This window comes from Nothobranchius furzeri, chromosome 9 (genome assembly GCF_043380555.1).
Source record: "Nothobranchius furzeri strain GRZ-AD chromosome 9, NfurGRZ-RIMD1, whole genome shotgun sequence".
NCBI classification, from domain to species: Eukaryota; Metazoa; Chordata; class Actinopteri; order Cyprinodontiformes; family Nothobranchiidae; genus Nothobranchius; species Nothobranchius furzeri.
In genome coordinates, this window is record NC_091749.1 from 48,912,690 (window position 1) to 48,975,521 (window position 62,832).

A 62,832-nucleotide genomic window follows, 5' to 3' on the forward strand; every position below is an offset into this window, starting at 1 on the left:
GAAATATACGTCTGTCGCCGCGTCAATTTCAAAAGTTGTCTAAAAGCAGAACGGTGCTCAGGCAGTTGACTCATAACAAAACTAGCCTTTTTAAAAAAAAGAAGCTTTTAGTCGGCCAGAAAGGCGGATTTCTACCCATACTCTTAGCAGCCGCTGCGCCTCTGATCGGCGAACTGATAGGTGGCTTAATAAGGAAATAAACGATGGCTTCTCAAAAAATGTTTATGGTGACCCCCCAACAATTACGTCAGCTTGTTAAACCTACGATACGGGACGTGGCTGAAGAGAATCTTGACTCTGAAATGAAATTAATTATGCAGGAGACGGGATTAACGCCGTATGAGAAAATTAAAAAATACAATGCGCTGCTACAGCGTTATTTAAAGTTGATGAGAAGCGGATTACACGAAAGCGCACCTCCCACTGAACCGCCCACTGTGACGGCTGAGCCTACGTCAGCTGTAGAAACAGCGGCTGACACACTCATTAATGAAACGCTACAGAATCTTCCTGTACGCGGAAGAAAAAACGCCGAGTACCTGCTGAAAATGACACGATTAAACTGGACTCCGACGGGGGAATTTAAATATAAAGGCGATGTGCAGAAAGGATCGCACATCCTTGACTTGATTAAAAGCATCAGCAACCCGTTAAAAAAACATCCACAATCAGAACCGACGGGTTGGACTCCTTTCCTAAAAACTCTAGTAGAAAAAAATGTGCCCTTATCTATCGTGTCCAATCCGCTAGCGAAACGTCAGATTACGCAACTCAGGAACGGAGGGGTTGTGCTTCCGGATTCTGAAGACGGTGTTTTGAAGAAAAAAAAGAAAAAACCGAGGAGAAATATCATTTTATCACCAAGCTGGAGCGATGTCCCCACTTTGAAGAAATGGATCAGCTTTACACCTTAACTCTCTTGTTTGTTCAATAAAACTTTATTCAAAACAAATTTCACAGTCCGTGACATTCTTTAAACATTTCAAGAGTACAATTCACCTGTGTGAAGTATACATCATGACGTTTGATGCAATTTGAAAATTTTTTTACAAAATGATAAACCATAGCATCATTTTTATCTACATTTTTATGATATTTAGACAGAATTTGTTTCAGAGAAAGTCCACAAGCCTTATGACACAGGAAAAAAAACACAATGCTGGCCACAACGGTCGGATGCAAAACTCTGTAGCTGACGATCCTGATATTGTATTCTTGAACAACGTTCTGTTAGAAAATTCAGGATGTTTTCAGGGTAATATTTAAATTCAGGCGATAGACCGTAAGAGTCAAAAAATGTTCCGAGGCCATTTTGTTCCACAGCTAGCACCAACCAGTGTTCACCGGGTAAATGGACAGGATGAGTGTTTACCACAAAGTAGGCCGGTAGTCGAATGTTTTTTGGGACGGTAGACAGCTGATCAGACGCGTACACGCCACCAAAATAATCTCCCAGCAGGTTCGATAATATGCCGTCCAATTCGTGATTATCCATTAATAATAATCCACCAATACCTCTCTCTTTGAGTTTATCTCCAGAATGGAGTCGTAACACGCATACACAATGAGTGTAGCCGTGGCTCTCAGAGGTTCTCCAAAGCGCATCTCCATCCTCAGGTTGCCGGTGGAAACGGTTGAAAGCGCCTCCGAGTCATCCGCTGTGTTCAGATTAAAGGCAAAGAGTGTATACCCCTGTTGATATTCCAACCTATTAATCGATAGAGGCAAATCTTTCAATTGTCTTGAAGTGGCTGTAAACAGATTATAAAATTCTCTGACCGATGTTCCCTGGTAAAAAGTAGGTTGGAAGGCTTTCGATGGAATCTGTTTTCCGTCTCTGGACAACGCCAGATATTCCACATTCATGTGGCGAAAATTAAAAGGCGAAAGATCTCGACGTCCTGTGTAAGCTTCGTGATCCACTAATCCTAAAACGATATATTTAGGAATGGCGCCGAGAAAGAGGTTCTCCAGATTACATATCCCCGAATTTTGTGGAATGGAATAAGTTTTGACGGTCACGCGTGAGAGCGGGTACATGGCGTTTGCTTTTAGTAAAGCAGACTCGTGACCCAAACGTACGGCGGGTGAAATATTAACTTTCTTCACAAAAAGCGATGCACCCAGCAGTTTCAGCTTGTAGGTGGAATCACGCGCCCCCATCAGGCAAAAAGCATCACACGCGCGTGTCAGTTTAATTCTGAGATCGACGGAATTTAAAAGAAGTCTTTCACAGAAAAATATATCAGAATGCAGGGGTCCTATCAGATCCACTTCTCTGGAGTTTTCTGTAAAAGTCGCTCGTTGATTAAGGCCTAAATTGCGTCCGTTAATTACAACGGCGGAATCGTGCGCGCCTGCGGTGTCTTTGAAGAACAATCCCGCGCTGAATTGAGAATTCAAACTCGCTCCAGAAAAGTTCAGCAGGGTTTCGATGATCGCTCTGTAGGGGTGCGTGGCGCTGGACTGTGAAATCAGACGATCGCCGAGAACCACGTCACATTGTGAGAAAATCTTGTTTATCGGGTAATTAATCAGACCGGTGGCAGCACCATCATCTAGCGGGCTGCCGTCATCGTTTGTAATTTTCACCTGCAAAAATAGAAGAGTGTCGTTTAAATCCAAATATTTTTCTCCATCTCCGGGGACAAACAATTCTACAGGCCCGCCGTCCGTCAGGGCCGCTATGGGTAAAAACAAACTCTAAAGGGCCCAGGGCAGCAAGGGCACGAGCAAAATACTGTATCTGTAATCTCCCGCTTTATATTAAACTAGGGTGACCGTACGTCCGGTTTTCCCCGGCCATGTCCACTTTTCACTCTAGCATGAAAATGACGCCTATGGTTTTATATATATATTTACTTTTATTTAGAGTTTTCTGGAATGTCACTACATATCATGGTTTCACTTGTTCTTGTTCTGGTTTTGTTGCTGCTGTTTGCACCCCACAGCCAAAGTGAACATGTCAGATGTGACATATGACGATCGCCGTAACGGTGTGGGGAAAAAATGCATAATTAAATCTTCATGGTTACAGCGACGCTTTACTTCAGAAAGCCCCGGCAGCAGTTGGTAGGAGTTGGATAAACTGACTGCTGTAGTTATTGAGCTGCAGCGAGACAAACGTGCCTGAGCCAGAAAAAGGTGTGTGAATATCAAAAGCCACTAGCAGTTTCTGTATGCTACATTAATATACATATATTACATAAAAAAACCTGTGTTCTTTTTTGTGTATGTATCAGTTGCAAACACAAAAAATGAAGCTGTAATAAAAAGCTTTCCTATATCAAATCATTACAAAATAACAAGTTAAAATTTTTTTAAAGTGGCTTTTCTTTAAGTACTCAGAAATAAAAGGATGGGGATCAGAGATTGGACAAACCACAGCCTCATACATACATCAACAACAGCAGAGTGGAAACAATGTTTACCACAAATGTGAAGTTCAACATATTTAAATCCAAATTCTTACATAACCAGATATTAGAAACCCACATACACGTGAATGTGGGGAAACATTTTGGTGAACATTTTGCTTTTGGTCACTGCGACCTGAAATTTTTCTGTCCTGTCCTAGTCCTGAAAGAAAACATCTGGCTCATTAACAACCAGATAAAATATTTTAGGGTAAACACAACAGTGGAATTCACACATGCACATAAACACACACACACACACACACACACACACACACGGGTGATGGACGTGCCCAGAAAGCAAGATGAGTCCACCATCGAGACGGGAGTATCAGACAGGGCTATAGAGGGGGGCGGGACTGTGTGCTTCCTAAAGTCCACAACGACTTGCTGCACAGTAATTGAAAGGGCTCTTTCCATATTACTGGCATTAAGTCAGGCACATTCCCTGTAGGTTGGACTCCACCAGGGCTACCACTAGTCTCCGATCCTGTTTAGGGTGTTCATGGACAGGATCTTAGAGGAAGGTGGCTTGGAAATCCAAGTGTGTCCCCCCAGGGTTCTCTAGATGAGGTGGTTCTGTTGGTGTCCTTAAGCCATGGCCTTCAGAGTGCACTAGGGAGGGGATGACAGCCAAGTGAGGAATGGTCAATACAACAATTAGCTTCTCCAAACCTGGGCCATAGTTGTTGATCAGAAAAAAGGTCTAACATTTCTTCCTTGTTTGGGGTGAATCTTTGTTTCGAGCAGAAGCGTTTCTTGATATTTTGTTTGCAAGTTATGGTGGATAGGGAACAACAGGGAAGCTACTTGTCTGTAGTTATCAGCTGTTGTCTGCAACAACTGACAGCTAAAGCTTATAAACTTGATGCACCCATATTCCAGTCAGAATTGGCAAAGCTCCTCAGATGAGAAGTGAAACATCTTCAAGAAACCAAAGAAGTCCAGTTGCCTTCATTCGAAGCCTTTTGGATTACAGACACAAAGCCAATGAAAATGATTGTGAAAAAGTAGTTAAGCCAAAGAGAATATTTAGGCTAAGAATAAAAATATCAATAATAAAATGCTAACACTGAAAATGTTAAATTAAATATATGTTTTTGTCTTCTACAAAAGATTTACAGACATGCACAACGAAGTTTTAAGAATAAAAAAAAATGCTTAAAATATTGTGTACTGAGCTACTATTCATGCAGTTACCTGACCTCTGTCTGACTAGAAATTACTTGTTCCCACAGTTTATATAAAAATAACAGCATTTTGTGGCGCAAATAAAGGTTTTAGAGTAGAGGGCTGCTGAGGTTGTTTACATCTCTATCAACAAAGTCAGGGCAGGCAAGAAAGCAAAGTGAAGCCTGAGTGAAAGGATTAGGGCAAGCAGTGGGCTCAGAGCCAAGTGCTGCTATTGGTTTGATAAGTTTGCTGAGGAGGTTGATTCACATTGGATTATAGCAGACATCAAACCATAACTGAGGGCAGAAGTAAAAGTAGACCATCTGTTTTTCTCAATCTGTAGCTAAAACCCTGCAGTAATACAACAGTGGCATGAAACCCTTTTTGTTCTGCGAAGGTCAACTCACCATCAGCTAAAGTCACTCAATTTGATTTATATGGCTTACTTCACTTAAGAAGTCAGTTTTCTGGTCTCTTTATTTTGCATTCAGGTTAATAAATCAATGCTAGCAGCGAGGCTTAAGTTTTGATGTTAACTTGAATCAGGTGCACTACCTTAGTTGAGTTTTGTTATTATATTTCTGCTGTGAGATCAATTATTGCAGCAGTGAGTCTTTGTTTAGTGTGTGCTTTTGACATTTACTGTTAAATTTATCAGCTGAGACCCGCTTTGACTATACAGCTGCCTTCAAATGTTATCTATCGTTTTATTTGCAAACAGGAGCATCATATAATGTTTCATTATTCCACATTAAATTACCTCTAATTGTTAAACACACAAGCTTTTTTCAACACCATCAGACATAAAAGTTAATTTGCTGTTTCCTTGTTCCATTATCTGCATTTCTTGTTCAAATTACAAGCAGAACATTTGATGGCTCTGCCTGGATAATAGCCGTACGCAACCATTTAAAAGCTTCAGTCAGTTCATGTTGCAAGCATTCATTCAACAGACTCCTTTTGTCTTTAAAAGGTTATGCTTGTCTCTATACTGTTTTTACTGCTGTTTAATGTTGACACCATTCAGAAGAGTTACAGACATAATAGTAAATAAAATGCATTGTGAGGTATTTAACTGATGGAGGGTTAAGGGCATTTAGAGATATGGTTCACTTGTTTTTCAATACAGATGCACTGCCCTGTTTCAGGAAGTGTAGGTCACATGCAGGAGAAAGTAGATTCAGATGACTGGATTTAGAGTCTTATTTCTTGATACTTAGACATCTCACCTCTGATTGGATAACAGCAATGTGACTCTACCATTGACTCTGTTTTCTCTGCGACATTGACGTTTTATCTCCACAACTAACACAAGCCTGGAGGAGTTCTGCCCTGTGGTGGAGTTGGTAATGCTAACAGCTAGCTTCTACTATTTGAGATGTCTTTTGCTGTTTCCTGGACACTAAACCAACAACAGTCTTTCCTAGTTCAAGTAAAGATAGGTGAGTCCATGAATGTTAAAGCTTCTTTCCGGAGTATTTCTTTTTTCTGATGACACCATCTAGTGGCTGACAAGCATATCCCACAAAAAGTCTATTCCTCTGTTTAAGATCGCTACTTTACGTTTCTGTTTAAATGTGCTTCTTAGCCGACAGACGGAGGTAAAACACGCCGTTTTACGAGTATTATTCTCATGTCATGTTGTGTTTTCATATATTCATATTTTAGAGACTTACTTGTCTGTGAAAAGTTCATCAATTCTGCATCAACCGAGGTATTCCTTAAATTTGAAGCAAATAAGCGGTAGTCTAATGCTATTGTTTAGTTCTGGTCGGCGCTCAGTTTCCTATTGAATGGAGCTCTGCAGGGCAGGGGGCGTGCTTAGCAAAAAAGAAATAAATAAAAGACGTATTGCTTACATTTAATCACAGTGCATGATGAGATAATCACTTTACGGATTGCTGAAAAATCACACATCATTTCTGAAAGGGGAAAACTCCGGAAATCAGCTTTAAGTGACAGTGTTATGTAGATCTGCCAGGACTTTCAAATCCTAGACTTTCACCGTGTATTTTCTATCGGAAGCTAATGCAGGAGATAGGTGTAGAAGACTATTTAAGTTCAGTCTGCATGAAAAACTCAGTGAAATAATCATTAATGGTTTTTCAGTGAACCACAACTGAACATTAAGCAACACGTGACACACTTTGAATATTGCAAAAAAAAAAAAAACAACATAATAATAAAAGAAACGTTTATCTACTGCAATTTCTTGTCCGTCAGCTTTATTTAGCTTCATCGTCATTTAGCTTTGTGGCCAAGTTTCATTTTGAGCTGTTCCTGTATCTTGGAGTGGTTTGACTCAATGATGTCAAAGTTTAAATTTAAAAAACGTAACAGGTTTATTACAATCCTGTACATGTCTAAAATACAAGTATTGTTGCAGGCAGATAACCATTACAGCCCAAAAGTGGTTCTGTCTTTCTGTCCACTGCTAATAACTCTACAACAGCCTTCCTAAAACTCCTAATTTGAAGGCACATTCCTAACATTGCTTATAATATCAAAATGCTATTGTAGGAGAATTGAGTTTCCATCAGAGTTCCATTATAATTTACGACTTCTTGGTAACAGTTTCAACTGTTTCTTCCCATGGGTCTCTAAGGTAAAATTCCTTCTTTGGGGCTCCAAATGGATTCGGATGCCACACATTCATTTTAAGCTGCAATTATAACATTGTATGAAATTCCTTTGTATACAAATACCATTGGAATAAATTTAGTATTGTATACAGACACTAAGGCTTCTTTCAGATTCTTCTTGTTGCAAATGGGTGCAGGTGCTGTTTTTGAAAAGTAACTTACAAGGCAAGGTCAGATTGGATAGGAACCTATGTGTGAATGTGATGTCAGTCAGAGCTTCCTTACCAAAATAAGTTGAGTTCTGGTGAAAACAATTTGGTTTGCTCTAAGCTATAAAGTTGTTATCATCAGAAGAACATCCAGACGCAATATGTCATGTGTAATGAGTTAAATTACATGTTATTTAATTAGCCATAAGACATAGGATTCCATAGGAAATATGAAATCAACCTTATGGATCTGTAGGTACTGTTTAACCAGAAAACTGGAACTTTTTATTGCAGGGATTAGATAACAGCTTCGTATTAACTCAGAGACAACAGAAGAGAGAGAGAGAGTCAAGTTTAAAAGTTTAAAGATTTATTACTAAACAAATTAAACTAGACTAACTTTAACACTAAATGTATGGTGTAACTAAGGTGAATCAGATGGAGAATGGTGTAGTGTGGAATGTTGCTCAGAATCAGCAAATCCGAAGAAACGATTAGTTCTGATGGGAAATGAAGGTGATGTCTTCGTGCTAAGCTTTGGTTAGGAGATTCATAAACACATTCAACGCCATCTTAGGTGTGTTCTTGCTGTGTCGTGGTTCTAATTCCATGCTTTCGTTCTTTTTAAACACAGAAACAGTTTTGGACAGTTTTGTTTACCTGTTTAGTAGCTACAGTTTCGCAGACGGCTTCTTCAGGCTGACGCTGATGTTTCTGTGTTTAAAAAGAACGAAAGCATGTGACATTCAACGTCATTTCGTCGGCCTACATACCCTTTTGGAAGTCCCCGTTAGATCAGGAATGTCAAGGTCCAGCTGGACCATCTCTGGAACCGAAGCCGGTAGGAAAAGCAGCGGTTGCCGACCAGACCAGTCTTTGAGATACTTCCGGGTCACGACGGTTTTGTTGGCATCTAGTGAGACCCAAAACTGGGTCGTGATGGTTCAGCTTTTATTCTGAAAGGAACCGTTGCAGCAGTTGGAACAGCAACAGATTTTATCCAGCTTGTCGTTGGTTCTTTTGACTGAAGAGGAAAGTTACGGATTGGCCACTCCGACACTTCTCTAGAACGCTATGAACTGGCGTTAAAGATGACATGTGCATAGTTTTATACTTCTATATTTTGGTTTATGGTCGAATGAAAAGATGACAAGTTTACCAAGCACCACCAAAACCACTCCTCCATCAGATCTGGCAGATTCTGAATGGATCAGTAAATGCAATGTGTCGTCTCTTAACGCTACGTGAGATCAGTCCTAGTGGAAACATTTAAAGTCATATTACTTATTATATTCTATAGGATTATAATAACTAATTAATATTTTGATTTCACAGACTGGTCACATCTTATTATTGACTAACACTTTGTTTGATTAGCTTTATTAAAATAGAGTTCTTTGACTTATTAAAAGGAGAGAGTCCTTTCTTCATTCTTCTCGAGCTGGAAAGAAGCCGTTCATAAGCAAATGCATGAGACCTTGAGGCCATATCTCATGCTGACTAGTTCTGTGTCAGAGGAGAGGAGGAAAATGACTTTTGGTGGAAAACAGTCATTTCAATCCGTTACATATCCCCCCTTTTCAATGGTACGGTGGTCCGAACAGAGACCACCTGGTATTGAACAAACCAGAGTCCTAAAGGGACTCAGATGACAGGGGAAGGTGCAGTTCCCCAGGGAGAGGCCAAAAGTGGTGAAGTACAAACCCCACACCAAAGAACAGTCTATGGTTTCAACAGTCTCGCATAATCCCTTTGAAAGCACACAAGTCAGCAGATTATTAACTCATTCACTGCCATTGACGACTAAAGTCGTCATTTTAGATCCAACCGTTCACTGTCAATGATGACTAAAGTCGTCATTTGCATTTTATTACTGTTTGAGCATCGGAACGAGCCCCCGGGTTGAGAGAACAAACATCTAAGCCCTGAAGCCGATCTTCATCCGCATACGTCACAGATCACATGATCAGTAGGCAACACATCCATGTGTTTGGAGATAGTTTTGGGCCGTTCCTGTAAAAAAAGTAAGGCGCGAACCGGAAAAGCGTCTGCCGATCACAATTCGACAACGGATTATGAAAGAACGGATAACACTCGAAACACGCGGCTTCTTCTTGATGTAAGAGGTGAGTCTCCTCTTTGTTTTGGTTGTTTTGGCATCGACATCATGCTAGCGCGCAACATTCTGAGACTCTTAAAAAAACAGTAAAAACGGTGAGAAACACTGGCAATGAAGGCCGTTAGTGATCAGGAAACGGCTGGCAGTGAATGAGTTAAGGTATCCACATGGAGGTAATATGATAATTTGAAGCAGGAGCAAAACTTTATATATCCACGGGTAGGGAATACTTCCAAAATAGTATATTGATCTTTGTAATAGCACTTATCGTGATTCAGTGTGGGAAAGAGCAGCAGGCAGGTCAGGTCCCAGCGAGCGAAGTATCCCAGCAGCCATGCCGGAACAATGGACGTCCAGGTCCTATGAGCCGGAACACCCATCAGGAGGATCAGAATCTGATGATGAGTCATAGGTCCACCCCCAGGAAGCGAGGATCATCAACGAAACTCAGGAGAGGAGACAAAGCACAGCACAGGGCACCTCAATGTAGACACAACAAAATGGAGTCTAATGCAAATTAACAAACAAAAAAAAAACCTAGCACTGTGAGTACCTACATGTACTATGTGTAGGCAATTATGTGAATTAGCATTTAAGCAAAGAAATGAGTGCAATACACTACGTGTAATGGAAAAAGTAGTGCAAAAAGAATAAAATTAATAAAACCCTATACTGCATATGGGAGAAATCACCGCACTAAGAAAAATCTAATCAAAATGAAGGGCAAAATTGGTTGTAGTGTGGAGGTTGTAAACTGAATAAGTTAAAAAATATTTGATTTATTTCATGGTTAAGCTGGTTAAAAACCTACTTTATTGAAATGAGTGATTTGTTGAAATATTTCGTAATGTAGAAGACACGTTTATCTAAAATGCTATTTTGCTCATGAGTGAGTTAGAATGCACTGCAGTTTAAGATCGAGTGATCTGTGATCGATTATTCCTGCCTTGTCAAGACGACACAAAATTTGCTTCTAAAAAGTGCTTCTGATGTATTTGCCTAAGTATTATCTTTTATGTTTACAGTTTTATCTATTTTTTGGAGACCAATTGCAATTCTAGAGTTTGTTATTAAACGTTTTTAGCTGGTTTGGCATTGACAAGTCGGGTCTGAGTTGGCGCGAGGGGAAACGTTGAGCTTCCACTCATTCATTAATACAGTGGAAACGGCTGAACTCACACAGTGTTTGCGTGGTTCTTTCTCTATTCCCCTTTTACAGGTAAAAACTCAGACTGTAATCTGTTTAAATTTATATGTATGTTTTCTAAACATGGGAAAGGCCAGGGAATGTTTGCAGGAAAAACTGAGCAAATAAAGCCAGGTTAGAAAGTCCAAGGTGCTGGAGTAGTTCCCCTGCTGGCCGAGTTTCATGATGGCGGTTGTAGGGAAGGTTCTAGATTATATCTCCACATTTTCTAGTGAGGTAAAAAACAAAAGGTGTTAAAAAGCTAAACTGTGCTTTTATCTTTTATATAAAGAAATATCTTGTTGTCCATACTGCTTTACATAAGTCCGGAGGATAATAAGCAATGTGGTTTAGTTTTATTTTGTATGATTTTCTTGCACATAGAGCAATTGTAATGCAGAAGTTTTGCCTTATGTTCTGAAAATTCATTAATACAGTGGAAATGGCTGAACTCACACCGTGTTTGCGTGGTTCTTTCTCTATTCCCCTTTTACAGGGGTGTAACAGTAGCCCATAATGGTAAATTACCAAAGTTAATCATAAAGTTTTGAAAACTTGATCACTGTAGTAAAGGTCTAAAAAAACAGATATACGAGTGTCAAAGAGCACTAAAATGTAAATCAGTGATGTTAGTAATCAACCTACATGTGAATGTACCCATAAGGAATTATGATTAGTGAAAATAATTTTTAAAAATTTGGATAACAGTAATGTGTGGACTGTTAACTAACGGATTACCTGACTTCAGGAACCCACAGCATGTTCATCTCAAATCACCCAAGTCTGCATGTCATGTATAAAACAGGAAAGACAACCATGCACGCACACAAACATAGACAAACTTGTGTAACTCGAGATAGAGTGTTATGGGGCCGACGAGGCGTGAAATCGCCCCCCTTTCGAAGTCGGTAAGTTGTTGGTGGTAGCATTGACCAAATTAGTGGAACCCTTGTGCAGTTTGATTTGGTCCCTGTGGACCCATTTGTAGATGGGCTCCTTGTTTGTTTGGGTAATCTTGATCTGATACACGACTAGAGAGAGCTTATCAGTTATCAGGTATGGGCCTGACCACTTCGGCAAAAGTTTCTTAGCCAGCTTCCCAGAGGTGTTCTTGGTGTTACCAGTTTTAGGAGCGAAAATGTAGAACTAGGCCTCATCACCTATGTTGAGTTCAGAATGTGAGGCCTTCTGATCATAATAAGCCTTCCTGCCCTCAGCTGATTTCTCCAGATTTGTCTGTGCAAACGAGAACGCTGCAGGCAGATGGTTCTTCAGGTCCTGCAAGTATTGTTTGCTCATGTAAGCCGGGTCGGCCTCGGACTGAACAGGCTGGTACAGCAGGTGAAGTGGCAGGGTCATTTGTCTACCCGTCATCATTTCAAACGGGGAGACACCAGTAGACTCATGAGGGGTGGTCCGTATGGCCATGAGGACCAACGGAAGCTTCACATCCCAGTCTCGGTGATTAGAGGACACGCACTTCCTCAACATGCCGACAAATGTCCGGTTCATCCTTTCGACCTGGCCAGAAGACTGGGGGTGATGGCTAATGTGGAAATTGGCCTTCACACCCAACAGTTTTCAAAGATGTGCCATCACTTCAGAGGTGAAGTGAGTACCCCTGTCCGAGTCAACCCAAGTGGGAAGACCGAACCGGGCGAAGATGTGATTCATCAAGAGACTAGCTGTTGTTTTCGCGGTGTCATTAGGTGCTGGTAGACATTCAACCCACTTGGTGAATGCACAGGTCTTGGTCAAGGTGTATTTATTACCCCTGCTGGACCTGGTCAGAGGCCCCACCCAATCGAATTGCAAGCCCGACCACGGTGTGGACGGGCCCGCTCTCTTTAGGGGAGCTCTGTGTGTGGGGTTAGATGGCTGAAACTGACAAAAAAAACAAACAACACCGGACGTGGTCTGAGACATCGCAACGCATCCCCGGCCAATAAGCAACCTGGCTCAAGGCACCGAACGTGGCCTTGACACCTTTGTGTCCGGCAGAGGGAGAGTCATGAGCTTGCGTGATCATGCCCCCCCCCCCCCACCCCTTAGTGACTGTGGAGGAGTCGATCAGCAACCCTTCAACCATTCTCAGCGTGACCCGAACAAGAAAGAGAGCATGGAGCTCAGGAACAGAGTCAAGCTCGGCGGAAGAAAGCAGATGAGTTGTAGGATCAGAAAAGGTACAGGATCATCCTGCTTAAAGCAGGGTCCTGGGACTGAAGACTGACAAGTATGTTACCAGAAAAGACAGGTTGAACAGACACCACACCCTCAGATGGTATGAAGGTGGATGTATTAGCGGCCTGAGCTCGAGTCATGACACACACACGGGGTGGGTCAGACCAAGAAGACACATTCTCAGGAAGCCACAAGGGGTTGAAGGCCCATGGAGTACCATCAGCCGCGTCTTGTTTGGCAAGAGAGTGCAAGGTCATTCAGGTCCCTATCAGTTCCGGGTAAACAAGAATGTCCTTTGACTTTACGCCAATAAATGTGCATGTCATGTGACATCACTAGGGCGTCACAAGCCATGAAGAGGACCTGATGTTTAACGGGCTTCCGGTTAGAGGTTTGGAACCCGTTACTCTTCCAAGACAGTAGATGACAAATGAAACTGAGACATGCGTAGTCCGAGTCAGAGCAAATCACCAGCTCACGGACACCACAAAAATAAACAATAATGAACAAGAATCTGCCTCTAGACCTGCAGAAAGAGAGAAGAAAAAAAAGCATAAAAAAACAACAAAAAAATGGGACACAACAACAATGCAACAAGATCAAGCTATCACTGTGTCAACTTGAAGAAATATATAATCAACATTGTTTAACTGAAAAATCACACGATAATAAATCACAGTGTATTAAGTGCCCACCATAGCCTTAAGACCTGTGTTGAACGTGCCCAAGTCCATATTTATGAGAGCACCATGTGAGCACCTGCGTGTGTACACGTGCTTGTGTATGTAAGGTTTCTCTATAGGAGCGTCCAATAGAGAGTGTGAGGGGCCACAGATCTGCCTCCTAAAGATGTACAGGAGACGGAGGGAGCTCCAAGTACCAGAGATCCAGGAGTTGCCCCAGAGCACAGGAGCTCCAGGGAGACTGCGACCAGAAAAGCCCCCGCCCCCCTCGAGAGGCGCAGAGGATTGCCCCGGGGGGCCACAACCAGCAGCCGGCAGAGTCCCGGGAGATATCGGCGGCAAGCCTACAGGCCCGCCCGCAGCCTCCCACCCCCTAGCCGGCCAAGCCCGGGACCCGATGACCGAGGACCCAGGGACGACCACCCCCGCCGGGGACCCAGCAGAGCCCAGGGACCCAGACCCCACCAGGCAGCCACCGGGATTGATCAGGCAGATGCCAAAAATCTTAAACTCCCTGACCCGGGAGCCCCGACCCAGGCAGACCAAGGCACTACACTCCACACCAGGTGTGGCAGGGAGAGGGGAGACAAAGATCTAAATCACCAAATGAAGTCCCAGGAGAAGGGAGGAATCAAAGGCCCCACCTGACATACACAGTCATACATAAACACAGTCACACACTCCTTCCCTCATGCTCACACATACACATACAACCAAAGACTTACAAAAATGCACGCCGGACACCCACTAATGCTCCCCATACACACCCTATTCACTCTGGTCCCGGTACTGCTGCACATGGGGTACAACCATTACCGGTTCCAAGAGTTCGACCATTTCTGCTGGGGTACTGAAGAGCAGGATCCCCCGCCCAATGCTGAGCACAGCAATCCACCGCCCCAGACCCCAACCGGACGGATCTCCCTCCCAGCCTCCAGACCCAGGAAGCCAAGCGACAACAGAGGTATGCTAAGACCCCTAGTCTCCCTCCGTCTGCTCCAATTTGGTGTTAGTGAGTGTTGATGAGGTGCATTCCATGGCTGTGGTGAGCGGGCAGTGCGAGCATCGTCCGGCCTATGCCAGCTGATGCCACCACCCCACTTGCACCCACAGCCCTCAGTGTCTAAGTGCAGTTTAAAATTGGAAGTGGGCACCGGCACTTGGGATGAGGCTGACAAATCCCCTTGCCAAATGCCGTTGGATGTGCTCACTCCCAAGGCCCTAAGTGTGTGTTTGCGTGGAATGTCGTTGGTGGAAGTGTTTAAGGTGCAGATAAAATTGGGGGGCAGGTTGCCACAGGAATGCGTAAATGGGGTCCATACCCGCATTCCCTGACTTGTCCACCCCCCAAGGTCCTATGTGCATGTTTGCGTGATGATGTGAGGGAGCAGGAGGAGAGAAATATGTGCGGATAGGGAGGAATAGCTGGTTGGGCTTAGCCCTCCAGGGAGCCAGCTCCCCCACTGGCCCCAATAGGCACTTCTGTTGTCAAATTGCCACCCAGAGCATGAAGACCACAGCCCATTCTGCCAGGGCCCAAAGCAGCAGCATCACAGAGCCTCATGGAGTCCAAGGGCACCAACCCAGCCCCACCCCAGCAGAATATCTACGCCCATCCCTGCATTTGCACAACTTCCGGACTATAAAAGACATAGGACATCCAGGTAAGGTTGGGTCCTCCCCCTCCTGGACTTCCCCCTCCCCTGTGATGGGAGAGCAGAGGAGCCAAGGTCTACCCGAGGCCCCTGAACCCGAGTCAGGCACTGCTACATGTTCATATATACCAGAGATTTCTGATGCAATCCAATATAATCCGATACACTGTTTTTGGGCCAATATCGAATTACTTCCGATATCGGTATTGGAACAGGACATCCCCACTAAAAACACCCAAGAATGGTTAAGAGGAAAACATTGGACCATTCTAAAGGGGCCTTCTATGAGCCCTGACCACAGTCCTATTGAGCATCTTTGGAAGGAGCTGAAACATGCCATCTAGAAAAGGTGCGCTTCAAATCTGATACAAGTGGAGCAGTTTGTTAATGAGGTGTGGGCCAAAATACCTGCTGAGAGGTGCAGAAGTCTCACTGACAGTTACATAAATCATGTTAATGCAGTGAATGCCTCAAAAGGTTGTGTAACAACATATTAAGTTAGGGGTTCCATCATTTTTGTCCAGGCCTGTTCCATGAGTTTATTTTTCATAAATAATTCTGTTGAAGCATAGTTGAAAAAAAAGAAACCCTATTGTTAATGATGATTTTCACTGGTGAAATTACATAGAATATTTATTTAATCTTACTTTTGCCAGATTCAAGTTATTTCTGTGACCATTGTGGGATTTTTTTTTTTTTTTCATTGACCGAAGGCTAGAAACAATTTTGTCCACGTCTGCATATGAATGTTTTCATCATTCTTGTTTTATCAGAAAAACTAAGTCAGTGTCTATCAGCACAAACACATCATTGCATGTCAGTCCTGTCGGTCTTAATCCTCCACTTAAAAATAAAAGGTTCACAAAAGAAAATCCACACAGGTTTGTTGCCAATCACTAAATAAAGGTCACGTTTTTCATCTGTTTATCTTACAAAATACATACTCAACGTCTCTGTAAAGGGTGGATGGGGAAAGTATGACATTTATAGGATCTGTGGTGAAATATGGGTATCAATATATTTCAAAGGCAACCTCAAAGCTGGGCGTGTCCTGGTCAATAAATAAGCGAAGGGACAGAGTACCATCAAATATGTTTGTTCCGTTTTGACAGTACATGTTCTATATTTCCTGCCACCCTTTTGTCTAGATAAGATCAGAGTACCAGTAGGCTATTACAAAATTCAAAAAAGCAAGAAGGGTCATTAATATATCAACCATAAGAAACATGATTGAAATTCAAGTGTTTTTTCTTCAGACATCTGACTGAGAGCTGAGTGGTTGGTACACATAGACCTACAGTACTTGAGTCTAAATGTCAATAATATTAATTCATATCACCATTTGGCCTGTCACAACGCTTTTACTGGAGCTAAAAATCATAAACACATTTACACTTTAATCAATATCATAAAAAATATGGTGCAGCAATGAGTGTTCCTCTTCTCCTGAGACATGGGTGCCAAAACCATTAATACAACTTGAACATAATTTATGGGTTGAGAGGCGCCACTACAGCACTTGAGCTGTTACACATCCCTCAATTGATTGAAAACACTGGTGAAAATAACATTTTCTGCAATGCTTTTAATGAGATGCTCTGGTAATGTGTTCCAAGAAGAATGTCTAATGGTTACAGTAATAAAGGAAAAGAGCAGCCGGAACAGTGATGTGATTCCTCGGCCATCAAGGGCAGCACAAGATTTTGAGTTTTCTCGGGAAATGTAGTGGGAATTTGGGACTACAAACCAACATGCGCACTGCCCAAAAAAAAAAAAAAAAAAAAAAACTAAACATGTTATGCGCGCCGGCGCTCCAGCCCGCGCCATGCAGCGATCATTTCGGCGTTGGCTCTATTTTTTTCGCGAGCCGCGGGTGAATCGCGTCAATTCTGGCAGGAAGTCAAACGTAGACATAAGAGGCAGGCCGGTAAAGTTAACAAAATAAAGCATTTCAAAATAAAATTCCGCAATAGTCAAATGTGTTCGTAAACAGACACTGCAGAAAAACCACACGAACACGCACACACATACACACACATCGAACTTGTGTGCGTGTGTGACCACGTGAAGGGGGGAGTGGTTTTGGGTGTCTTTTCACCGGAGCAAACAGGACAGAGAGGCAGAAAGTCTGAGGCAAGCAGTTAGGATGGATGACTTTAAATGAATTATGGAAGTTGAGAAACACAAGGAGCTGTACGACCCCCGAAAAACATGATTGTTTACGTACCCATGTCGGAAGAAACTGCTAGGATACAGTTGCAGAATTGGAGCGGGTTCCAAGAGATTCAACTGGCAGAAACAACTCATACCATAGGTTCACACACACACACACACACACGCGCGCGCGCACGCGCACAAACACTCAAACATAGGAAAAGAGCTGAGAAAAGGCAGAGAGGAAATGGAGGACACCAAGTGTTTAAAAGAAAAACTACAGCTGAGCCGAGGCACGCCTCGACTGGGGCGCGTCTGATCTGAACTGAGGAGCGGCGAGCAGCGGCCGAATTTCGTGAGCGATTCGCTTCTCGGCGCTTCCGCGGCCGGTGTGTCTCAGGCTGACCAGGGCCAACACTCCCCCTGCTGACAGCATATTCACACCTTCCACTAGAGTAAGCCTCTGATTGGTGGGTAGGATCAACCCACATGGGCTTATGGCATGCTCAATTCATTCTCATTCATTATCATGCTGATTACCTAGAACCTAAAAATGTCTCTGACTGCATTCCTTGCATACCTAAGCAAGGATGTGTGGAATCAACCGGGCCAAGCTGGGGCCATCTGGAGCTATCCGGGCAGGGTCGACCAGGTACAGATGGGAATGGCTCTAAAAGGTTGAAGGATCGATCCCAACTCTGACCAGAACGTGACATAAGCTCCAGCCTACCCAGTTAACACAACCTGAGAATCTTAGCCTCTTACATGCAAATAATGATTTTTAGGAAATTTTTCAAATTTGGAATTTTAAATTATCATAAACCACGCCCACTTTGATCAATCATTACCATATTGATATTGTAGTCTTACGACTCTATAATAATGACAACCACTAAGTTTCGTGCAGATCCATTTAGCCAGTTCAGCAGTATAATGTCTTCTTATTTATAGCGCCCCCTATTGTAGAATCAAGCTGAAAATCAAGATATCCAATTGAATTGACCTTAGGTATGGTGGTTATGAATAGCTTTGAAAAATGTCAAAATCTTTTGAAGTTATGCTAAAAAAACAGTTTCATTCCCCAAAAATTATTTTAAAAAATCATATAAAAACAAATAAGTAAATTATCCAGAATCCCTTCACATCGTTTGGTCAGCCGCTCTTCCTCTCTTGTCAGGGAAAGTAGTGATGTGATTGTGTTGGACGGCCGGGAGGAGTTAACGAAAGTACGTTTGACTTACTATGCAAATTTCTACTAATTAGCATAAGTTTAAATTATTTTTTTAAATACTCATCTAAATTTGACTGAATCAATGAACATACTGGATGAGACCATTTGTTTTTTTGCGAATGTAATGGGGAGAAACATGCCATAAACATTTTTGGGGTACAACAGCGCCATCTATTGGACAAAATTCTAATTTTTTTCTGTGATTGTAGATGTCACTATGACTGATTTGATTTGTAACTTTCTGTACAGAATATATATTTTTCATGAGTAAAAGGGCGAAAACTTTTAAAGCCTATTTATAGCCTATAAGCCACGCCCACTTTTAAATCATTTTCGAAATATAGCGTAAGGGTCCAATGATAAACATATCTGCCAAGTTTTGTGGAAATCCATTAAGCCGTTTTGCTGAAACAGACTTTTTGAATCTTTAGCGTCCCCTATTGGTGAATCCAAACAAAATTGCGTAAATAGGGTTTACCGCTCATACTTTGTAAGGGTCTAGATTCTCATCATTTTATCTTGAAAATTGTTGAAGATATAATCAATTAGGACATGTGCTAGTTAGCGCACTGAAATTGACATGGTGTCATTAACCCAATTTTCAATAATTCCGCGTTTTTCTTCATCACAACAACTTCTCTTCCTCCATAGATCATATGTTCAAAGGTTGAAGTTGATTCGACGAAAAATGACGAATAGGTGATTAAAACTAAGTTTTGCGTTTTTTGAGATCTAGCGAAAAATCTAGTTAGGCGGAAATGGGCGTGGCCAATACAAAAAAGATGCAGAATCATCCAAGGATTATGTCCATATAAAGTTTTTTGACTGTAGGGCCTATGGTTTGGGAGCTAGTAGCTCAAACGTATTCACCTCCGCAATAGCGCCACCTAGGTGACTCGGGGTCCAAATTTTCGAACCTGAGTAGCGGTCAGGATTTTCTATCAGACTGCCATATCAGATTTTTCCTGGCAATTTCAGGCTCTTGCCCCCATACAGTATTAGCGGAGAAGAAGAATAATGAAAAATCCGTAGAAAAACAAATAGGGTTCCAATGCCCTTTGGGCTTGGAACCCTAACAATGCAGACATGCCTCAGAGCTTAGTGGAATTAAAGATGTATTATGTAACAATGATATTAGGATGACATCCTGTGGTCAAATCTGGGTACTGCCATCTATTTTCAAAACAAACAAGTGACTCTCTCCTGTTCTGAGTTTCATGGCTGTTGCCATTTACAGATCAAAGCCAGAAGATTCTAGAAAACAAGTAAATACGAGTCATACACAGTAAGTTAATAAGTTTGTTTGTTTATTTAAGGATCCCCATTAGTCTTCACCATCGTGAAGACCATTCTTCCTGGGGTCCACTCCATCAAAAAAGTTTGATTAATACATTTCACGAAAATTGAGTAGTTGGTAATTGAAAAATTTGCTTGAGATATTTTTTTACCATTTGTTTCTAATTCACCATTAGCATTGTTAGCTCAACGTTAGCCTGTAGCATTCATCTTGTGTTCATCTGCTGTGAGAAGTAGTTATCAGGAATTAAAACATTTGACCTGTTTTAAAGAAAAGTAAAATAGTATGAAGAGCATAATTATCTTCTCATGTGGATAAGTGTTTTTGTTGTTTTTAATAGAGATTCATACATAAATGACTTGCCTTTTAACAGCAGTGGTGGTCTGGTTGTACCTCCTCCAGGACAGAGCACTGCTGATTGCCCCCATTCCAGCCTATCTTTGTTTACAGCATCTTCCTCTGGCTCATTCTCCAGGGCCACAGTGTCAGCAGCACTGAGTCAGATGTGCAGAATGATGCATGCTGTCCTGTAATAGATAAGAGTTTTTTTTTAATTAATACATTTAAAACAAACATAACCTGCAGTAGCTCTGTTCTGTTTAACCCATTTGTGCCCAAAATTTTTTCAGAGTTGAAATGCATATCATTTTATCAGTTAAGTCTCTCTGAATCATGTTATATATATTTTTTTCAATTATATACTTTTTTTGGGAAGAAAATGGCATATTTATGACTGGCAACTATTGTTGCCAATGGTCACATAGATTATCAGTAGGTTAAATGTCACTAATGTAGCAAGTCCATTACACAGGCTTTTGCTATGATTGTAGGATAAATGAAACCAGGCTCAATGATTGTTTTAATGTTTATTTGGAAGCGTTGAAGCATTCGGACCTGTAAGAAGAAGAGTTGGTATGAATATTGAGGATTTAAAGTGGTGAATAAATGATTGTATGTTTGTACTTACCTGTTTCCCTTGTGCTTCTGGAAGTGTTCCAGCTAAAATAGTCCCACCTAAAGAAGGTTCCGGAGCATTCCATTCAGTAGGAATGGGAGGGGTGACCTGTGAAATTGGTCTAGGAATGCAGATTAGTTTCATTAAATGTTTTTAGGATTGATTAAGGATGTTTCTATTTTTGTATTGTAATTATTTAAGGAGATCTTAGAGATGATGATTTAAGGATCATTTAAGAGTACTGAGAGATTGTATTTTTTGTACTTACCTGTGTCTGGGTTTTAGGATTAATCCAATTAGTCACACCTGTTATAAATACAGCTCTGTGTTTGTTGGAGGGAGTTGAGAGTTGAATGTTGGATGAAGCGGCAGGCATGGATTTGTGCTGCCTAGATTTTAATTTTGTAAAATGTAAATAAAATATACTTGGGTCTGCACTGGACAACGGCCTCCTCATTATTACTTTTCCTCCGGAGCGCATGAGGGTCATCCTGACAAGTGCCCTCGGCGCCACAGTCACCTAATAATAGGAATAGAGAAGTAATAATAATATCATTATAACCAGGGCTGACCCTGGGGCATTATTTTCACTGGGCAAAATTTTTCCTAGCACCCCCACACACACACCCGCAAACACCCCACCCCCACCCCACCTACACACACCCGTAACCTCACCCATGCATCCCACAAACAGGACACTGCTGTTATTTTGGCGCACCTCACTGCAGCAATACCTCCCCCAATGGCTGTTCAATGTGATTGCATAGGTGGCCTGGGCCAAGGGCCAGGTCTGGTCATAACAAAGTAATAGCCTAATAGTATTGTGATAAAAATAAGGACGGACTCAGGTTCCCTCGTATGAAATCCAAAACAAGGCACAATTTGAACTGTTTCCTTTATTCACTTTTTTCAAACTCAAAATCACAACATACATGTTTTCTTAGAACATCTAACACATTTATGTATATGACATAGTTCCCACACAATCCATCATTTGGTATGGATGTACTACTCAGTGTGGTACTTTTTGAAGCACTCCACATGTAGTGGCACATCACATTTTTCGCACGCAAATGGTGTGCGTCCGCCACAGTTCATGCACCACTTGTACCTGCTACCGATGTTGCTGAGCCAGTGATTCAATCTGTCAAACCTGGTGACATCAGGTATCGCCACCGCCATTGCAGATTTTCTGCCTTGCCTATTTGGCTTTGTTCCATGGTGTTGGAGGAGGATCTGGGCTACCAGCCTCTGGAATGAGAGGAGATCCATCTGCCCATTTTTCCAGGACCTAAATCATAGTCAACATGCACATTATGCTATTACTCAATCTTCAATATCATCCCTTGTACATTGTTATGCCCCATATGTAGAACGTTCTGTAAAAGCAATATCACACTTGAGTTTGTGATGATGGATATCACCACGGGAGGGGGGGGGGGGGGGGGGGGGCTTAGGTGTGTGTACTGGTTATGTAAGCTCTTGTGTGCAAAGGAAAGTGCACCCCCAGCTGTACATCAACATCTTTATTAGCTTTTCAACTAGCTAGCTATCATTAGACTGTGAGACACAAGCTAATGTTTGCTAGCAAGAAAATGATGAAAACGTATAAAAATCCTAGACACACAGGCCTTGAATACCTGTGAAGTTATTCAACTTGGAAAAGTATTCTAAGAGGACTAAAATGAGCCATTGAACATCATTGAACAGTATTCTAATCCAATCACTGGTGACGGAGGTAAAGCTGCTGTAGTTCCTAAAAGTAAAATTATTACCGTTCGATTTTCGCTAGCTTTAGCTTGTTTCCATTGCGGCGGTGATATGACCTACAAGCTGCCGTAGAGGTGAAGGCTAGACTGTCCGTATTCAGAGTTGCTGGCTTCCGGTCTCAGCGGTCAAGAAAGGACCGGACATAGCTGGACCAGTAAGGACCCATCCTCACAAGCCTCCTGCCCCTGAACTCAGACACACCCTTTGTCCCTCTTCAGCCTTTTGAAAGGAGCAAAAAAGACAACCCCTCAGCTGGCTCAGAAGAAAACCTGTTTCAATGTAACCTTACCAACATGATAGAGAAATTTGACTGTTTTGTGATTAGCTCACTGAAAAATCCCTACTTATTGTACCTTTAACGAAAACAGAGATTTGCAAAACCCTGGATTGAATGCGCCTAATTCTGTGAACAAATGTCACAATTTTGTATGACTAGACAAACATTAATATTTACAGTTATACATCTAGTATAGTTGACCTATTTCAATACAACAATACTTTAAACTTATGTTGGTGGGTGATGTCCCAAAACAGCATGACTTGAAATGTGACTAAAAATACATGATTGGTTAATTATAAAGCTTATTAAACTAATCCGTGACACCACTGTATCAATCCTACTCATGCAAAATGTTTACACTCCTACAATAGAAGCTCTATTTTGCTACTAGAATAATCACATTCACAAGAAAACGTTTGCTGAATACTTGATGACTATCATACTTACTTCCAAAGAGCATTTAGAGTTAGTTCCTTTGTTCCCTAGCTCCCCTCTTTTTCTCTTTTGCCTTAACTCCTTCTGAGGTGGAGCAGTCGGTTGGTGTATGCAGTGATTGTGTACTCACTGCCTGAAGTTAATGCACCTTCAATCATGGCTAGCCACACATGTAGCTCATTTACACATGATTCACCTGCTACTTAAACTGGATTTTTTTTTTTAGCTACAGTCATATGCCAAAATTTGGTAGTTTGAACGGTGATACTTGGTTTCTCACATGTGCATTTAGTAGTACTGATGACTTTTTACCTGAGTTACCTTGAAAAATATTTAGCAGTAATTCTTTCCCGGTAGTACTTCCTGTGAATAGGTCTGTACTTTTTGAAGTTTGGACCCCCAGAGGAAAAACCTGCCTCATTCTGTAAAATAGTGACAGAAAGCATGGCTCTTTTTGGCTTATACAACCAACTCTTCTGGCTCCTAAATGGCTCCCTATTACACCTACTGGATCCAGCTGAGAGCTATTTGTTCCTCTCCAACAAATAAAGTTCTTGACATTGGTCAAACCTGTTGATGTCATGTTCCAGACTACATCCTCCCTTTTGCAACCTAATGGTATAGTCATTCAATTAAATCACACTAAATATACCCAAAAAGAAAAACAGAACAAACTGACTAGATGGGAGCTATCACTCATTGCTTGGTTGTATGAGTCACAACATATTAAAGGTGTGGTTGACTGAAAAAACATTTCTTTATTTTTTTTTCTTTCTGATCATAACATTGGCATGTATTTGCTCTTGACACTGGTGGGGACATATACATCTAGCATGGATAATAGCTTCTTGTGTCCTCAACTTTCTTCTTTTTGGCCTCTATCCTCATGCGAACTACCTTTGTGAGACTCTTATTTTGATTAATACAGTCAGACAGGATGTGGTGTACAGTGCTTTTATTGTGACGACCAGAAGTGTGTGGGTTGGTTGTTCGGGAACTTGACTACTGCAATGTTAAGTGACGGTGGTGTAGGTAAAAGAGCCTCTTGAGTTTGTGGAGTATTGCATACAACTGGAATGTTTTCCTTCCAGCTTTGGCACTGCTAACAACCGCCTTACTTTGTCTAGGGTAACAAGACATTTAATGGCTTGATGTTTTTTAGGGGAAGCGGTCAAATTATTGGTGGGGACTATTTTGTCATCGGTGGATATTGGTGGGGACACATCACCTCTGTTCATATCAATTCTATGCCCTTGGATTATAATCAGTCACTGAGTTTTTAATGCAGGCTGAACATGAAAATAGTCTTCAAAACATATCTCCTCCATTAGCTTCTGATAGAAAATAGTGAAAACACTGTGAATTAGCATTCATGGACTCACCAATTTTGACTCACAATGGGAAAGGCTATTGTTGTTTTAACATCCGCAAATCAGCAGCGGAGGTTGCAGCTAGAAGAAGCTACATGTTAGCACTCGCAGCTTCACCACCCAGCAGAATCTCCTCCAGTGTTATCAGTGGAGATATCCACATTGCAAGTTAGTGGTAGTCACATTGCTATTATCCATGCTGGGGTGAGATGTCCAAGCATCAGGAAATAAGACTCCAAAACCTGCCGTTTGAAGCTCAGCTGTGATGTGGGCAACTTTTAGGTCAGAGAAATGCTCCGGTATATTTTTTCTCCCCCAAGAACACTGCAACTGTATTGATTAAACAAGTCAAGCACTCCTTTAAAGTAATTTGCAAATTGCACTTTGTTGCTATTAACGCTCTGCTAAATAATGCATTTTACTCTATTGAATACTCACGTGCTATGCCTGTCCACTCACCCATCTCCCCTCTGACTCGTAGTGCCAGGATCCTTGTCCTCCTCTCAGTAACAATCAGTAAGACCAATAAATAATCAAGATATTTGACCTTAGACAAATTTCTAAATTAAAGCCCAACCTGAGTGTCCATCTTCTAATGTCAGTGATTCACGCCTTCATCACATCCCGGCTAGATTTCTCCATCCAACTCCTATGTGGTGTCAGTAAAGCTGCTCTATCCAGACTTCAGCTCATTAAAATTGTTTTATAAATAGAAGTAGTATGGTATGTTTTGGAATTTTATAGTACTTTTAAACAACTCATCAAAGCATAAAACAAAATACCCATAAAACTGTTTTCCGACCTAGTGTCCCCCCCCCCCCCCCCCCCACCTTTTAAGCCTATTCTTGTTTAGATTTTTTAAACTTCATTACTTTTTGTCACAAGCTGTTTGCTTTGAGAGAAGTTATTAAAAAAGCAAGTAACTCTGAAGAGCATCAACACTCTTTAACCAAAGTTTCAGATTTCCCTTTCAAACTGTTTGACCAGGAAAGATTCAAATGTAAATGATTCATGTATGATCCAGATTTTAGGCTTCGTTTCATGGTGAATCATGTATTGGACTCACTTTGGGTGTCAAACACTGCGTCACAGATAGAAATGCTGATAAAAATAACAACCAGCTGGGTCTGTAATGAACCAGTCACACTCGCGTCACAATTGTTCTGTTACATTTTGGCTTCATCAATTTCAGTCATCAAGGTTGATCCTCTGTGTTTTGTTGCTTTTAATGAGGATCACGGTTTGGTTATCTTACTTCAGCTGTCCTTAATGATGCATTTAGTGACAAATAAAAAAAAACTGGGGATTTCAGTCCTCTAGTTTGGAATACAGATAAGGCAATAGTTGTATTTTTTTACCTATTTGCCCCCTAAAAAAGTATAAAATGTTGATGGAATACTTTTTTTAAAATCTGGTGGCCCAAACAAAATGATAGGATTATTTTTCTCAACAGTGCCTATATGGTTTTTAGGCTTCATAGGTAGTGGTTTGCGAGTAGGGGTCTGTGACTCTCCAATGGGGTCCCCACACAATTCCAGGCGGTCCCCAAAATTTAGTCTGTGCTGAGGTTGTGAGGTTACCAAGATCAATTGTGAAAAAGAGTTATAAGTATGTATGTCTATATAAAGTTTGTTATTAAACATTTTTAATGTGTGTATGCATGTAGGAGTTGGGGTTCCTGGCTAGTCTTGGACACAGGCAAGGTCTTCTTGAAATAAGGTTGGGAGCTACTGCTCTAAGGTACGAGAAAGTGCAGGGGAAAAATCTAAATTGATCACCTTTAATAATGTTTTTGTTAAACAAGCAAAAGAAGACAAAATATTTTCTAAGCCGCTTTTAGCATAATTCCCCCCAAACCCAACCACCCACAAGTAAGCTCATCCTTGTGTGCAGTCGGATTCTCTGCAGCACGGTTGTGTAGCCCCATCTTTCCTTGACCTCATAATAGGTTCAAACAAGGCCAAGTTTAGAAAAAGCCCTAGTAGATCATTGTTTCTGTCTGTATGACAGCACCTGTCCAGAAGTTCAAATAACTCCTGAGGTGTTTGTGAGAAAGGTTTCTGTGCCATGCTGGCCCCACTCCACATTAACAGATGTGTCACAGTGCCCCCCAGAGCTCTTCCATTGTGTGACTCCTTCATATTTTATTCCTAATGTGTATGTTGGTGAACTTATCTGACAGGTAATACATACTATCAATGCATAATGAAACGGCTGCAGGGGAGTATGATATACATAACAATTGGCATGAGCAGCTCAAGGGTCTCAAAGTGTCAGTGTATTGCTACGAGCAAATGTAATGTTAATCTTGTTTGTTTTCGTAAGAATTAATGTTTAAATCTCATTGTTAGAAAAAATGGTACTGTCGCTTTAAGAGGGACTGGATCTCAGACACAGGAAGTTGCATAGGCTATAGAGTGAGGAAATCAGGAAGCAAGCACATGGCACAGAGTGGAGGTTGTTAGTCGAGTCAATCCAGCTGCATCTGCAAACGTCTTCTGCTTTTTGTTAGCATCGTAGGTATGTATTGAAAGTTAAATATATTCTTTGTCATATTAGTTCATTATTTTTGGGAAAATTATATTTTGTAAACATATATTTACACACTGGGAAATAACATTGCCAATTTGGGTTTATAAGGCGGATATATGTGTTAACCCCTTCACTGAAATAAGTCAACAGATAAATACATAATTCATGGCATGTTAAAAATATAAAATATGTAAACTAAAAGTACAAGTTAATGAGTACAGCTGATTTCATTGTTAAACAGTGATTTATTTGATTTCTGTTGAATGTGTTTGTTTAAGAGGAAACAGAACTGATTATAATTTGTATGTTTCAGTTTCACCTTCCTTGCTACGTCAATAAACCTGTGTACAAGGAGTCATCTGTCTGCAGAGTCTTGATGTTCAAGGAGGCGTTTATCTGACTGTCAAGTCATATAGAGCACGTATGATGAGGACAGCACAGTGAAACTACGGCTCTCAGTCCAGCGGGATAACGCAATGTAAGCTGAAAACAAGACTAAATCCCCACACATCATCAGTGGACAACAATTACTCTTCAAGATCGGTAAGACTGCACCATGGCAGAGGAGGCGTCTTTAAAGACACGTTCACGAGCTTCATGTTCATCAGTACAATCAAGTGTTTCAGCAACTGGGTCTGCTGCAACAAAGGCAAGAGCAAAGGCTGAAGCTGCTAAGGCACGGCTTGCCTTTGTTGAAAAAGAAGTTAGTCTGCAGCTAGAAAAAGTAAAATTGGAGGCATCTTTAAAGAAACTTAAATATGAGGAAGAGTCAGCAGCAGCTATTGCTGAAGCAGAAGCCCTCGAAGCTGCAGCTGATATTAACAGTGAAAAAAGTGAAAAGCAGAGCTCTAAGTTATGCTTAGATTCTATTCCATTGGACTCTTCAGCACGCACAGAGCAATATGTTGTCAACCAAAATCGGATACGGGAAAATAACTCACAGCCATTTGTTGATCCAACAAAAACCGAACAGATGTCTAATTGTGTTCTGTCTGACCAACTTAAAGTAAATGCTGCACCCTTTCTTCCAAACTGCATTACTACTGCATCCCAATCACAACCCATTGCTCTAGATCCTCCTCCAGTTGGTCGCAAAGAAAGATTTGAGCATGCTAGGATGCAATACGGTAACTGTCATGATTCCCAATATTGCAGACCTTCAAATACGACACCTTCCTGTCCACAACCTGCACTCACAAATAACGACAGCTCAAACATGAGTGACTTTGTACGATATTTAGCTCGTCGGGAGCTTGTGGCAACAGGTTTATTACAATTTAATGATAAACCACAGAACTACAGAGCCTGGAAACGTTCCTTTCTGTCCGCAACACAGGATTTAAACCTGTCACCGAGTGAAGAAATGGATCTTCTGCTGAAGTGGCTCGGCAAAGAATCAGCACAGCATGTGGAACAGATAAGAGCGATACACATCAACTATCCACAAGCAGGACTGGATATGATATGGAACAGACTTGATGAAACCTATGGATCAGCTGAAGCTATAGAAAATGCGTTGTTCAAACGTATTGAAGACTTCCCAAAAATACCTAACAGGGATTCCTATAAGCTAACCAAACTGGGCGATCTTCTAATGGAACTTTCATCTGCCAAAACTGAGGGCAACTTACCTGGTCTGTCTTTCCTCGACACAGCTAGAGGAGTCAACCCAATCGTGCAAAAGCTACCGTTTCGCCTACAGGAGAGGTGGGCAACAGTCGGTGCAACCTACAAACATCTAAATGGGGTCACCTACCCTCCCTTTGCTTATTTTGTTGACTTTGTATGCCAGGAGGCTAGGATCGCCAGTGACCCATGTTTTAACTTCATCTCTCATACAGACGCAACACAGATGAGCAGACCGGCTCCAAGGTCGAACAAGTTTAAGGAAGTATATGTGCACAAGACAGAAATCTCTCCTCAAGCCTACACGTATACTGAAAAAAGATTAAGACCGGATGAATACGACAAAATGTGTCCTATACACAAGAAACCTCACCCTCTGCATAAATGTCGCACATTTAAAGAGAAACCCATCAAGGACCGTATGACATTTCTAAAAGAAAATAACATTTGTTACCGGTGTTGTTCGTCCTCCACACACATTGCCAGGAACTGCAAAATGAAGCTACAATGTGAAGAGTGTAAGAGCGAAAATCACCACACAGCACTGCACCAAGAACCCAGAAAGGGGGTGAACGCCTTACATGAGCATGGCGGGGAGGATGACGAACCAACAGAACAACCAAAGGTAAACTCAAAATGCACCGAAGTCTGTGGTAGCGAATGGACTGATCGTTCTTGCTCCAAAATATGCCTTGTAAAGGTGTACCCAGCTGGCCACAGAGACAAGGCTGTAAAGCTGTATGCCATACTGGATGAACAAAGCAATCGATCACTTGTGAGGTCATATTTTTTTGATGTCTTCAACGACCAGAGCCCAAGCGCTCCATATACACTGAGAACATGTGCTGGGGTTAAGGAGGCAGCTGGGAGAAGAGCTAGTGGCTATGAAGTGGAATCATTAGATGGAAGTGTGCGCATCCCACTACCAAGTCTCATAGAATGTAATGATATTCCTAACAACAGAGAGGAGATTCCCACACCAGAGGTGGCCTTTCACCATCCACACTTGGAGTCGTTGGCTTGTCTTATCCCTGACATCGACCCCCATGCCCAGATCATGTTGCTGCTTGGTCGAGACCTTATTAGAGTTCATAAGGTGCGCAAGCAGGTGAATGGCTCACACAACCTACCTTATGCTCAAAAACTCGACCTAGGGTGGGTTATTGTTGGAAATGTATGTCTAGGAAGTAACCACAAGCCACAATCAATCAACACCTTTTACACCAAAACCATGGAGACAGCACGCCCAACGCTCTTTGAACCTTGCCCCAATGTGTTCAGTGTTAAAGAGAAATATGACAACACACACATTCCGATACATCCTTCGCCCTTATCTGAGATTAAACCAGACTGTGAGGCGGACCATCTTGGTTATGTTGTCTTTAAAGAGACAAAGGAGGACAACCAGCTGGCTCCTTCAATCCAGGATTCCCTTTTTATGGAAATAATGAATGAAGGTCTGCATAAAGATGCAAATAATAGTTGGGTGGCGCCTTTACCCTTTAAACATCCACGACAGCGGCTGCCCAACAATAAGCCTCAGGCATTGAAACGACTCATCTCCCTGAAATACAACTTCAGAAGGAAGCCAGAAATGAAGGAACATTTCATCAACTTCATGGAGAAGATGTTCGAAAAAGGCCATGCAGAAGTAACCCCTCCGATAGTAGATGACAAAGAACAGTGGTACTTACCCATTTTTGGCGTGTACCATCCGAAGAAGCCCGGCCAAATTAGAGTTGTGTTTGACTCGAGTGCTCAGTACGAGGGTGTGTCACTCAATGATGTCCTGCTGTCTGGACCAGACCTGAACAACTCTCTGCTGGGTGTACTTCTGCGGTTTAGAAAGGAAGCAGTTGCCTTCACTGTCGATATAGAACAAATGTTCTACTGCTTCTATGTGAGAGAAGAAGACAGAAACTTCCTGCGTTTCCTGTGGTTCCAAGACAATGACCCTTCTAAAGATGTTGTGGATTGTCGTATGAATGTACATGTCTTTGGAAACAGACCTTCACCAGCAGTGGCTATTCATGGTCTCCATCAGTCTGTCCAAGATCGAGAGTCCAAGGTTGAGCCTGATGTCAAGAACTTTGTCACACGTGATTTTTACGTGGATGACGGTCTTAAATCCATGCCCTCCACCGAAACAGCAGTGAGTCTCCTGAAAAGGACTCAAGAGGTTCTTGCTAAGTCAAACCTCCGACTGCACAAGATAGCCTCAAACAAAAAAGAAGTTATGGAAGCCTTTCCGTCCACTGATCACGCTAATAGCCTCAAAGACCTTGATCTAGATGATGACTCACTGCCGCTGCAACGCAGTCTTGGACTCAACTGGGACCTCCAAGCAGACTGTTTTGTGTTCAATGTCTCAGACAATGTGAAACCATACACTCGGCGGGGTGTATTATCCACTGTTAACAGTCTTTACGATCCTCTTGGATTTGTGGCGCCAGTAACTATCCAAGGAAAGGCTATTCTGCGAGAACTAACCACTGAAAAGGGAGATTGGGACTCACCATTACCAAAAGATATGGAGCAGATCTGGGAGTCATGGAGAGCATCTTTATCACAACTGTCTGGGTTTTCTGTTCCCCGACTATACACACAAACATCGCCTTCAGAAGCTTACAGAAGAGAACTGCATGTCTTCTGTGACGCATCAATCAAGGCTATTGCTGCAGTAGCGTATCTAAGAGTCGTTGATGCACGTGGAAACTGTTGTGTTGGATTTGTGATGGGCAAAGCCAAACTCGCCCCTCGTCCTGAAATGACCACGCCAAGATTAGAACTTTGTGCAGCAGTTCTTGCAGTAGAACTGGCAGATTTAGTCTCTACAGAAATGGATCTCCAGCTCCATACTATGTCCTACCATTCAGACAGCAAAGTGGTCCTGGGCTACATTTATAACGAAAACAGGCGGTTCTACGTCTTTGTCAGCAACAGAGTACACCGCATTCGGAAATCATCCCTTCCAAACCAGTGGCACTATGTCCCAACAGACCAAAATCCTGCAGATCATGCTACACGTTCTGTTGTGGCAGGTCACCTAAAGAACACAAACTGGTTGAGTGGCCCAAAATTTCTGGTAAGTCCAGAACCAAGTATCAACAATGACACCTTTGATCTTGTGGACCCGGTTGCAGACCCAGATGTGAGGCCTTGGGTGTCTACCCTGTCTACCACAGTGTCTTCAAAAAACATTGGTAGTGAACGCTTCACCAAGTTCTCTGCATGGAACTCTCTCACTCAGACCATGGCTCGGCTGTTGCACATAGCAAAGATGTTCAGCACAGCGAAAAGGGAGGTCCAATCCTGCAAAGGCTGGCATTGCTGTAAGACAAAGGTAACTGTGAAGGAAATCGACCAAGCTGCAAACGTTATTGTGCGTACGGTGCAGGAGGAAATCTATGCTGAAGAGATCAAGTGCATTCAGAAGTCAGAAAGAATTCCTAAAGGCAGCCCTCTCTACAGACTGGACCCATTCATCGACAAAGATGGACTTCTCAGAGTTGGGGGCCGTCTCGTCCATTCCACTCTTGGGCAAGTCGAAAAGAATCCATTGATCGTCCCTGGGAAACACCATGTTGCAACCTTGATAATAAGACACCATCATGAACAAGTACACCATCAAGGCCGCCATTACACGGAAGGAGCTATTCGGACATCAGGATTTTGGATAATTGGCTGTAAAAGAAGGGTTAGCAGCATCATCAACCAGTGTGTCACCTGTAGACGACTAAGAGCTCCTTTGAGTGTCCAGAAGATGGCAAATCTTCCAACAGATCGTTTGACTACAGATCCTCCGTTCACAAATGTGGGCCTGGATGTGTTCGGGCCATGGCACATCTGTTCACGTCGTGCAAGAGGTGGCCTGTTACACAGTAAAAGGTGGGCTGTAATATTTACGTGTATGAGTGTAAGAGCTGTTCACATCGAGGTCATCGAGTCACTTGACGCATCAAGCTTCATCAATGCATTGAGGCGTTTTCTTGCAGTGCGAGGGCCAGTCAAGCTCATACGTTCAGACCGTGGCACTAATTTCGTCGGAGCCTGCAAGGAGTTAAATATACCCTCAAACATTGACAACTCAGCGATCAACACTTACCTCTTGAAAGAGGGAATAACCTGGATCTTTAATCCTCCCCATGCTTCCCATCATGGTGGTACATGGGAGAGAATGATTGGCCTGGCAAGAAGAATACTTGACACCATGTTCCTTCAGCTAAAAGATAAACTTACCCATGAAGTGTTGGTGACCTTTATGGCAGAAGTAGCGGCTATCATCAACGCTAGGCCTCTGGTGCCAGTTACACATGACCCTGAAGATTTGTACATGCTCACTCCAGCCACTCTTCTTACTCAAAAGGTAAACGTCCTTCCAGCTCCTGTTGGTGACTTCGGAGTGTCTGACCTCTACAAGTCTCAGTGGCGCCAGGTACAACACTTGTCCAACACTTTCTGGGACAGATGGAAAAAGCAGTATCTGCCCACACTTCAGCCACGCAGGAAATGGCAGTCTACACAACCTAACGTGACAGAAGGAAGTATTGTTCTTTTGAGAAATAACGACCTGGCAAGGAACGAATGGCCCACTGGACTGATAACGAAGACTTTTCCAGGTGAAGATGGAAAAGTGCGGGAAGTTGAAGTGAAGATTGTAAAACCAGGAGGGACTGCACTCTATCGTAGACCTATTACAGAGATAGTAGTTCTCCTTCCGAAAGAGGATTAGTCATACAAACTGTTGAAGTTGTTAGTGACGTGTATACACGCCAGGCGGGGAGTGTATTGCTACGAGCAAATGTAATGTTAATCTTGTTTGTTTTCGTAAGAATTAATGTTTAAATCTCATTGTTAGAAAAAATGGTACTGTCGCTTTAAGAGGGACTGGATCTCAGACACAGGAAGTTGCATAGGCTATAGAGTGAGGAAATCAGGAAGCAAGCACATGGCACAGAGTGGAGGTTGTTAGTCGAGTCAATCCAGCTGCATCTGCAAACGTCTTCTGCTTTTTGTTAGCATCGTAGGTATGTATTGAAAGTTAAATATATTCTTTGTCATATTAGTTCATTATTTTTGGGAAAATTATATTTTGTAAACATATATTTACACACTGGGAAATAACATTGCCAATTTGGGTTTATAAGGCGGATATATGTGTTAACCCCTTCACTGAAATAAGTCAACAGATAAATACATAATTCATGGCATGTTAAAAATATAAAATATGTAAACTAAAAGTACAAGTTAATGAGTACAGCTGATTTCATTGTTAAACAGTGATTTATTTGATTTCTGTTGAATGTGTTTGTTTAAGAGGAAACAGAACTGATTATAATTTGTATGTTTCAGTTTCACCTTCCTTGCTACGTCAATAAACCTGTGTACAAGGAGTCATCTGTCTGCAGAGTCTTGATGTTCAAGGAGGCGTTTATCTGACTGTCAAGTCATATAGAGCACGTATGATGAGGACAGCACAGTCAGATTACAGTCTGACTTTGACATTGCTGAATATGTGCATGTGTTTGGTCTTGAATAAGAATATTGCTCCAGAAAAAAGTAAAAAGAATTCAAACTTGTGATGTTCACAGTGTCTTTTATGAGCTACAAGTTAATGTCTGGTTTCTTTTAAGGGGGAAATTTACCAGAATTTCTCATTAGGTCTTGGCAGCACTAAATATTTATGTTCTTGATGGTTTTGTTTTGCATTTTAGTTCATTGCTCCCCTTTCAAATGAACTTCTAAAATGCCTGAAGCACATTTGATAAGCTCTGTTTTGAGCGAGTAGTTGTGGAAGCACTAGGATAGTGGCAGCAAAGGGAACTTGTTTAAAGAATGACAGCTCTGGCTTTCATGAGAAATGGGTATGCACGCAACAGCGTGCGTGCTGTGCAAGCATCTACAGGCACTGTGCAAGTTTTGCACCAAACGTGCTCGCCTGCTGATGGGACGGGTGGTGTAGGAGAGAAGATGTCCATGACCGCAGCAGGAGTTCTTTTATGCAACATTGAGTTATTTTCAGTAAGAGATGTTTGACAAAATGACCACAGGCACTTGGGTGTAAGCTGTTTATTCCACCACTCAAAGTTGTATCTCATTTCTAAATGATTTAACTTGAAATATGGCTTAAAAATAAAACTGGCAGAAATAGCTACACACAAAATCTGTAAGTCGCAAAATCTTTCATTCAGTGAGGCGGAAGAAGTTAAAAATATTTCAGATTAGGTGAGAAATCTATGTTCCTTTTATTCATGACATACAGCAAAACCTTGATTCCAGAGCAGTCAGGCTTGAACAATAAAGCATTTGAACCTGAGGACATCGGTTTGACAGCGAGTCTCTAGTGAGTTGTCCCACAGTGCTTTACAGTGTACCTCCAGGTACTTCCAGATTGCAGCCATTCGATCTTCAGTCCTGCATTTGCCCTTACCATCAAATTTCATCAATTTTGAACCAGCCTGCCGTGAAAGGCAAATGATTACAATCTGCCCTCCTGATTGAACTCAACTAACCCTTTTGTAACAAATGTCTGTACAATGAGCGCCAGCAAATGTCAGACTATTCCCTTTTCTTCCACTGGAAGGTCCGAGGGGTCCAATCCACACCGCTTCATCTGGACGGCAATGTCGAACAGGTAATCATAGCATTCACACCTACAAAAAGCAACATAAAACACTGAAATTAGTTTCTCTGTCACATTTACCCTTCATGCAATTACACAAATGTATTCAGCATCATAAATAAAAAAAAGAAAAGGTTAATAGCACTGGGATGAAAATGCTCACATAGTTTTTGCTTTTTCCCAAGACTCGCCCCAAACATAGACACCGTGTCGGCGGACAAGCACGGCACATGAATCCGGGTATTGTTCCATGGCCCGAGCCATCCTGTCTTTCAGGTCCTTCTCCTCTGGCGTGTTCTCAATAATAGGCACCACCAACATGTCATCATATCTACACAGGCAGGGCATGAAAAGAAATGGACACCAATACTGGGAACTTAAGCATTACCATTTAGGAATCACAGCACGGTTTGTTGCATGTATTAACTTTCCTGTTGGGTGTATGATGCCTCTGATAGGCTGGGATAAGAATTAAATACAACAGAGTCAAATGAGCTTGTGACTCTTGCCTAGTATCTAAATCAAAAAGGAAAAGGAAAAACAACTGTTGAATCCAACACAAACAGAGCCTTCCCATAATTGGATCAGATAAAATCTAATCTGGAAAACTCCTAACGAGACTTTTTTTTACACACACAGACATAACAAAATGAATTTGACACTGTTTTTATTTTCCGTTATTGGGAAATCATGAGCTGGATCATTCAAAAGAAGTGCAGGGAAATGTGTTTAACCATAAACCTTATTGAGGAAAACAGGGTGAAACTGAGCCCAATGAAAGCTTTGTGGCCGAGAGACATGATGAAATATTAGTCTAAGATAACATTGAGCAAGAACACCACCTTGATTAAATGTGTTTGAGGACAACTTTTCATTCATTTTACCAATCAGTAGAACTGGAATTCCATTTGTTACTCTTAAGTGAAACACATCATAATGTTAAACATTTTCATTTTTGAATCGTAATCATAAACTTCCTTAACAGCAACTTTAAAAGCCATGTTTTACTCAAAAGGTAAATCCTTTTAACTGTGTGATCACCTACCGATAGTTTATGCCTGAGGTGCCCTTACGAATCCCCTTTATCATCTCCTGGTGCGTTATCCTGAACTCTTTTCCAGGATACAGCAGCGTTGCCATGACAGCAGCCTTCGAGTGGGTGTGTATAACTGCCTGTGCCCCTGTAGTTTAGAAAAAGAGAAAGACAAATTTATCTTTTTGGAGTGTTTTCACTTGGTCTCTTCTCTCTCAAATATTAAGTGTAATTACGAATAAGGCAAATTGCTAAGCCACACCAAGCCTTATTACTGTAAACTACATGGAAATGACTGAACTGCATTAGGACTGAGTTTTAGTTTTGGAAGCTGCCTGTTCTGACCTGGCATGGGAGGACAGATGGGATGAGTAATTGATAAAAATATCATCAGTCTGATGTGAGGCATTTCATTACATATTGATAATCTAACAACAGCATGCTCAATGTTATCTTGTCTGCTCCATGTTTTTATTTGTTTTTACCTACAGAAAAGTTCAGCCAATCGCAACCTTCAAAACAGACCAAATACATTTTTTGTCATTCTCTTAACTTTTCTTGGACTACAATAAGTACACAGTAGGGATGTAAGTAAATATTGATATGGCAAAATATCGTGATTTTTTTTACAGCAATATTATATCAGTATTCAAAAGCCGTGTATCGAAAATATCGATATGGTAATATATCGTGATTTATTTTCATGCAATATTATATCAATATTCAGAAGCCGTGCATCTAATTTTTGGAAGAATTTACATGCAAACATTTGTGTATTTTCTTCTCTTCTGGTGTAATTCAAACGCAGACTTCTAGTTGGCAACAGTGTGCAATCGGTTTTGCGTCCACCATTGAAATGTAAATCCCTCTATAATGGTTCAGATTCATCATTTTAAATATGCTAGGTATCAGTTTGGATTGTTTATTAAAATTTTCAATAAAACTTTTTCAATAAACTAAACATTTTTCAATAAAAATTGTTTTTTAAAGAAAAAAATTGCTAATATCGTCTGAATGTATCGTAATATAGTGTGATATATTGTATCGTGATACGTATTATATCACCAGAATTTCACCAATATACATCCCTAGTACAGTTTAGCAGAGACCAAATCATCCAATAATATCTTAGCTCTACTTTACAACGTTCTAGAAGCAAAGAGAAAATGCTTAAGAAGGGGACATTGGAAGATTCAATGTAGGGGTGGGAGACACTTGAGCAACATGTTATTGGGCATAAACATCTTTTGTGTTGTGCAACTTTTTATTGTCTACAAAAAAACTAGATCAAAGTGCAGTTCACATGTTCATTCAATTTATTTTCAAAGTCAAAAAATTTGTGTTCTCAAATCCTTAACTCATTCGCTGCCAGCCGTTTCCTAATCAGTAAAGCCATTCGCTGCCAGCGCTTCTCACCGTTTTTACTGTTTTTTAAGAGTCACAGAATGTTGCGCGGTAGGCCGATGTCGATGCCAAAACAACCAAAACAAAGCAGAGACTCGCCTCTTACATCAGGAAGAATCAGCGCATTTTGAGCGTTATCCGTTCTTTCATAATCCGTTGTCGAATTGTGATCAGCAGAAGCTTTTCTGGTTCGCGCCTCACCTTTTTTTATGTTTATGTATTTAGCAGACACTTTGGTCCAAAGTGACTTACAAGTGATAATCGGCATGTTGCCCTTGAGGCTAACAATAACAACAACAACTTGACATCAATCATGGAGAGGAGGGAACAAGGAGTGGACAGTAGAGAGGGGGGATGGGTGCAGGGAGGGTGCTAGTTTAGAAGAAGCTCTCTGAAGAGCAGGGTCTTCAGGAGTTCCTTGAAAATTGAAAAGGAAGCCCCTGTTCTGGTAGTGCTTGGTAGGTCATTCCACATTTGTGGAATGATGCATGAGAAAAGTCTGGATTGTCCTGAGCGTGGTGTAGGCACTGCTAGCCGACGATCTTGTGATGACCAGAGCGGCAGGGCCGAGACGTAAGCCTTTGCAAGAGGATTCAGGTAGATGGGAGCCATACCATCTCGGACTTTGTATGCTAGTGGTAGCAATTTGAATTTGATGCGTGCTGCTAGCGGTAGCCAGTGGAGCTCAATGAACAGAGGGGTGACGTGTGCTCTTTTTGGCTGATTGAAGACCAGATGCGCTGCTGCGTTCTGGACCATTTGAAGAGGTCTCACAGTACAAGACCAGTTAGAAGGGCATTGCAGTAATCGAGGTGGGAGATGACAGTAGATTGCACCAGGAGCTGGGTGGCATGTTGTGTTAGGTATGGTCTGATCTTTTGTATGTTATACAGAGTAAAGTGGCATGAATGAGCAACAGAGGCAACATGATCTTTAAAGGTCAGGTGTTCATCAATCACAATACCCAGATTTCGAACTGCCTTTGAAGGAGCCAGAGATAGGAAGTCATTTTGGACTGAGATATTGTGCTGTATGGATGGTTTTGCTGGGATGTTCAGTTTTAGAGAGGTTGAGTTGGAGATGGTGGGATTTCATCCATTTTGATGTGTCAGAGAGAAAGTTTGATATTCGTGCAGAGACAGTGTGGTTGTCCGGTGGAGCTGGGTGTTGTCTGCATAGCAGTGGCAGGAGAAGCCATGTGATTGAATGATCTCACCCAGTGAGATGGTGTATATGGCAAAGAGAAGAGGTCCTAGTACAGAGCCCTCGGGGACTCCTGTGGCAAGAAGGTGCATGGTAGAAGATTGTCCAAGCCAAGATACACTGAATGATCGTCCTGTGACGTACGATTCAAACCAGGCGTGTGCTTTCTCTGTGCTTTTTACAGCAGCGGCCCAAAACGATCTCCTAACACATGGATTTTCTGCTTCCTGATCATGTGACGTATGCGGATGAAGATTGGCTTTAGAGCTGAGATGTTTGTTCTCACGGTGCGGGGGCTCGTTCCCATGCCCACACAGTAAAAAAAAAAATGCAAATGACTTTAGTCGTCAATGGCAGTGAATGAGTTAAGGGTTGAATATCGTACAATTTAATGAAAAGCTATTTAAAAAAAATTAAATCTCCACAGAGCACTTAGAGCTGTGCAGAATGAAGGTACAGTATTTCCTTTAAAATATATATTTACTGTAAATCCTCTAATACAGGCCGGTATTCGATTAAAGGCCGGGTCTCCAATTTCGGCCGGTGTCGGAGTCAGCGGAGGTGAATGATGGCCGGTCTCTTATTGTGGCCGGGTGGAATGTAGTAACAAGCAAATATGAGCGTCTCAGCGGCAGGGTTATAGTCCCCAAATCAACCAGCAGGAGGCAGTAGAGGTTCACACAGACCTTTATGAGGCTTTTTCTTCAACGCTTTGTAACGCTACAGACACGATCCTCTATCACGCTCCTACCACACAGAGTCACGGTGTCAGTTAACCATGCTAATTCAACCCGCTCCACAGAACACACATCACCTTCCCTGTGGCTTACATAACACTCACACAACACGCAAATCAACACATAGGAACTAGCAGAATGATAGGAAACACATATAACACAATACCCAGAATGCACCTGGCTTACAACCCCAGCCAGGTCATTACACTATCAAGTTCAAAGAGAACGTGCTGATTATGCTGCAGAACACTCTGGGGAGCAGTAGCAGGGGTTGTATGAACTAGTCGACTTCACTATAGTGACTTTTTATGCCTGTCGTCGACTAGTCGCTGTCACGTGATAATGACCGGCAAGATGCAGCCCTCGGAAAAGACAGCAGCCTGCAGTCAGCAGGTGACAAGCTCCTGCACTCAGGGGGGCAACGCGCTGTGTCAGAGCATAGGTACTGACACGCGATCGTTCATGTCGGTTCATTTCCTTTAATGTTTTCTGTCTTTTATTTGCGCCTGATGTGTTTCGCTGCTGTGGAGCGGGGCACATCACCTTGTCCTCCGACGCACAGATCACTGATGCGGCCGTCAAGCAGGGAGAGCTCCGCTGTTTTCGCGGTCGGTAGATCTGCCTCCTGAGCACGGCCACAATCAGGTGTCGCCACCTCAAAAACTAATTTAACACACGATCGTTCATGTCAGTTCATTTCCTTTAATGTTTTCTGTCTTTTATTTGCGCCTGATGCGTTTTGCTGCATGCTGTGGGGCGGGGCGCTGCGCGCATCACCTTGTCCTCCGACGCAAATTCCACTACCTCCGCTCCGCTCCGACACGAACGCCGGAGCAAAATCGGTCAATCAGAGCAATTCCATTACTGCGGCCGTGCTCCGGCAGTGCGGCGCCGTGCGCCGCCCTCTGTTCCGGCGTCCGGCAAAAATAGAATCGATCCTATTTTCGCCGGAGCACCTCCGCAGTCAATGGACAGAAATCACAACCGCCCAACAGGAAAAGGAGCAAGCACAACTTCCTTTTTTCACAATAAATCGATAAACAAAAGGCGTTTTTTGTTTCATATGCACAGGTTTAACAACTATCAATGGCGGCTGAACTTTAAATGCACAAAGGTAAGCCATAAATACAGTTTCCGCTATCAAAGTAGTCACACTTTGTTGATCCAAACACTGCTGATCTCTCAACACAAATGATGGGCAGATTAAACAGTTCATTTTGATGCTTCTCCCACACAACGGGTGTTTGGATCTAACTTCCGCGTTTATTGCTCGGACTGTATACGGCCGCCAAACAGCAAGCGCTCCACTGTTTCTGCGGTCGGTAGATCTTTTATAACTGCAGTTCAAAGGTAACTCATGAGGTGAATATATATGAACCCAGGTAGCAGTTTTTCTTTAGGATTGAGAGGAGATGCAGGAAGATAATAAACAGGCAGGACAGAAAAATAGTCACATAAAAACAAGTTAGTTTTTGTACCTGCTGGTTGCAACAAACAGACACCATTGAAGGTAATCAGAAGTGAGGAACAGAAAATGAAATAATTATTTTAATGTTTAGAGCAGCAGGAACTCCGAGAGGCTGCAGGCGCATCAGTGAGTTTGCGGCCGCTGCGCAGGGGGAGGGGGGAGAGGGCTGAAGCAGAAACTACCGTTGTTAAAAGAAATGTGTTTAACTTTGAAAATGTGGGCGCAATTTTAATTGTCAAAAACTCCAGCGAACCATTAGTTCATTTTGCTCAAATAGAAATAGAGGTCTGCCTCTAATACTGGCCCTCCTTCCAATAAAGGCCTGGAGCTTGATGAGCTTGAGTCAAATACAGGCCCGGGCCTGTATTAGAGGATTTACGGTAAATTTAAAAAAATTATCAAATACTTATTGTGACAGAAACAACACTGGATTCATGTTTACATCTATCAGCCAATAGAGGGCACCGTTGCAGGTAGCCAAACAGTTGGCTCGGCACAGTGAGACTGACACTGTGGAAAATAGCGAACTCAGCACGTCAAGCAGCTGCTTCTGATCCCAGAAGAGGAGCAACCATAAAAAATCTAAAACCAGAGTGAGTTTAGGTGAAGCCTACAACAAATGGACCAAAATGAAAAAAATAAATCAGGAATCGGCAGCGAACCTGGTATCCCGACAGCTGGAAACCGTGTTTGATTGTTGCAATTAAAACCTCCACACACTAGATGTCGCTTTTGTGTTCGTGTTCCATATTCAACCTTTAAGTTAAGTTTTTAATTATAACTTTACAAGAACAAACGTGATTTCTTTCTTTAAAAAAAGAACATTTTCATTTATTTAGGCTTTAGATACTATACAAAAAGCAGCATTAACCCTTTGGTGCATAACGATCACTACAGTGGACAGGTACTCAAAATTGTTATTTATTTGTTTTTGCTATTAAGCAGAGCTGTTGAAGACTTTATTGCATTTGAGCACCTCCATTTGGACTTCAGTAAGCCAAGCCAACATATTTCATGATCAGAATGCATGCTGTCCACTGAAGTGGACATGCAATAAATTATTTGTAAATTATAAAATTTTACAAAAAATATTTGTTCAAATTTGTTTCATTCACACCTAAAGACAAATGAAAAAAAAATGTTAAAAAAATCATGGTTGAAGATTTCATAATTCATGCATCAAAGGGTTAATATCAATTAACAGCAATGTCCCTGTTGGTATCCTAGTGATCTGACTTGAGGAATCTGATTTATGGTGTTCTTATGCCTTGCCAAAGTTAAATGTTCTCATTACTTATTAGTCTATTCATTTCTTTCATAACTGTTTTGCTATGGTAGAGCCCTTCTTGTTTTTGAAATGCTATACAACAAAAATTGGCATTGATACTTAGAAATTATATTTTGGTAAAAGCAAAAGGTCTCATAGTTGTGTTTTTCCTTTAAGCTACCCCACACATTGCCCTCCTCCCTGCTGTGCCCGCATGACTAGCTTTGGTTCAACTCTGCTGCTAAAGGTACAAATTGGCAAAAGCTTTGTGTTCCACTGGTTTGGCCGTGACATTTTAGTGTTAACAGGCATGTCTAAACATAAATGGATACACATTCAAGTTTATATTAGGTCCTATGAATACCTACACAGGTGTGTGTGTGTGTGTGTGTGTGTGTGTGTGCGCGCGCGCGTGTGTGTGTGTGTGTGTGTAAGTCAGTCAGGAACTCTTTTCTGCATGATGTTGTTAAAGGTTGTCCTAAATTGGCTAGGTGTACAACAATTTACTGTCACAAAGAACTGTGTCTACTTGTTGCCACAATATCTCAAGCTACAGCCAGTGGCCTGCAGATGTTATTACTTTGATCTTGTTAGCATCTCCACTCATATCGCCTTGAACATTCTTCTTAAAACCATCACAGAATAATTGCATCAGGAATTCTTAATAATTTGGGTTACATGGGTCATAATAAGCAAGAAATGTATTGCAGATTTTAGACCAAACTGTAAATGAAATCAGTGTGGACTGTGACTAAATTAAGACAAGAAAAGGCATAATTATAATAGGGAAATATGCACGACTGCAGTGCAAATGTCATTCCACATTTGCACTCATTTGAACTCATTAGTCCACAACAAACAACATCAGGAATAAAAGAAATAAAATCAGGCCAACTTCCAAAATCCAACGGATTCTCAAATGTCTCCAAGTTAAATTTTGTTGATTGTCCTGTTTTATTCTTGAATGAACTAAGCAGGCTAAAAACCACAAACTGTCATCCAACCCAACCTGCACTTTGTTTCTTTTGTTTCAGTACAGAAAAAAGCTGAACTCTAAATCCCATAATATTTTAAAAGAATCTACATGTAATCCAGCAAATAAAACTTTGAAAAGACTTGCCTCTCATTCATAATCTGTCAACTTCTTTTAATGAATCACTTAGTTATTAAAACTCCTCCCAAGTCATTAAATTGTCATTTATTACTCACTACTGAGTTGTGTGCTGGGAGTTTTTAGTTCTATGGTTTTGCTTTAAGCACTAATAATGTGTCGATCAGGTATTCTCCAATTCTCTTTTTCTTTCACTACATAGTTTCTCATGCCTTTAAAAACATCCCTCATGCACAGTTAAGTCACCAACCTCTCATAGTGTAGGCATTCATAAAAAGCGGTGTACATTGACTTTTCGTTAACTTTTTCCAGGCAGGTGGGAAGCTGATGTCTCTCTCCTCTGCGTCACACACAAACATATCTTCTGGCTGAAGAAAACAATCATTAGAATAATAAGACCGAAACTGTCCCACATTGATCTCTTCATGCTGCTCAATCAAAACTGTGACTCATCACCTCCACAGAACCTGCTTACCTGAATTCTCTCTTTTTGGACACCTGACGGCGCAACGTAAATCTGATCACTGTAAGTTTTAAAGAAAGTTTGTGTTTTATTAGTATTTAGGAAAAGGACAAGCAATAAGCTACATAGTTGTTTTTCATAAGTGGTATGCAACTAGCCTGCTCTAAAAAAAAAAAAAAAAGAACAATTACAGAAAATGGTAAAATGGGTTTAAACTGCTGCTACAGTATCATATGAAATATAGAAAACTCACAAAACCGTTTTCCCCTCACTAACAAAATCCTACAGTCATTTACCTCTCTTCCCGCTCTCTTACATTAATTTTTAAGTCTCACTGAAATGTTAATTCACTGTAAATTATGACTGCTTGGAATGTCAAAAATGTAATTTCCCAACTTGCACAGTGTGTCTGAAATAAATCCTACACCGTGGCCTTGGTGATAAGACCTAACAGAATAAAGCCACAAAAGACATGCAAATGAATGAAAAACTGTAGCATTAAACAGACAGCCTCAGCTGATCTTCTTAAATTTTTACAACTATCTTGTTTGGAGCCTTGGCGTTAGCCAATAGAATACAAAGAAGAAAGCTGCCGTGCTGTTCCTTATCTAGCAACTATCCTGTCCAGATAAAGAAGAATCTTATTGATTTTGATAGCAGGGTTTAGAAAGGCTGTCTCTGTTTGTGAGTCACTTCTGAGTCAAACAAAAGCTACCGTGGAGGAGAGGATGAAAAGGACTCAAAATAAAATAAAATCAGACTCGCCAAAAAGGCAACCTTTCTGTGTGAAACAGCTTAGCTTTAGAATAATGTGCATTCATAAAAAGTCTATCACTGCCTCAGTGCCGCGCTCTGGGTCCACATGAGATGCCTCTTTCAGAAGCGTTTTCCTAACAGGAAGTGTGGATGAAATACATCTCTACCCATGCATTGACCCTCACTTTAAATTAACATCTGTCTTTCTATTCACCATTTGCTAATGGGTGCTGCTTTCTTTGTAGCTTCCACTTAAATCTACACATTTAACTGATGGCTGTCAAAGACTACTATTTAAATTGTAGCTTGCTGTTGTTTTCCATGTCCTTGGGTTTCAATTGTTTCAAAGTAAGACTGATCTCCCAAAAATAAACAGAAAGTTCTCCCAAACAGATTTTGACAAGAAGCTTTTATTAGTACATACGAACCCTCGCCTCAGGCTGATCCCACCTCCTGTACCCGTTACCCATCCTAACTGGTAGAAGAGTCGACATAACTCTGGAATGAGTAGACGTGGATGCTCTTTGTCCTGAAACACAAACATAAGGACTCAAGTTTAAACTGAGTTTCAGTGCAAAGTCCAATTGCCAATGCACTTTGGAGATTAAACAAATACACACAATACTCTGTTTGATGAGTTTCCAACGTGTAGTAAAAACTTTATCAAAATTAGGGCTGGACGATAATTCATTAGTTCAATATTGACGTGTGGTGCGATAGATTAAAAAAACAGGTCGATAAAACTTCGATTAAAAAAAGTTTCCTTTTTTCATTATAACCCATCAGGTAGCAGCATACTAGACTCACTACTTACTCCTAACCAATTAAAACCACAGACTCTGGCACGATACATCACCAGGCCCTCCCCTCTCGAGCCAAAACAGAGCATAAGGCAGCTGCAGCAAGATGGTTAAGGCTGCCACGATTAGTCGACTCATCACGACGACAAATAAAATAGACCTTACTTTGTAAACAAATGTTTTATCTCGCCTGCTGTGGCACATTCTGCGTTTGCTTCCTGCCTTTCAGCTCAGCTGCCGCTTTAGCTCTGATGCACATGTGCAGTGGTGGCCATCCAGCTCAGCCTTCACCAAAGAAAGTGGCGAGTCACAATGACGCTGAAAGGTTTGGGAGCATTATACAAATTCAAAAGAAAGGCCTATAGAGTGCAAACTCTGAAACTCTTCTTTCACGGGAGCACATCGGCTTGGAAAACAATATGCGTGAGCAGAAGCGCTCGTCAAACAATATTGTCTGATGCGAGGAGCAGCGGGCAAAGAGTGAATTTTGTGAGCGATCCACTTTGCGGTGCTTCGCAGCTGATGTGGTCCTGGTGTAATATGTAGTCACCCAGATATATAGACCTGCTCCAGTGTACTTAGGTAAAAACAGCACACTGTCTTTTTAAGTGTTAGGACAAAGGGAGCATTACATAATATGGTTGAGCAGTCGTTATTACTTTATTTAATAGTATATTAATGCTTAATAATGCACTAAGTAATGTTAATAAAGAGGCCTTTACTGTAAAGTGTTGCACAAATGTGTTAAGTACATAACAACACTACCGATATATCGAAAATAGGCATGTATAAAGAGTGTGGGTATAACAGGAAATATATGTAAACCAACCAATAATGTTATACAGAGATTTTTGCACAGATACAGGGAAGTATGAAACATATATATTAAAGTCACAGTTGATCACTGCTCCCAAGCAAGCCCATGTTTTATGTAACTACTTTTTCCTAACAATTGACCAAAAAACAGAAAAGAAGCAAAATATCCTCTTGACAGCTCTCCACATCAAAGAGCATGAAAGGCTGCTTCAAAATTGCTCAAAAGCTTAAAGATATGCCTTTATATGTGACAGTGGTGGAAGTGTAGAAAGTAGTTTTGTCTTACAATGTGCACTATGAAAAATCCTGTGATGGGTCATTTGCATTATTTTGATTTTCTCTGTCATCAAGTCTTCTTCCCTCATTGAGACTGACCCAGCTGGGGAAGTTTAATATCAGCTGAGAAACGAGAAGATTTTTCTTAAGACAATCAAATTTTCCGTTTGACACATGATGGTGTTTAAGGATTTACAGATGCTACTGATTTTGGTTATTTAAATGAAAGATTTCATGGGAAAAAACTCAACTCAAGGTAGGCCAATCTCTCATTTGTGGAATTCAAATCTAGTTTGTACTCTCACTGATGTGTTGATGTGCTGCAGAAGTTTCTCAAGAGATGTTGAATGGGAATGTGTTTTTTATGATTATGGTTCATTGGGAATGCTTTTGTAATATTTTTTGTAATTTTGTGTGTTTGCAGTGTGTTTTTACTTGTTATGATATGTTCGTCTTGTGCCAAGCTTCTACAGCTATCAGACAATATTTAGACACATCCACATGCAATCATGGTGCAATCTATAAATGTTATTCTGTAGTCCTGAACAGATTATTGTATGATTATTAACTATGTCAAACAAAAAGAAAATAATCTAATGAAACATTTGCCATCCAAATGTGAAGAAAAGGTAAAAAAAAAATGTTTGCGGGATGTCAAGAAACACTGGTTAAAAACATTTAGATGCAAAGGTTGCATGCCTTTATTTTGTTTCTGTTTTTTATTATGCATAATATATTAACATCGTCTTATTTTCGTATAGTAAAATAAATTAATGTCCATTTGGCATGTAGCTGACATTGCACTCTTTGCACACTAGGGATCGCCAATTTGGTCTGAAATTGATATAGTAGAATCTCAAAAACACTTGTGGTAATGATATTGCTGGCAGTTTAGAAAAATATCTACTTTTTTATCAGTGGCTGCAGATTCCCTTAATTACTGCAAACAAGTAAAGAGAAATGTACTTTTATTGTTCTACTGACCTACTGTGCGCCCCTCACAGCAGTGAGAGACAGAGAAAAACGGCTTCAGTCAGAGGCTTGTTAACTCCACAGCATCCAGAATGATAATGATTTGCACATGCAGGAAGCCCCCACTGGCTGATTCTATCTGGCAATAGGAGGCTCTCCCTAAGGAAGAACCCTGTGCAGCACTTTGGTCAGTTGACACGCTATTATGAAATATGCTTTTACAAATATGGTATGGTATGAATTTGAGCTAGCCACTCAGTTGGCAGTGGGTGTAGACCTGTTCAGCTCCAGGCAGACCACACCGGGAAGAGGGCTGCAAAGATGGCAGGTTGCACGCAGGAAAATCCAAGACTACATAAATAAGAACACACCTAATTTAGAGCCAATACTAGTGTGTGAGAGCAATATTGCTACATAGGCCCTACAACACCAACCCTATTAAACAAAGAAATGGCTAAATTTAATGCAAACATTATGCTCATCTGTGTCACACTTTAAACAGATGCTCTCTAAAAGAAAACAAGGGCTAAATTCACTAGCCACCGAAGTAATTTAAATGTGTAAATCAGGACTGAAAACTGACCTGTTCAAAAATTCAAACAAACCTAATAGAATATAAACACCATCTGAGCAAACAGTAAAACTGAACAATATGCAACAGCATCAGCAATTTCCATTAAACAATAACCTGGTTTTCCTATAATTCAAAGGGCACCTTGCAATTAAAACACCAAGGCTTTGTGGAGGCTTTGATATTGTGCTATGTTGGAGAACTACCCTTTTGTTGTTAAACCATATTCATATCACTTATGTAGCGACTGACAGCAAACCTCATCTCTAACCACTCACTTGGTCAGCTATTGGTGTGCCGACTCATGACAAGAGACAAGATGCCAGTCTAAGCATTGTTACCTTGTTGTGCTTGTATCAGAAAAATAATGAGTCCATTGTAGTCTCCAGCACATACACTGTCTAAAATGGTGAGAAAACACTGTTTATGCATCAGCAGGCATAGAACTGGCCTACTGTCCACATACAGTAATAAACAGTAGGAAATGTAGATACATTGCAATAACAAGTAATTTATATCACCAAATGGATATTGTGGGTTCAATCAATCAATCTATCTATCAATCTCTTTAAAATTACAATCACATTTTCTTCACATATTTCAATTTCCTGAACAATGCAACCACAGTAGTTCCCTGTAAAAGGAACCCTAAAAATATATATACAGATATAACTTTACTAAATAACATACTTCATTGGTTTGAATCAATTTGAACATTTTTTCTGGATGGTCTAGCTCTAGCACAGGGGTCGGCAATCCGCGGCTCTGGAGCCGTATGCGGCTCTTTCATCCATCTGATGCGGCCCTCTGCTTGTAAACTAATTGATGAATATTTAATTACAATGTATTTTATTTTACTGCATTCATTTTTATCTGTAGCCAATTCTAAATTTAAAGATTGTCTGCGTAAACCTGAACAGGTCACCTGTTTGTGCCTAATCAAATAAGTCTATAGGCGCTTTCTGAGCTGAAGAGGATATGAGATTCTGGACTGTTCCTCAAACAGGCTCATGGATGCGTCGCAGTGTTGGAGACAGGAACAAGCGCTATTCAGCCAAAGACTCATAATCAGGGAACATTTGCAAGTGACAAGTCTCTGAGAGACCGGGTTTAGAAAACACAGAATCTTCCTGCATGGTTCTGGTTCTGTGATGTGCTCCAAGTCCTTGATCTACACATCTTCAGCTTGCTGTCCACCGTACGCATGCGCTGACAGCGAGCTGCGCTGAGCTCAGTGTCCATCTCAGATGTTCTGATGGGAATCTTTTCCTGATTGGTGTAGCTACCTCCACGATGTGCGTAACGATTAAAATGTCAGCGCATCTGCAGGCTTGTGAGATTTCTCCATCAAAATAAACAATCAAATACGGGAAATATCCGGTCAGTGCGAACCCTGTCATTTAACTGTTTTGCCTTCTTGTGAAAATTGTTGCAAACAGAAACATTAAACCTGATTAACACCAGAGTCACACGCACTGCGCAGTTACCTCCGTCAGTGTAAAGAGGGAAAAAAAACTAACTGATTGGATCCTTTTCAACAATGTTTAATGCAAAGTTTAGTTCAGTACAATGTTTAATTACAACAGTCCAACGAGACAGACTAGAGCCTGGATTCGTATTGTGAACAGTTATGTGTGACGCCTCAAAAAGCATCACCTGCTCAGCTATTAAAACCACTAGCAGGGTGAAAAATATCGAAATATTGTAGCAGACGAGCTACATTTTTGGATCAATTTTATACAAACTGTTTTATTAATTATCTTCTGTTGAAAGATAACTTTGAGGTACACGAACGACTGGTACTGGCTGCTGTCACCTGTTGTGATTGGTTAAAGCAGCTCTCTGCTGTCTGAGGGTAGGCCCCGCCCACAACGCCGCGGCTGCTGCGGCTCCCAGTGTTTTCTTTACTGTGGGAAACGGGTAATAATGGCTCTTTGATGGGAAAAGGTTGCCGACCCCTGCTCTAGCACATCCCTCTCCCATTTACAACATAATACCAGTTGAAGTGGCTGATAAGACAACTGTGACAATAATCAGAATTAGAAAAACATGAAGTCATTGGCCTGCAGAAACATAATGAGTAAACAACGCAGCTATTATTCGAGGAAGCAAATTATTAGATGCAATTTTTAGTAAGTTTTAGGAAATAGGCATAGCATTAGCTGCTTTATTCTAAAAGGCTTGTGTAATGCTAACATATTGCCACGAACATAATTAAAAATGTGGAACACTGAAACTTTATTTATTTATTTTAATCAGTCACTCTGGGTTTAGCAGGGTGCACAGCTGCTTGGTGTTGATCAAAACCCTCCAGTGACCTCCACTCAAGGTCACATTCCCGTCCCCTGGACCGGCAGAGAAGGACAGGATAAAGCACAGGGGGCAAGTTAGGGGAGGAAGGTGTACCTTGTGCAAAAAGAGCACACTCCCTGGATGAGCAAAAAGTGCAAGAAAGGGTTTTGTCTAAAGCTGGGTATCGATTCAAATTTCAAGAATCAATTCCAATTCTCAAAAATTAGAATCAATTATTGCGATTTGATCCGATAAAACAAAGTCATGAAATATTGGCCATTTAAAATGGCTCTATGGCCCAATCCTTCTCTCAGAATTTTGCTTTCACAAACATGCTGTCAGGCAGAAAAGGCAAACAGATCCAGGACAGCCAACAGAGGAAGTAAGAAGTGTCGATAACTGAATCAGTGGACTGCTATTGGAACACAAACCTAGGGCATTACTAAAAATGACACATTAAGAATTTGTCCAAAAGCTGTAGCTGCACACACACACACACACACACACACACACACACACACACACACACGTTTTGATATTTATATTGGTCTCACCCATGACAAAGGATTTTTAGCAATATTGGTCAGATTTCTTTGGGCTTGAACATCTTCAGGATTGACCTTCCCTTGAATGTAATGACCATTAGCTCCATGAAAAGATCCCTGTCTGGACCACAGATGGCTGGGATATGTGGAATTTTCATTTGATTATGTGGCACTCTGACTTCCATATCGTGTGGCACACTGACTTAAATACTTAGTGCGTTGGCTTTTCTTTACATTCCCACTACGGATGTCATCATTAGCGGTGTTTTTACTATCCTTTCTACACCCACCATATCCCGAACACGATGAGAAAGCTTCAGAATTGGCGTGTGGAACATTTAAGCTCCGTTAGCCTTACTTTCTTCATGTGAAGCACAGATTGTCTGTTGCTCCGCGCAGCAGCATCTCTCTTTCTGACTGGATGAGTGAAAATCTTTAGAAACAATATTCTTCTTCTGAATCAGAGTCAGTCCTTACCAGACAAAGCGTCAACAATGACCAGACCATTCAGCAACTGTAAGTTGTCCCTATAATATTAGCCCTGTGTGTGTTGCGTTCGTCTCCTCCTCTCGTCCCCCGGTAGCGTCCCGGCGAGAGGCGGTTTTCAAACTCTTAAAAACTTTCAATATAAACACACCCATAGTGTTGCTCAGACTACTGAAGATAAACATCTCCACTATGTTTTGGTGTAAAGTAGTAACTTCATGAGGGATCATATTTGCAGCTGTCGCTCGTTAAAGTCAGCAATGACACTTGTTGCAATTTTGCAACGTTGGTGCTTAAAGGGTAGGGTTGTGCATCGTTTGATTTTGAACGATTCCGATTCCAATTCCAATTCAAATTCCTTGTTTTGATTCCATTTCCTATCGATTCCCGATTCCGATTCTTTCAAGACATGACATGACATCTACCGAAGCTAAATTCCTTGTAAATGTAAGGTAGCGCGACTCAGGTTGCGAATGACCGCAGTCACAAATTCTTGTCACGTGTCTTGCCCATGTATGTCTGATCTCTGAATTGTGTGTACTGAAACTCAACTTTGTTTCTCTGTATGTCTTGCACATGTGGTAGAAATGACAATAAATGACTTTGACTTGATTTTACTTGGCCAATAAATCAGAAATCTAATCTAAATCTAATGTAATTTAATGTTTCACATGAGCTAGCTAACCACACGTCCTACTTGATGAAATAATCTTAACTTCAACATGAATTTTTATTCTATGAACAATAACATCACCTTCATTTAGACAAAAACATGTTTTGGTGAAAAAAAGAAAAAAGACTTGCAGCACAACCAGTGTGTTTGTTTCTGACCACAACCAAAGTCTGGAAGAATCCTCTGGGATGAGAGGCTAAATGTCTCCAACATATCCAGAAACGTCCAGCTGTTTTCAGCTAACACTCTCAGGATGATCATGTCCAGGATGACTGAGAACTACACCTCCATGCTGCAGGAGTCATTCAGTCACAACCGAAAGTGAAACCTAAATGTAACTGACTGCGTCTGACTGCTGATGATCTGTGTGTGTTTTTATTTCTGCAGTGAGACAAACACACCTCACACCGTCCAGAGTTTGTTCTTTAAAGCTTCTATTAAATCCACTGTGTTGACATATTTTAACAAGTTTCCTCTACGCTGCAGAAGTTAAAGTTTACATTACGGAGGAAAAGTTCGGCAGACGCGTTTGTTTATATTTGGCCGCTGCGAGCCGGGTGGAGGAGGGGGGACTCGTGCTGCACACAGACAGCTGGTGTGATCAGCTCTGAAAAGCGTTGATCACAATTTGCAGATCACGTTTATTTTTCACAGAGATCGGCCGCGGATTCCTCTTCTGGACGGCATTCTAGGAATCAAAACTAGGAATCAAAATAAAAAAACTTTGAACGATTCCGGGAAAAACTAACAGTTGGAACTGGTTCCAACCGATGCTGGATGCCCAAACCTATTAACGGGTTAAATCAATCTTTGGATGTACAAATCGATCCTCATGAATATTTATGAGAATCGATTCAAAATCAATTCAGAATCTGAGAATCGATTTTTTTCAACACAGCCCTAGTTTTGTCTGCAACTGCTTTGCAGAATACCACAGCAGCTAAGAACGTCTGGAGACAGACAATATCACCAAAAACTGAGACACTGAAAGTTGCACATATGAAGAAAATCAGTACAAGGTTGTAACACGTGCTAAGTGTGATTTCTGATATTTCATAATTTTTGTATGCACATTTGCATTTTCTATTAATAATTTTCGGAGGAAACGCCACATCCTTTTTTTTCTGTTATTACACAGTGAGAACAAAACAACAAGACTAGAGATGATCATCAAGGTACATTTAGCATGATTTAATTTCTGACATGAACAAAATGAATAGGATGAAGCTTAGAGTGTGTGTCACATACACAAGTATTTGGATTATTACCCTCAAATGTGTTTTGTTCTCAGTCTATGACACAATGTGCAATCAGTAAGAATCTACGGTATTTCTACTTTGGCAGGTCATCAAAACATCCAAATCCTTCATGATCTAACCTTGTCAAACTGCCTTATGTAACAAAAAATGACTTTCACGCAGAAAGATCCAGAGGTGTTATGGATGGTAATGTGATCTGGTGGTGTCCTAATGTATGCATACAGTAGTTGAAGAATTCTGTACTTGGCAGTTTTCCCATTTGGCTGATTGAGATCCATAAGGTAAATTTATTATATACTTAATGTTATACTTGCTTCTTTCTCTGTGGATGGGTGACCAAGATCTTGGCAGCTGGTACCACACAAAGCTGACATCTCCTGTAGGGAAAAGGGACACATTATTTCACAACTTTAAAGCAACTCTAAATAGTTTTTAGCACTTTAAACTATTGCATTTCAAACTGGTATCAGTGGTTCTTGAGTCATAAACTCGATTAACTTGAACACTGGTCTAAACTCTGCTGATGAGAAACAGCATTTAACATTTTTGTGTTTTGGGTAGGAACACCAGTGGGAGATCTACCCACAGATACCATTTAGGCAGACGTCCCGAGAACTGGCACTGCCTATTGGAGCTGCTGTAGTAGCCGGCCATCATCTTGCATGAGTCTCCATTTGCCCCAGTGCATTTATTTCTACTGAGGAAGGTGTTTACCCAACCACAAAAACACATTTTATTATGCTTTTTCACAAAATCAAGACATATGGTATTGCATGATAATTGGAATATAATTAAACAAAATAAAAATATAAAATCCCAAAATTATGAAATCTGTTTTCAATGGTAGGCTGGTTGTTGCAACCGTAAGCTGCACAAAAATGGGCACAGCTGCTCACTCTGCATTGATTCTGGCTAGGTGTGAAGAGTGAAGAACCCACCCAATAGGGAGCCTAAGTCCGCCCATCTTCTTCTGGACCATGGGTCTCCGGAAGAATGAAAAAAAGAAAAAAAGAATGCAAGTCAATGAGGCTAAAAGCACTATTTTCTAAGTCTGCTTGTTATGTGCTATGGACTTCACATTTGATGTCAGTGAATTTAAAGACAAATTTTGATACCAAGAATGCGCTTGTTTCCAAACGAGGGGAAATGCCATTTCAGGTTTTGTGTGAAATAAGTCCAGGACTACAAATGCGCTTCACAAAAGTGACGTCATCTAACCAGACACGGAGAAAAACAGAGGTAAGATGGCTGTAAGTTCAGCGACCTTGAAATCCTAAATAAGTAACAGATATGCGATGTACCAATGTCTGATTTGTAGTCATGATAATTACGAAATTTTACAAGCTGATGAATTTCAAAGTATGTCACTGGCGTGGTGAAAACACTCATCATTGGTTTTCAATTAATTTGAAGTACAATATATGTGCAATTCAGAGCCTATGACAAAGCGGATTAGAAAATAGCTCTTTTAGCCCCATTGACTCTTATTTTTTCGTTCCTCCGGGAACCCATGAACCGGCCAGAAGGGGAGAAGACTTAGGCTCCCTATATGGCAGTGATGCTGTTCCTCTCTCCAGCCCCTAATGGGGTGTCTATGTATTCATGTCCAAGGGTCTACCTGCTTCAACGCTGTTAGCTGATTAATGTGCCGACAGCTCGTATAAAGACTAGCAGTTAGATTTTTCAGTTCACCGACAGTCAATAAAAAGAAGAAGAATTTTTTTTTTTTGGGCATCATGGCAGAAGCTGGAAGTAAATGTACAAGTAATGTGTTTTGAGGTGAAGCAAAGAGCTAAAACACATCCAAAAACATCTGATGGAACTGAGGGTGAATCAGTTTTAAATTGTTCATGAAACGCTAATGGCAAACACAGCCCATTAATGATGGACAAGCTGCTCAGCTGGACCAATTTGATTTGTGTTGCACTGAGTAGAGCTGTTGGAAAAAGTGTCATAAGTGATTACAGAGAAAACCACTAATACGATTACGAAACAAAAAATATTATTATTCTTAAAAACATGAAGAGGCTTACATAAATGTCCCCCTATGAAGAGAAACAGTCAAGTGTATAAGAGTTAAAGCTAGTCAACAAAACATGTAAAATGAGAACATTTTAAACGGACGGTTCCCTGAGTGGGACTAGCAGTAGGTCTGCACCATTTACAATCTGGCATACTTAGCTGTGCCAAGCAGCATGTAAATGGTGTGCCATTTAAAAGCCATTTGAATGGTGGCCTGCACAACCATTAAAACAAGTGTATCTTGATTAATTAATGTACAGTCAATGTTGCTTAATAAAAGTCAAAACTGGAAGAAATTAAAGGCCACACCATCAGAGAGCTTAACAAGGCATTATTTGGAGTCTTATTTACTGATATTTGGAATCATGTCTCTGAATGACTAATAGCAACGCAACTACCACTGACTATTTGCTCTGCATCATTGATGTTTTATCGTAACAAATAACTTAAAGGTATAGCAATCGATGTTTCTGAATTTTAGGAAAGAACCGCCCTCTCCACATTGCACAACACTCTCCCAGCACCTGTTTATAAGTAGCTGCCGGCTGTAATGTGTAATAAGAGGCTCTAAAAATAGCATGCAGAACGTTAGCTTGCCTCTCGAGCAGAAAAACCGGCAACAGCGGCGTCTGTGGGGAGCAGACTGGACCGCGTTAGCCTCTTCCTGATTTCCATGAGAGTGAGGGGGTGCACAGAGTACGCATGCGCAGGACGTGAAAACTAACCTAGGATTGGCTTCAAAAGAAATTGACATTTTTGCGGACCAATGGTTGACGTGATTCAACCAGGAAAAATTGATTGCTATACCTTTAAGGCTGAAGGTGTTCTGCTGGATAATGGAGTTGCTAATGCTAAAGGTTAGCATTTACTAGTCAGGACATTCTGTTTCTTGGACGCTAAGCCAACAACAGCCTTCCCCTTTGAAACTCAAGTTGGGTGACTTTATGAATGGTAAGTGACAGTGTGATCCAGATCTGTCACAATTTTCAAATCCTAGAGTTTCTAGAAGCTAATGGAAGACATGGGTGTAGGAAACTATTTTCATGTTCAGCCTGCATGAAAAATGCAGTGTGTCTGATTATAATCAGAAATAATAAATAGTGTGTTCCACATTTTTAATATTGACTGGCTTTTTATCCAGTCAGAGAAGAATATGACCATAAACTTGGCTAACAAGCTCCTGGCATGGTGAGCCTGCATTGCAGAGGAAGTTTTCACAAAGATCTACTTTGCATACGATGCCAGTTTCCACAGAAAAGACTTTGAGCATAACGGTGGAAAAACGCTACTTGTCAGAACAGACACTTTTGGATGAGCAGTCAAATGCCACAAATCCAATATGCAAATGTTTAGCTCCTGAATATATGATCAATTAATCTTTTTACATTGTATATGTTATCATGTTGCTCAGTTTCACCACTAGTTGTGTCCAGTGATTTTAATGTTTAATTAAAATTAAAAATTAAATAAACATGGTATTTTCTCCCAGACAGGATACAGCAGATTAGTTCTATACCTATTCCTTCAATTTCAGTTCCTAGAATGAACATCCAGATGTAAATAAATTAGCCTTAGAATACATGCAACTGTGTGAAATTCAATAAACTAGAAAATTAAATAGAACTCAGTTTCACAAGTCACACCAGCTTTCCTCATTATACCTGCTGCAACAACTTGGGAAATAGATGATGATGAGGATGATAAATGACCCACACTTGTATAGCGCCTTTCAGAGCCAGGGGACTCCAAAGCGCTTTACACTACAGTCTCATTCACCCATTCACACACACCTTCACAAATAAGGATCGTAACTAATAGTTACCATATTCACTAGATCCTAGATTATTCATAAACCGATCAATATAGAGCCGTTATCTCTGGTATAGCCCTACAGAAACAAAGACGAGGTATGTGCGCGCAGTTTACTGACAGTGCTTCTACGTAAACATGACGCTAGTTTTACACAGGGAGAATAAACAAATGGCTATTTATGATGCACATTTCACATATATTTAGCTCCAAATACGCCTTTATTGCCCAAACTCATGCTTGGACACATTTGAACATTTAAGATGTAGACTGTGTGAGTTTGCTAGCATGGAAAATGTTTATGGTACATTTTATTAAAGGCGACGTAAGCTTTGTGCTAACGGCTAACGCTAACATGCAACTGTTCAGTTCGTGTCACAAACCCAATTTCTACATGGACTGACAACAGCAGAATCCAAACCGCGGTCCACGTGGCAAAGATAACCAATAACAGAACACGGAAACTTACTGAAATTAAGGTATTAAATCACTGTTGAACAAAACAACATAAACAGCCAACGTCGCGGCTGATTTTAAGTCATCAACGTGCGTCAACAAAAACGTGCCTGGTCGAGGTGGGCGTGTCGGTCGCCAAAGACGATAAAATCTAATGAATATTCTCTTGTTTCATTCTGTGAAGATGAAACCATTACAAAAGGTGAATCTATGTGGACCAGAAACGGTTCCTGAGGGACTTCAGCATGGATCATCTCATTTAGCAAAGTTTGACTGGAACATGAGAGTTAGGGCTGCCAACTTTTTCACAGCAATTAAATAAGGGACATTTTTTGGTATTTGGAAAAACTCCAATACAAAAACAGAACACAATCTTAGAAGGATAATCTCAAGAGTTTTATGTAAATATGCAGCTTGAATGGAAACATGCATGAATATCATACTGGGGAAACAGTAAAAGTAAAACAGTAAAAGGTTCGAAATTATGTATACATTTCAACATTAGGCAGTAGTATTGTTGTGAATCCTTACAGAAATTGAACTTCATAAACCTGAACACAATCACAGCTTGAACATTTATAGCAAACATATATAACGAATATATTCCAAATCATATCAGGCAACAGATTTCATGACACAAAGTGTATTATTTCCATGGATATTTTTTGTTGCTCCTGACTAACATTTCACTTCCTCACTCAGAGAAAAGTCCTTGCAGGACAGGTCACAATTCACAGTAATTAGAAGTTGATTTTTGATCAGTTCAGTGCTGCATCTGTTTCTGGAGTCCGAACATTTTTAGTTATAACAGAGAAGATTCTCTCAACAGAACTCAGAGCTTTATCTAAATATGCAGCTTGCACGGAAACACGCATGATACTGATGAAACTGTTCAAATCATGTATACATTTCAACATTTAAGCAGTAGTATTGTAGTGTATCCTTAAAGAAACTGAACTAATAAACCTGAACCGAAATCATTACAGCTTTATAGGAGTTAAACTGATTCCAAATGATATGAGGCAATTGATGTCATGACTCAACACCTAGTTTTTCCATGGATATTTTTTTTTTTGCTCCTGACTGACTCAAGCATTTTTTTGTCATTTTGCACAGCCAGAGAAAAGTCCTTGCATGACAGGTCACAGTTTACAGTTATTAGAAGCTCATTTTTGATCAGTTCGCTGCATCTGTTTCTGGAGTCTGACCATTTATTAGTCATAACAGAGAAGATCCTTTCAACAAAAGCATTTGAGCCTGGCACACTGAGAACAAATGAGACAGTCTTGAACAGGTTGTTCAGGTTGGCTTTGCCTGTATTCTGTGGAACGGAATGAATTGACTGTTTTTTTTCCCTCCTCTGCACAGGACTAGTCTGCATGAGATATGGTCTCATGCATTCGCTCTAACCTGCTTATTTTCAGCTCAACAGAAGAATGAAGAATGAACTCTTTTCTTTTAATTAATCAAAGAACTCTACTTTAATAATGCTAATCCAATCAAGTGTTAGTCAGCAAATAAGATGTGACCGATCTGTGAAATCAAAATATTAATTACTTTATTATAATCCTATAGAATATAAGGTACTATGACTTTAAATGTTCCAACAGGACTCATTTCACGTAGTGTTAAAAAGACATGACACATTCCTTTCACTGATCCAATCAGAATCTGACAGATCTGACAGAGGCGTGGTTTTGATGGTGTTTGATAACTCTGTCAACTTTTCATTCGACCATAAACCATAACATCCGAAGAATAAAACTATGCCCACGTCATCTCTAACACCAGTTAAAAGCGTTCCAGAGAAGTTGTCGGAGTGGCCAATCCGTAACTTTCCTCTTTAACTGAAAGAACAACGACAAGCTGGAAAATTTGTTTTTGTTCCAACTGCTGCAACGGTTCCTCTCAAAATAAAAGCTGAACTATTAAGACCCAGGCTCGGGTCTCACCAGACGCCAACAAATTGTTGCGACCCGGAAGTATCTCAAGACGGGTGGTCGGTTGCCATGGCTTCTTCTACATGCTCCGGCTCCATAAGGTCAAGCTGGGCCTTTACACCTCCTGATCTAGACGGGGACTTCCGCTCAGGGTATTTAGACCAGCAAATGGCGTTGAATGTGTTCATGAACCTCATTACCAAAGCTTAATGCGAAGACATCACCTTCAGTTCCCAGAAGAACTCATCGCTTCTTCAGATTTGCTGGTTCTGATCAACATCACACATCATCCATTCAAATTCAAATTCAAATTCAAAAATACTTTATTAATCCCAGAGGGAAATTGATTGCTGTAGTAGCTCAGGATAATAATAATAATCAAGTCGGCAAAGAGTTATTGTATATTACAATGGCTGTTGGCAGGAAGGATCTCCAGTAGCAGTCAGTGTTGCAGCGAAACTGAAGAAGCCTCTGACTGAAGACACTCTTCCGTTGTCGGACAGTCTTGTGAAGAGAATGCTCAGGGTTGTCCATAATTTTCTTGATTCTCTGGAGAATCCTTCTTTGCATGATCTCCTCCAGTGGTTCCACAGTCGTCCCCAGAACAGAACCAGCCTTTTTTATTAGGCTGTTGAGCCTTTTCAGGTCCCTGCTTCTGATGCTGCTACCCCAACAGATGATGGCTGAAGAGATTACACTCTCAACAACAGACTTGTAGAAGATCTGCAGCATCTTGCTACAGACATTGAAGGACCTAAGCGTCCTCAAGAAGTGCAGTCTGCTGTGTCCCTTCTTGTAAACAGCTTCACTGTTCTTTCTCCAGTCCAGTCTGTTGTCCAGGTGAACTCCAAGGTATTTGTATTCCTCAACCACCTCCACTTCTTCTCCCATGATGGAAACAGTGTTTGACTCCACCCTGTTTCTTCTGAAGTCTAAAATCATCTCCTTTGTTTTGTTCACGTTCAAGGTCAGATGATTGTTTCCACACCATGCCACAAAGCGCTCCACCAGCTCTCTGTACTCAGCTTCCTGTCCATCTCTGATACACCCGACAACTGCAGAGTCATCTGAGTATTCCTGTAGATGACCGGTCTCTGATTTGTACTGGAAGTCTGAGGTGTACAGGGTGAAAAGGAATGGTGAGAGTACAGTCCCCTGTGGTGCTCCAATGTTATTGATCGCCTGGTTTGATGTGCAGTTCTTCAGCCTCACAAACTGTGGTCTGTTTGTCAGGTAGTCTTTAATTCAGGTGATAGTTGAGGCCCCCACCTGTGTCTTCTGGAGTTTCTGGCAAAGTACATCAGGCTGGATTGTGTTAAATGCACTGGAGAAATCAAAGAACATGACCCTCACAGTGCTGCCTGCTTTGTCCAGATGACAGTGGATTGGTTGAAGCAGCTGGATGATGGCATCTTCAACTCCAACTCCATGGCGATAAGCAAACTGCAGCAGGTCCTGATATGTTCTAGTTTGCTTATTCAGGTGGACCAACAGGAGTCTCTCCAGGACCTTCATGATGTGGGATGTCAGGGCAACCGGTCTGTGGTCATCATTGACTGATGGGCGAGTTTTCTTTGGAACTGGAACAAGGCAGGGTGTCTTCCACAGGACTGGAACCTTCTCCTGGGCCAGGCTGAGGTTGAAGAGGTGCTGCAGAATCCCACAGAGCTGCTCCGCTCAGGCCTTCAGTACTCTGGGGCTGACACCATCCGGACCTGCAGCCTTGTTCCTGTTCAGTCTCACCAGCTGCCTCTTCACCTGACTTCTAGAGACAAATAGGTGTGAGGGGGAGGTAAATGGGGCAGCAGCATCTCCTGACTTGGTTGAAGACAGATTTATAGAACCAGAAGAGTCCATGACTGCGTTAGAGGACAAAAGAGCTGGCGTGTGACAGGAAAATGTTGGATCAGAGGAGGATGGGATGTCTGATTGGCTGGGGACAGGGGAGGAAGATGCTGGGTTTGTTCCTGAACTGAACCTATTGAAGAACTTGTTCAGTTCATTGGCTGTGTCCAGGCTGCCATCTGTGCAATCCTTCCTCTGCTTGAAGCCTGTGATCTTCTTCATCCCTGACCAGACATCTCTGATATTGTTCCTCTGTAGTTTGTTTTCCAGCTTCTTCCTGTATGCCTCCTTGCTGTGTCTGATCTTGATCTTCAGTTGCTTCTGTATACTCCTCAATAATTCCCTGTCTCCTTCCTTGAAGGCTCTTTTTTCTCATTTAGCAGATTCTTCAGTTCACTGGTGATCCAGGGTTTGTTATTAGCAAAGCATCTCACTGTTCTGGTGGGTATGATCTTATCCACACAGAAGTTTATATAATCAGTGACACATCCAGTCATTGCATTGATGTCCTCTTCATGTCCGTGGCAGAGAGTCATCCAATCTGTGATCTCAAAACAACTCTGCAGGGCTTCTTCAGCGTCCTGTGACCATTTTCTAACAGTTCTTCTTGTCACAGGTTGCCTCTGAACAAGTGGTTTGTATTCCGAGCAGAGAAAAACAAGATTGTGATCTGATTTTCCCCTGAGGAGGTCTTGTTTTGGACAGGTATGCATTCTTTACATTTGCATAACACAGATCCAATGTCTTGTTTTCTCTGGTGGAGGAGCTGACAAACTGTTGAAATGTTGGAAGTGTAGCAGAGAGTGAGGCATGATTAAAATCACCAGATATAGCCACAAATGCATTGGGGTGCTGGGTTTGTAGCTTAGCGACAACGGAACATGCATTTTCAGCAATGGCTGAAGGTGGAATATAAACGGTTGCCAAGACAACACTGGTGAACTCTCTTGGCAAATAATATGGGCGACAACTTACTACCAAGAGTTCAACATCTGGGCTGCAGAGACGACATTTCACTGAAACATGACCTGGATGGCACCATCTGTTGTTTACAAGCACTGCCACTCCACCTCCTTTTCTTTTCCCGCTCCTCTTCAGATCTCTGTCTGCTCGTACAGTCAGGAATCCTGGCAGAGAGACGCTGGAATCGGG

The 62,832-nt window shown here is 41.2% G+C and overlaps 2 protein-coding genes across 5 annotated transcripts; one reads left to right on the forward strand and one right to left on the reverse strand.

The window, feature by feature from the left end:
* Positions 1–26,777: 26,777 nt before the first annotated feature.
* On the forward strand, positions 26,778–34,433 carry LOC129156297 (uncharacterized). Its single transcript, XM_070554517.1, has 3 exons — positions 26,778–27,216; positions 27,542–33,881; positions 34,207–34,433. The coding sequence occupies exon 2, from the start codon at positions 27,785–27,787 to the stop codon at positions 33,584–33,586; it is 5,802 nt and encodes a 1,933-aa protein (XP_070410618.1). The 5' UTR covers positions 26,778–27,216; positions 27,542–27,784; the 3' UTR covers positions 33,587–33,881; positions 34,207–34,433.
* A 475-nt stretch (positions 34,434–34,908) lies between these two features.
* apip (APAF1 interacting protein) lies at positions 34,909–58,032 on the reverse strand. 4 transcript variants are annotated; one of them, XM_070554519.1, is made up of 9 exons: positions 57,909–57,988; positions 54,547–54,591; positions 53,923–53,985; positions 45,347–45,447; positions 44,175–44,223; positions 43,950–44,067; positions 36,522–36,657; positions 35,640–35,807; positions 34,909–35,507 (listed from the first exon to the last, which is right to left on the reverse strand). In XM_070554519.1, the coding sequence occupies exons 3-9, from the start codon at positions 53,980–53,982 to the stop codon at positions 35,408–35,410; spliced, it is 732 nt and encodes a 243-aa protein (XP_070410620.1). In that variant the 5' UTR covers positions 53,983–53,985; positions 54,547–54,591; positions 57,909–57,988; the 3' UTR covers positions 34,909–35,407. The 4 variants fall into 4 exon arrangements, with proteins under 4 accessions (XP_070410620.1, XP_070410621.1, XP_070410619.1 ...); XM_070554520.1 differs by lacking the exon at positions 57,909–57,988 and adding an exon at positions 54,724–57,275; XM_070554518.1 differs by lacking the exon at positions 54,547–54,591 and having other exon boundaries at positions 57,909–58,032.
* Between the last annotated feature and the right edge of the window lie 4,800 nt (positions 58,033–62,832).

Bases quoted from the DNA above. Each gene is read 5' to 3' on its own strand.
- apip (XM_070554518.1), bottom strand. From the start codon at position 53,982: ATGTCAGCTTTGTGTGGTACCAGCTGCCAAGATCTTGGTCACCCATCC. The intron at 44,224-45,346 runs GTTCGTATGTAC...TAAAACTTACAG, and splicing joins GGGATCAGCCTGAGGCGAGG to TGATCAGATTTACGTTGCGC. The intron at 44,068-44,174 runs GTAAGCAGGTTC...TGTTTTCTTCAG, and splicing joins TCCAAAAAGAGAGAATTCAG to CCAGAAGATATGTTTGTGTG.
- LOC129156297 (XM_070554517.1), top strand. From the start codon at position 27,785: ATGGCAGAGGAGGCGTCTTTAAAGACACGTTCACGAGCTTCATGTTCA.